Source organism: Rhopalosiphum padi, chromosome 3 (assembly GCF_020882245.1).
Source record: "Rhopalosiphum padi isolate XX-2018 chromosome 3, ASM2088224v1, whole genome shotgun sequence".
NCBI lineage: Eukaryota > Metazoa > Arthropoda > Insecta > Hemiptera > Aphididae > Rhopalosiphum > Rhopalosiphum padi.
In genome coordinates, this window is record NC_083599.1 from 10,637,724 (window position 1) to 10,708,607 (window position 70,884).

Genomic DNA, 70,884 nt, shown 5'->3' on the forward strand with positions numbered 1-70,884 from the left:
TAATGAAAAAAAGAAACTGCATTTTGCTAAAAGAAAAATTTATAGCTGACAATATGAATAAAAAAACTGCAGGAATAATCAATCGATTTGATTTTGTAAAATTAATATCGTATAAATTTTTACCAACAAACATGTGATTTTTCCAAAAATATTTTTTTTTTGTATTTATAATATTATTGTATAATAATTTTAACATTTTTAATATTTTTTAACTTACACCTATATGGCTATATTTATATTATATAATATGTATTTTTATACTAATTAGTTTTTAACCTTTTCAATATATAAGTGATTTATTTTTTTATAAAATTCTAATTACTTATATTTTAATAGAAAAGAAACAAAACTAAAAAAAAAACTGTAAAAAACATTTTTAACCATACCTGTGGTCTAAATAGATCATAGACAGTCCTAAGTCTGTTAAAATGGGAAGGAAAATGTTAGTATAGTACTATAGTGTAGTACTTACCAAAAAATATTCAAGAACTAGTATTGTAGCTAAAATAATTCAGGACCCAACTAGTGTAGCAACTATAAAAATCCGGGACCGAACTAGTATAGTACCTACAAAAATCCGGGACCCAACTAGTGTAGTACCTAAAATAATTCGGGACCCAACTAGTGTAGTAATTATAAATTTGGGACCCAACTCGGATGCAGCTTGTGAGAGGTCGTTAGGCCTCAGTGGCAGGAGCAAGCTCCTGTGGATCCACACTTTCTGTGGCTATCACCCGGATAGTGTAAAGCCTATACCGGGTGATGGCTTCGCGCACACAGAGGAGGAAAGAGGAAAAGAATAAAAAAAATCACTTAAATTCACCGACACTAAAGAAAAATTCACAAAAACACTTGCAATTTTACAAATGAGTTGGTCGGACCAACTCACCCCACCTAACACCACAAAAACCCACACCGGTATATACGCGGGGAGCAATTGTCGAGTGGCGAAGGTAGAGGGGTGAGAGGTTAAATGGTGTTCTCAAGGTCCCAAGTGGCCAGCGGATCAAGAGATGTGTGCACGCTAGTGGGGTGCCGGGAGCAGCTCACCTAAACACCACCACTAACACGTACCGATAGGCCGGGAGAAACTCTCACCGGTTACGCGCCTATCGATACGATACCCGCTTTTACCAGATTCGTTTTCACGTTAAGCTGATAAGAACAGATGTTCATTTATTAATATTTCAAACATTAAAAATACATAAAATAGGGGAATATCAGCAATGCTGGGGGGGAGACATAAAAATAAATCATATATATAAAAAACATAGCAATAAAATTGTTAAAAAAAGTTAAAAAAAAAAAAAAGTCACAGTGAATATAAAAATTAAAAAAAAAAAAAAAAGGCTAAACTTGCCGTACACCAGTAAGGTGTTCAATATATATATTACGTGATGAGGACACAATTTCCTCATCAAAGTCCCATAAGAGCGGCTACACAGGACTCTCAGGAAGGCATCATTGGCCGGGTCCCAGGATCCAAGCGCCGAGAAGCGAACGGACCTCATCACCGCCCTCCTGTGCTTCGCACCCAGCACCGTGCCTTCATGAGTGATCGAGGGGGCACCTCCAAGTGTCCATTCGACATTAAGTCGTTTGGAGGCATTACGCGCCCTCGACCACACGCTACTCACTCCAGACCCTCTCGTCGTCCGGATCACGCCCTCGTCCTCACCGGATAGGTAAGAGGCAACCTCGAGGACCGACGGGTCTTTCGAAATCCTCCGCCTGGTAACTTCCTCAGCGTGATCAGCAGCGTCTGACGCCACCCTCAGGTCAGGGGACGTGTACAGCTTAAACGCACTGTCGACAGCTGCGATGTCGGCGTCCTCCGCCAAAATACGGATACCGCAACAGCCTCTCTTCGTCGATCCGTATATGTACTCCCCTGACGCCTCCTGAGGGAGGTACAGCGTGGCCTTGATTTCGGGGCGGAGGATCCTGTCCACCCGAGCCCAGTCCGATTTCGGGAATGTGCCCATGCGCTGTAGGTGCACTGTGGAGGGATAGAAGAAAGTCTTCAACGCATCCAACCTCTGCCATGGTGCTAACTTGCTCCTTACTATCTTGAGCCCGATTTCTGTTAATTCCACCAGTGTGGACAGCGGGGGGACAACGTTGAACCCGACTTGGGCCCCCAGGAACGTGGCCGCCTCACCCTCCAGCAACGGACGCATGTCGGTGCCATCTAACGAGAATATTGTATTGCTGGCACCGACGGGCCTGCAACCGGACAAATGGAGGGACGCGCACTTCGAGGCGTTAAGCTTGAGCCCCAACCGACTCAAGCCGTCCCTAGCAGCAAATATCGACTGCTGGAGATCTTCGGGACGGTCCGCAATCAGGCATAGGTCGTCATACGTGTGTAGACCAGTCTGCTCCAAGAGGCGGCGTTCAGCTGGTCGTTTGTAAAATTCACAAATTGACGGAAATGCAGCTGGACCAAGAGGCGGCGTTCAGCTGCGTGAAAAATTCACACACACACGTAACAGCTGGGCCAAGAGGCGGCACCAGCCGGAGAACAGTAACTGTTGTCGTTGTCCAGTCTGATCCAAGAGGCAGCGTTCAGCTAGTCGTTGATTAATTCACAGGTTGACGGTGGAGCAGCTGGACCAAGAGGCGGCGTTCAGCTGCTTGAAGAATTCACGACACACGAAACAGCTGGGCTGTTACTAAAATATTTTCAAAAACATGAATACTTTTTGAAATAATGAGTGGTTCATGATAAAAGAATCACTCTGTATAAGTACATCGTATCTACCTAGTCAATGAGTTAGTCCTTATTCTCTACCTTCTAACTATTATGCTATAAGTGTTTTTAAATATGATAAACTCCAATTGAAGATATATTATTCTATTCATTATACATTAATATATAATATGTTTTTGGTTTTCAATTTATTTATTTTTGAATAATATACTCAATTATAATTTATAATTATATAGTTGTATAATTGTTTCAACTATTTTATTTTATTATAATTTATATATTCAGGTTAAAACAACAAATATAAGATTGTTTAATTTTTATAAAATAAACGTATTTTATAATTTATATACCTAGTGAAATAAATGATTAAGTAGAAGATATAAAAAAATGACATAAGTGTATAATAACTAAACCTTTAGTTTATAATTATTAACTGGTATTATTTATTATATAAGTAAATGCATATTAGAATAAATATTTATAAAATTAATAATTTTGTTTGGAAAACACAATAAATAATTAATTACCGTTAATCCATTGAAACATAAGGGAAAATTATCCATTAGCGTTTTAAATCCCTTTTCATAGGCTATAGCCGTTTGTTGCTTATGAATGAAAACCCCAATTGGCACTGCACCTCCTTTTGTAGCTGTTAAAAGAACAGTAACAGATGCCATGGACACATCGCAGCTAGAAGCTGAATCCATAAATATGATTTCAGAACTATTTTTTAATTTTTGTGCTCTTTCATTTAATGGTGTTACAAGAAGAACTACCCATGGATCTGTTTTATCCATTACAACATGTATGCCTAGAAAGTTTATAAATATTGACTAGAAAGTAAAAACTACTTAAGTACTTAAGTTTGATGAATTATTAATTCATAAAATGCCTAGTATATAATATTACCTTAATTATTATCTTATTTTTTATGTTTTACACAACACTAATCAATTATATAATATTATATAGGTAACATTATATTTAAAAAAAACTAAGTTTCAAAAAGTCTTGTAATGAAAATAACTATAATTCTAATGAAAATGTTTCATTATATTTTATGTATTCAAAGTAGTTTAATACTTTTTAAACATGTATTGTAAATTAATGTTTTTTTATATTTATGATAATATTATCTAAAGATAGATAGAAAAATTCAACACATTTGAAAAAAATATTGAGTAGCTTAATAATCTCTTCAGGTACAACTTATAAAATATAAAAGTATATAAATCAAATATGGAATATTTTTTCCATTAACTTAATAATTATATGCGGAACTGCCTGATATAAAAAATTATATAGCACGCCCATAGATAATAAAGAAATGGATGGGCCATCCCTATACCTTATACACGGAGCGTTCTGTGATGAGTACAATAGCATGGCCCATCCATTTCTTTATTATCTATGAGTACGACAAGTTATCGTCGATATCAATTTTATCATATCTAGGCCTCGATAAGTATTACAGAATTAGTACCAATTAGTACATTCAGAAATAAACAAGTAACAAATATACTATAGTATAACAATACTTTAAAAATAAAATATAATATATAAAAATTAGTAGAAAAAATAAAAAAACAATAAAATATAAAAACATCGTAAATAAATTAAATCATGTTGGTTTCACAAAAGTTCACTCAAAAAAGTTTATGAGTTATAAGTGGAGTATTAGACAAACATTTCAAGGGGTAACCCCGTACCCCGTAAGTGTAATACATAAAATACCTATTATACCATCTAATATGCTACCAATTAAAAAATATTCGGACCTTTTAACACAATACGCTTTCAACCATGTTGAAAAAGAATACAGGGCTAGTCTTAAAATAAGTGACATATGTTGATGTGACTATAATTGAATGTGATTGTAAGTTTTTTAGATCAATGAGACTTCCATGTCGTCACATTATTAAAACTAGACAATTAAACAATTTAGAAATATTTGATGAAGCATTGTTTTTACCTCAATGGACTAAAAGTTATCTAATTCAAAATCAAAATGCTTTTCGACTACAAGTTAATTTATTGAAAAGTATTCCAGAATGTGTCACATCTATTACATCAAGTAAAAAAAAACCAACATCAGACTTTGAAAAACACAGGGAAGCTTCAAAGTATACTGCTACGATTTCTCAACTTATCTCTACAGTTGGACATAGCACATACATAAATAGAATTGAAGTTTTAAAAAATTTAATTAAGCAATGGGAAAATCACCAAGAAGTAATTGTGATACCTATTGGAGAAACTATAAATACTAGTGAAACCGCCAATTGTAGATCTAACATAAGTACATAGTGGTAAACTATGTTTTTTACATAGTCTAGGGTAGAATTAAATATTTTATTATTTCAGATCCAGTGAGACTGAGAGTGATACCGTCAATTATAGACTTGACCAAATCAATGAAACAGACATGATAAATTATGTTTTTTACATAGTCTAGGGTAGAATTAAATATTTTATTATTTCAGATCCAGTGTACTAATGAGACCGAGAGTGATACCCCGTCAATTGCAGACTTGACCAAATCAAAGAAACAGACATGGTAAATTATGTTTTTTACATAGTCTAGGGTAGAATTAGATTTTTATTTTGTTTCAGATCCAGTGTACTAGTGCCGAGAGTAACCTCAAACCTCTTATTGTTAAAAAAAGAACTGATTTAGGTAGGTATTATTTTCTTTGTTAAACTTTTATTAAATTTTTCATTTATTTGTTTTTATTTCTGTATAGATATTTCTAGCATTACAATTCCTACAACTAAAACCAGGGGAAAACCCAAGGGAGCTCTCCAAACAGTAATTGGTTTAAAAAAAAAGAAAGATTTTGACTAAAAAACCTTTTAAATTGTTGCATTACAATGAATGCAATAAATTAATATTGTCATGGTTTTGTTCTATTGACGTTGTAAACAAGGCTTTAAGTTCAAATTTTAAAATAAATGACACTGATCTAAATGAATACAATAGCATACCAAATAATATAATTGATGAGTTGGTTGATTTATTTCAAGTAGTTATCCTTTAATTTATTTATTTTATTTTATTTTTATAGTTACTTTTTTTTTTTTGTTTATTCAAACAATATTGTATTTTTTAGGTAAAACAATTTTTTTCACCCTCTGCTTGGGCAAAAGTGCAAAAAATTGTTGCTCAGAAAAATGTTTGTCATTCTTTATGGCAGTGTCCACTTTGTCAAAAAAAATGTGCCAACAATTCTATCAGTTGTGATTATTGTTTAACTTGGTATCACCCCAAGTGTGTAAATTTAATTAGCATACCAAAAAAAAACTGGTATTGTCAATATTGCTGAATGTTTATATTTTGTATTTTAAAATTTGACTGGCCAGTGGCCTTAATAGTTAGCAGAAACCAACATGATTTAATTTATTTACATTATTTTTGTTTATATTTTGTATTTTTAAATTTGACTTAATACTAATATTTTATATTTTATTTTTTATTGCTAGTTAAATTTATTTTGGTTAATGCTTTCACTTTGTCCAGATATCTAAGTTTAACAGCTAATAGTGACATGTATCTACCAGCCCAACGCGTAGGGTTTTATCTTTTAAGTGTAATTGTTGATTCTCCTGTAAATGTTGATAGTAAGTCCCATCTGTTTATACTATTTCCAAAAAATGAATAAAAATCTTCTAGATTCGAAAAAAATAATTCAACTTCAATTGAACATTTAACAATGTCATTAATAGTCAAGTTAAGATTATGTGCTGCGCAATGCACATACAGCGCATTTGGTTGCTTTTGTCTGATAAGTGTTTGGACACCACCATGTTTACCACTCATAACGCTGGCCCCATCATATCCTTGTCCACGACAATGAGATAAATCCATATTATTATTTTTTATTAATTGCAACATTTTTGATGACAGACCAGCAGCTGTGTGATCAGTCACTTCTGAAAATCCAAGAAATACCTCTTCGATTTCTATGGATATTGGTTCATATTTTTCATTTTTATTAATTTTAATATATCTATATTTAAATTCCTATAATATACTAACATTATACAAAACGGTCAAAACGTATAATCATCAATCAAGATATTTACGATAAGCCGATAAATGATATACCTAATATTAAGCTAATAAGAACAGAATTATTTAGATAAAATATTATGGTGAGTTTACAATGTTTGGGAACAATAAGAAAAATGGTGGTAAACAACTGTGGAAGAGCTTAAAATTAAAAAAAAATTTTTATAAGCTAAGACAATATAATATAATATATTTTAGAGAATAACAGAGCATAGTAAAGTCTTTGTTGTCAATGAGGGCTACGCCGTTTGTTCACGCACGCCAGTGATGTGTTCGATACATTTCAAACATCATTGAAGTATCTTAAGGCGGCTCTAAGCGAATACAATTTTCATACATTTAGACCAATAAGCTGGCGAAAAATAAATAGACTTCTAGTAGTCCAATTTTAATTTTGAAAAAAGTTTTGAACTTGTTACCTTCTTCTCTATGTTTTGTAGGAAATACTTTTTTATTTTTTTGTTTTGTTAGCACATTAAAGTGCATGTTAATTTTGAAAAATTAATTTAGTTATTTAGAACCGTACTACGTAAATTATCCAAAATATCCAAAATCTATTTCCTACAAAACATAGAGTAGAGGGTAATAAGTTCAAATAATTTTTCAAAATTAAAATAGGATTACTAGAAGTATGTTAATTTTTCGCCAGCTTATTAGAATTATTCATTGTTGTGTATGTACAAAAATATTTTTCGAATATTCGTACGATGACTTGTGCATGCGCGTACGTATGCTATGGAACGTAATCATTCCGTTCGCCCACATCCGGGCGATATGAAATCTATTGTTATCGATTCGAATTTCTTCGAAATACTAATTTTATATTTTATATTATATAAAGTAATTGCATTTATTATAAATACTAGTATTTAAAATCAATGCTATTAGTAAGTTATTACCATCAGTGCAGTTTGTGTTGATTTTATGCATTTGCAAATAATAAAAAGTTTATAAAAATGAGTGATTGGCGATATAGTAAAAAGATGCGTCCAAAATTGACTGCACCACGGAAAAAATTAAGACACAATTTGAAAAATTTACAGTCTAAAAATTCTAAAACTTTAGAGGACAACGATATTCAGGTAGGTATCTACGAGTTATTTTGTTTATATAAATTACCTGACCTACAAATGAATAGTATAATATTTATATAAATTTTTTTACTCCCCTCCCCTCGAAATGTTTCCTGCGTTCGCACTTGATAGGTATACCATTATATAATATATTATTCATTATTTTTTGTAATAGATTTTGGATCATTCTAATGTTTCAAATGAAAATGATGACCAAACTCATGATGAAACTGATAGCAGGTAATTACTAATTTGTAATTATTCTTTTATATTTATTAATATGAATATATTGATTTTACAATGATATGATGTGTTTTTTTGTGTGTGTCTGTCACCATCACGTTTTGGAGTAGTATGATACTGCTTTAATTTTTGACTACAGATCTTCTTTAAAAGGAAAATGAATCTAATTGGTACTTAGAAGGTCAAAACAAAAGAGAAAAAGTAGCTTTCAAAAGTGTCAGGAAAACCCTAAAAAAATAACGGAAAAACGAATCATTGTAAATACTTGAAATTTTAGCGTTAACTATTTACGGTTAAATTTTTAAAATATTTTGACTTTTTTAAGCTACGAGTATTTATAGGCAATTGAAGTTTTCGATTTTTTTTTTTGAAATGCGATAAAAAAAATTTGGCAATCCAAAAATTTTTTAAAATTTAATACAAGATTTATTATACGTTGTACTTATCATAGTAAAAAAAATCAAAAACCGTTGGTCACAATTTTGGTTTATAAATATTTAAACTTCAAATGTTTACAAAATATGTCAAAATCGCGAAAACTTGCAAGGAATTTTGAAGTTTAAAATTCATAACATTTTTGTAATTTTTACCTAAGGTTAAAAAACCCTTTATTCAAATAACTGTAAAAATTATAACGTCAATATAGAAAACATTTTATGAGCCTATGAAATTTAATTTTTTATGAAATCACGTAAAATACGAAATATTACAATTTAAATATAGGTAATAATATCATATATCCTACTAATTATCCTAGACTGATAAATCATCTCCGTTCAGAATCATTTTTTATGTACAATGATATCTGCCTTTGCATTCAAATTTAACACATCCATTATAGTGACCTGCTCTTTCCATTTCTATAATAGAACAGAGTGATACCCACTTTCCTACCATAGCTTTTTTTTTTAATATTTCTATTATTATTTAGAAGTAATAAGGACGACGCAGATATGTCACGTATAAATAATAATATATTTCATTCTACGTACAGATTAGTAGTATCTGATAAACAAGAAAAAAACGCAGAAGAGTAAGTATTTAATATTTATTAGAATATATATAAGTTCAATATTTTTTAGTTTTTATTTCAATAACTACACATTTTTTTTTTGCTTCGATTTTAACTTTGAGGGTTGTTTTGTATAAAAAATGTATGTAGTTAGTAGTTTGTGCTTTAGACTTTTAGAGAACTCAAAATTCTAAGTACTTTTTTTGAGCTATTTATACTGATAATTAAAAATATTAAAAATCTATAGTCACAATATATTTTTTTAGTCGTTTAAAGTTAGAATTTTGACAAAATCTAAAAAATATAAACATTATTTTGTAAATTATATAAATTATACTTAAGTTTTGAATTGATTTTAAATTTAAAATAATTTTTTGATATTACACTCACAATTTTAACTCGCCTCTACGCGCGAAATATTCTCGTCGTGACGTATAATAATAATATTTTTTTGAAATAGATATATATTACAAGGCAGAAGAATTGTTGATATAGCGTACTTATTCAAGGCCATTCAAAGTATTCAACACAAGTTTGACTGTACATTTTCTAACTTAACAATTATAAATGAAAAAAAAAATGGGTTTTTTAGCACATTTGTTTTTAAATGTAATATGTGTGGTACGTTGGAAAATATTTACTCGGAAGATCCTGAACGAAAAGGATTCAACATTAATACAGCAGTTACCTCTGCCGTATTAAACACGGGACAAGGGTATTCCCAATTGGAAGAATTTTGCGGTATACTTGATATGTATTGTATGTCATTTCCCACTTATCAAAATATTCACGAGGAAGTAAGTCAAAATATATTTAATGTAAGTTTGGAAGAGATGAAAAAAGCTGGACAAGAAGAATCGAAAATTGCAATTGAAAACGGAGACGTAGATGAACAAGGTCGTCCGTTAATAACCGTAATTGCTGATGGTGCGTGGTCCAAGAGATCATATAAAAGCAATTATAATGCTTTATCTGGTGTCGCTTCCATATTTGGATGGAATACAAAAAAATGTTTATTTGTTGGCGTAAAAAATAAATATTGTATTATTTGTCATCGAGCTTCCCAACAGAATGAACAAACCAGGTCTCACATATGCTATAAGAATTGGGATAGTACCTCTACTTCGATGGAATCAAGTATAATAGTGGAAGGATTCAAGGAGAGTATTCCAATGCATAACTTAATATATGACAAGTTAATCGGAGATGGTGATAGTAGCGTGATAAAGAACTTAAATTTAACTAAACCATATGGACCGGATTTGAATGTAAAAAAAATAGAGTGTACAAATCATTTACTCAGAAATTATATAAACCGACTTCGTGAAACAGCTAGTCGACGCAAGTGTACAAATGGAAATATTGTTCCAGGTGTTCAAAGAACTTTTTTAAAAAATAATTTACTCCGTCTTCGATATGCTGTTACGGAAGCCATAAAATTTCGTAGTAAAATGAAAAAAAATATTATCGAAAAAGTCAAATTACTTAAATCAGATATTTTGAATGGACCTTACCATGTATTTGGACACCATACACATTGTGCCCAGTATTTTTGTATGGGTCCAAAAGACGGTGAAAATAATTTAGTGCCCGATTTGGAAAAATCCGGTCTTTGGAATGACATTTTAGCAGCAAGAAATTTGTTGGCACACCATTCTTCAAGTTTAATTCACAATGTTAATAATAACTGTGTCGAAAATTATAATAGCGTAGTCGCCAAATACGTGGGTGGAAAGCGTATTAATTTTTCTTTAAAAGGGTCTTACCAAACACGGTGTCATATTGCTCTAACTTCCTTAAATACAGGTCCATCACATATAAGTATATTACACAAAAAAATGACAAAATCAAGTCCAGGTGTATTTACTAAGCGTTTTATAGAACAACGTTCAAACAAAAATAACACTAAATTAAAACGACGACAATTGTTTGGAAATATCAAGCCTAGTAAAAAAACGTATATTGGCCCGGACAGAGACTATGGATGTATTCAAGAAGAATCTCAAATATTAGATATAGAACCAAAGGAATTTAATATTAAAAAATTACAATTTTTAGAGCGCTTATCAAAGACCAATGAAGAAATTAAAATATTAGAAAAATCTACAAAAAATCAGTCGGAAAGTGACCTATGGAAAGCTGAGAGAAGTATACGATTGACAGCCTCAAATTTTGGAAAGGTTTGTAAATTACGAGTAACAACTTCAAGAAAAAACACTGTTAAAACTATATTATATAATGCATTTTCCGGTAACTCATCTACAAACTATGGTATTGAAAATGAACCTATAGCAAGAATTTCTTTTGAAAAAGAGATCAACTTAAAAATTAAACCCGCTGGTTTATTTGTTGATAAAACATATAATTTTTTGGCTGCAAGTCCTGATGGGTTAATCGACGACGATGGTATCATAGAAATTAAATGTCCATACACTATAAAAGATCTTACACCCGAAGATGCTATTCAATGTGGAAAATTGAAATTTGCGACACTCATCGATGGAAAATTAAATTTAAAAACAAATGATAATTACTACTATCAAATACAAGGACAACTATATGTAACACAAAGATCTTACTGTTATTTCGTCTTGTGGTCATCCAAAGGTATGTAAATTATGTATATAATTTTATAGGTATCTCGTCAAAATATTGTGGAAGTGGAATTTATATTTTTTTAATATTAATTTAATGTTATCGATATAGATGGTGTACAATAAACAATAATTATTGGTATTAGGTATTCTTTATTACACTTGGTAAAACAATTGGTATTTCCGATAAAAAGAATGATTATATTTTGTACTGGGTATTCTGAAGTAGCTAATAACTATGAAAAAATTTCAAGCTACAATTATTGATTTACAATTTACACATAATTCTTACATTAGTTACATTATTACCGCCACATTTCGACGAGAAACCAATTTTATAAAAATACGATATTGCATTCCTTACTAAATATTTAATTTATCATTCTCATTTACATTTTCAGGCATGCTGTACCAAAAGATATTACGAGATGATGCTTTTTTTGAACAACGAATGCAGCAACAATTAATTTCATTTTATCATGACCATTTGTTACTTGAAATATTAGACTCCCGTTTTCATCGTGGTTTACCTATCAGAGATTAGTTATTACCTATTTTTTAATAATTTTACATACAACAACGACTACAGTATTATTATTATGTGTTATATATTCTGTATTTATATCCATGACAAAAAAGTAAGTGATTTTAAATAAATGTACAAACCTGTTTAATATGTTCTATATAGTATATACATATTCCTATTTGACCTATTTCCTATACTATATGTAATAAAATTAAATCCAGGTTGTTTACTTGTGTATTGTCATAATTAATCATAATTCATTATCTGATAAATTATAATTGTAAAATCCCAACAATGGTTTTACGATAACGATAAGACACGCAACTCGCAAGTACGCGACGCAATCGGAATGTCCGAACTACCTGATCAATGGAGCGGAAGTGGTGGTACATATATAGAACCACACTCACACTAATAATCATTTACGACTAACACAAAGATCACGAGTGGCGACGATTAAATAAGAAATTGCCTAAATTTTTCCCCTTAAATAATAGTCACTAAGAGCCGCCTTAAAGACAAACGTAATTCTAAAACGATTGCAGTTTTAAATTTTGACGTTTACAAAAAAGCGAAAATATCGATTTTCCAAAAAACGGATTTTGAAAAATGGCTGTACATGTACATTATGCAGGTATTAATGTATTTTATAAAATATACAGTATATAGGTATGCAGTTTTCATACCTATACCACATGCATCATTATAGTAATGTATAATCTATAGGTACTTACATAGCGTGCAAGTATAAAAAGTATATATCTTACTATAGGATGTTGATTTGTGCAAAACTGTTGCTTTGTCACAAATATAAAAATAATCTTGTAGGGCTTTTCTTATTTGCAATATTAAAAGACATTTTAATAATATTTTAAGTCTGTCTTGAATAACTAAACATAAATAACAACTAACTAATTGCTGTAACTATGAGATAAAATGTGTCAAGTAATATATATATATATATATATATTAGCATAAACAGTAAAGGTAAAATGTTGAAAATCATACTGTTGCTTGAAGATCATAATCATGATTTAAATGAAATATTATTTAACCATCTACAGAATCAAGAATCAAAAATTATAAAAATAAAAAATTTAAAAGTAAAGATAAATGTATTCAAACCATAAACAGGAAAAGTGTTGAATTTAAAAGATCTTACTAATATATCAAGATCAGGTATGAATTACATAATATTCTTATACATTACTTATAGTAGATTTTTAATTCCATATTTGTAACATTGGGTAATTTAATACTAATAATATAAGTTATTATTTTATATGTTTTAATGTTATTCAACAAATAAAACCAGAAAAAATATTAGCATAATTCTCAATAAAGAAATTAAAAAAATAATAATAATAGATAAAAGGCAAAGTAGAAATAAGAAAAAATATTAATTAAAAGTTAAATTGCATTTTAGGATTTAAAAATAATAATAATTTTTATTTGTAATATCTTTAAACCTATTTATGAGACAGCTATACTTAAGATAAAATTATAAAACTAATAATAGTTGTCAATTAATCTCATATTTAATTAATATAAAGGGTACACTAGAATAATTTTATTAATAAATATTTTAGAGAAAAAAAAGTTAAAAAGTTTCACTGATATAATTCAAAACCTATGTGTATTGTATAAATGTAACATTGAACTTTTTAGTTTTTACCAATTAAACAATTGCAAAAGTCTTTTCATGCAGATCAACCAAATGGTAAATTAATTTCAGTCTTTTCCAGAAGTAAGAAAAATAATACTTAGTTTAGTTACTAAAAAAATTCAATAGGTACTTAAGATAAAGGAGAAAAACTTGTATTTAAAAAAAATATAAAGCAAACTGCCTGTCTAACAGTTTGCCTATAGTGACATAGTATACTTTTCAGATATTATGTTATTTATAGTAATACAAAATATTTTGTGTGTTTCTAAATATCTATTATTCACAATACTTTAATTTTATAATAATTTAACTGATGAGATTTTATTAATAATTTATTACAAGAAATTAATTTAATACATATTTATTATATTTATTTTTACAACATTTTATTAACATTTTGTTACAGCTTGACCAAAAGGTAGTGTTCAGCTGTTTGAGGTAGAGTTCAGAGGTTTTGTAACAGCTAGGTCAAGAGGCAGCACCAGCTGGGCACAGAATTAACTATACTGCTCCAATAGGCGGTCGAGAAAAATATCACAAACATGTAACAGTTAGGCCATAACTATTATTTGTATAAATAATATTCCTCTTTTGTAAGCGATAACTCAAGATTGATTTTCTAATATAACAATTTACAATTATCATTTAGATTTTTTAAATTTAAAATCAAAGTAAATTATATATTTTAGGTACTCGATAAAATAATAAAAATAACAAAAAAAAAAAAAAATACACAGGTAAAAAAAGACAAAAATACAACGAAAAAAGGATTTTATAGAACACCCGGCTGGGTGCCCGTGATATGTTTGATGTAGATGTCACGACTGAACCCGATGATACCACTGACACACAGCTTTCTAAAGAGTTTAGCATAGGACCTGCTACACAGCGAGCGGAGAAAGGTGTCATTGGCTTTTAAGTGTAAATGTGTTGATTTTAAGATCCTAAATCATCTACAATACTCCTTTCTCACATAGTGTAGTATCAGCCATTAAAATCTTACTTTGGACTATATATTAATATATTATACACCTATCATTGGATTTAAAAATTATACGTATTTATTTTTATGTACATCTATATTCATTGTTCGATGGGCATACAAAATACTTTCATGTTTGACTACATGCATTTCTTTTAAATTTAAACATGTACCTATGATTTCAATTTTATTATTTTAATATTTATCTAATTAATTATAGACCTCTGAATGCTGTAGTAGGAGTATGTCAAAAAATATAACATTTGTTATACGGGTATCCGTCCACTTATTAACTGTTGACATTTTCACCAAACACTAAATATTATAGATGCATTGATAAAATATATTATTTCATTAAAATTAAACAAAAGAATATTCAGAGCTTTGAGTAGGTATTTATGTGATCATTTTATAGCTCCAAAGCTTGGGATAAAGTGAAAAATCATTAGAACGAGTCATACGCAATTAGAAAAAAAATTTAATGTACCTACTTCCTAGGTGGCTAGGTACTTACTTCTGCTGTAATCAGACAATTTCCTAGTTCCTAGTGTTAACCGTTTGTTCATAAACTCGTCGACATTGAATAATATCTTAAATCATCGTCTTGGTGTTGTTTGTGATTGAGAAGACTTACGTTTGTGTTTTTATTGTTATTTGTTTTGTTTGTTTTTAACGTTTTATCATTTAGTGATAAGCTCTCGAAACAATATCATGTTTTATTAATTCATGGGCGAGAATAACTACAGTCGGCGACTCTACGACAAACGTCGACGGGATGATAGTGATCGACGAGATAATAATAATAATGTTATAGTGATTTTGTGAGTTAAAATTTAGTATCTACTGTGGACTATGGCCGTAGTCTATATTGTATTTAGTGGATCGTGTCAAGGTAGGGGAAAGCATTTGCCTCGGAGAGAAATTAAATGATAGATTTTTTTTTTGTTACTCGTTTATTAAAACATAATATACTTAAAAGTTCTAAATGACCCGTTTAAACGTTGAATAATATACGTGCATATATCTAACTCGTAATATAGCTGCTAGAGGTAAATTCAAATATAATAAAAATTAAAAACCGAGTAGACACAGCAGTGCACGTAGTCGTAGCGGCGGCGGGTTATGAACGTGTGTGTGTGTGCCCGTCGTTTTATTACTATATATCACGATTAAAGATATCTTTAATCGTGCTATACTGTACTACACACAAAACAAAAACGATGACAATCGTAATAAATATTTTGAAAACGTCACATTTTTTCGTACGACTTTACTTAACATAATCAAACATCTGTTCAAAAAAATCGTGTAGTGTTTTAAAATTGCCAATATTTAATTTATTAAGTATTAATGTACGAATTACAACAACACGGAACGGTTAAGCAAAACATAATGATGATCGAAACCATCCCACGTCTTTGAAATAATTGTTTCTCACTTTTATGTCGAGGTGAATAATAAATAAAATAAAATATAAAGTAAATATATGTTTTTGCCTACAAATTCCTAAATGTAAAAGTTTTAACCTAACATACTGTAGATCCTTTGAATTTAAGAACAATAAACGGATAGACCGAGCGAACACGAAAATTTTTTTGAGAATCCAAAAATCCAAAATTTTGATTTTTGGTTTTCCAAAATTTTGGAAAAATTAGATTTTGATATATTAATTGATAGTATATCTTTGAGATTATTAACCTAGATCAACATAATATGTGGGCCGTTCCCGGTGGTACTGCAATACCGGGTCAACCCGCGGTGGAGCAGGAGCAAGCCCCAAAATCTCCACCAAAGTTTGAAAAAATTAGTTTAACATTTGAACCTTTCAATGAAAGGTGTATCAGATGTTAAGCTGATAAGAACAGATACTACACTTTGATCTTAGCCGATAGGCCGAGAAGCGATACTCTTTCGAATTCACAGAGCTATCTTAAAGACAAACACAATTCTAAGACGATTGCAGTTTCAAAACTGAAAGATTTTGGTTAAGCGAAAGTACCGATTTTCGAAAAACCGGATTTTCAAAAATAGCCGTTCATGTCAATAATGTATTTAATTACACCTCACTTGACATCGATAATTGATTTTAAATACATATTTTTATAGATTAATTGTCGACAATTCGATCACCCAAATGGTACAGCTTAATCGCGCTATCTATCGTCAATGAAAAACGGACGCACACACCAAATATTATTATTACGTATACGTATAGTAACGATGTGCGGCGGAATACGGGAGTACCTTGTCTTTTGTCGACAATGCATCCTTGTCGATCTGTATCGTTAGCGCCCTCTCGTAGGCAAGCAATTCGCATATATCTATATAATTTGTGAAAATTGACATTTTCTAATAATGTAAGATTTTTAAAATTGTTGTTCTTTTAAAATAGTTTTCAAAACACAACGATGACCTTTTTTTAATTGATGATTGATGAAATAAACTCAAAAAATAAATATTTAAAAACTATATTATTATTTATATTATTACCTATTAAATTATTGATATTACATTTTTATTTTAAATTGCATCAGTCAATTTTTCAGCTTGACTGATTTTTAGATATTTTAATTATAGAAAAAAATCCTTGGAATAAATTTTGTTATGACACAGTATTTTTAAAAATGTTCAATGAAATTGATTGAATAAATTTTTTATTAATATTTAATTTAAATTTACAGATATTTAGACAGGTACTTATGATTTCAAAAATATTTCAAATTAAATAAACTATAAAGCATTAAAGAATTATTATTAATGCTTATACAATTAAACAGATTTTCAATCAAACGCTGGACCAATCCCAAAACATTTTTTGGTTAGAATACAGAAAATTTCGCATTTCAGCTAGTTCAAAAGCTCATAAAATAAAAACATTAAAATCTACATCTGAGGAAAGTAAAAATAAATTGGCCATATCTTTAATAAATGAAATGGAAATTAAAGGAAAAGGAGCATATGTTTTATATGGATTGCAGACTGAAAACAAAGCATTTACATTGTTCTCTTCTTCATACAATGTTGATGTAATTAAAAGTGGACTAATTATTCATTCGTCCAAACCTTGGATTTGTGCTAGTCCTGATGGTTTGATTTTGAAAAATGGAAAAATTATCTCAGTATTAGAAATTAAATGTCCTAGTTCCTGTAAAAAAAAACCAATAATTGATCCAAGTACTGGAATACCAAATCTATCTTATTTAAAAATTTCAAATGAAGGAATTGTTTTAAAATCTAGCCATATATATTATACACAAATTCAAATTTTAATGTACTGTACAGGTTTATGTAATTGTCACTTTTATATTTTCAATTTTATTGAACCTTTATTGTTGGTTATAAAAAGAGATCCAATTTTTTTGTCTAACTTAATTCCTAAGTTAGATACATTTTATTTTTCATATTATTTACCCAACTTGTGTAAAATCAAATAAATAGTCATATTAAAAGAGATTTGAATGATTAATAAGTATTATACAGTCATATGATACTTACATCTATTATACATTGTTAATTAAAAAAAATAATAAATTGTTTTTACAAACATTATATTATAGTTTTATTATTGGATTGCTTAAATTTACTAAGACACAACACATAAATAAAATGTTATCTATGTATACCAATAGATCAGATGTTATTTTATTAAGTATATTAAATGTTTTTAACCTAGCAAAAAGCCTCTCAATATGTATTCTTACACTAGCAACATTATAAGTGCTTAGAACTTCTTCCTCGGTAAATCTACCATTATGGAGCATGGGGGGAATTACAAGAATACTATTTTGATCATCAACACCTGTTTTTATCCCTGGAAACCCCTTATCCGCAAGAACCTGGTCACCAGGTTCAAGTTTATTCAAAAAAACCAGAATCGTTAGTGATATAACTGTCACTGGATCTACCACCATACGATTTAGACAAAAAGCTAACCATTCCATTTGGTGTAATGGCAACAAATACTTTAATGGTATATCCTCCTTTATAATGTGAATACATACAAACCCTCTGTTCCACAGTTTTAGGCTGTTCTGTCCGAATTTCTGTGCAGTCAATAATACACCTACAATTTGGATAATTTTTTTTAAAAACTTCTGCTAACGTTTCTATTATTGTACTTTTACATGGCCAAAATATTAAATGTTTACATTTCTGACTTAAAAATAATAAGCATTCTGAAAAAACTCTGCTAACAGTTGTTCTGTGAATTGAAAAAAATGAGCTTAAGGATGAATACGTTAGCCCAAGTTTTAATTTCATTAAACAAATTAAAAGAGTATTTTCCTTACTAATAATTAATCTATTACTTTGAGGTAAAAGTCCCAATAAAAAGTTAAATATTTGAAAAGTTGTGCCAGTTAAGTCTTTTAATGAATTTTCTGACTTGATTGAATCATATCCATGAAATGCAATTTTAGAAAAACAAAATGTTGATTGTTCAAAATCTAACCCACAAGATTTTTCAACCATTGTAGGTTTAATAAAGTTATGAAATGATTTAGGTATTGATACTTGAGTGTTAACACTATTACCATTAAAATCACAAGAAAAAATAAAATTATCATCAGGCACATCAAATGCTACTTGTGTACAAATACTAACTGAAGTATTTATATTATTTTGATCCACAATAAGGGGTAAACCTCTTAGAACTTCATCAGTATTGTTTGATTGATTTTCAATAGATAGGGTTTCACGATTAATAGCTCGTTCATATCTTGCACTTTGCTGTAATGGATCATTCAATTTTTTTTTGTAAAGTTTTGGAAATATTGTTGGTATATATGAAGGGCTCCTTGGATGAAGTGATTTCCTATTTCCAACAAAATGAGCACTACAAATGACACTATTCTTTGTAGGTATCCAAGGTTTTCCATTAATACTACAACAATGTAACAAATAATTAAAATAAATACCTACCTTTATATGACTATCAATGTATAAAATTGTATACATTTTAATTTAAAATAGTATATTATAATATACGTATTATTCTAATATTCTCATTTACTAACTCGACTCTGTTAACTGCTTTAATCCAAAGTTCTTTTGTTTTTTTCTCATATGCTCGATTTGGAAAATTATAAAATTTTATATTTGTAATATTTTTATACGTATTATTGCACATCACCACACAACAATTGTTATTCGATTTTTTATTCATATTTATTTATTATTAAATCAAAAAAAATATGTGAACATTTTTCGTACATAAAGCCTCAATTAACTCGATTTATCAGTTATCATTTTATCAACATATATTATAATTTAATAAATTATATTAGGTACATATCAAAATGTTTACAAATCACAATGCATCCATGCTATTGATATATTATTATAATATAGCAATTAAGTAATTTACAATACGATACATTCATATAATACGTTTTGCATGTGATTCGTTTCCCGGTAAAAGTTAGCACATTGACTACTGGGAGCGCTAGTTGTAATACTGCACAGTCTCTATACGCAGTATAATTAATCTGTATTATTTGCTTATGGCAGAACACCCATTCACCGAGGACTGCGGTGTATCGTCGAACCACGAACATCTATTATACACGCACCGGTTAATCGGCTAAAGAAAGAAATAACGCTATATAATAATAAATGTATGAGAACGATGATGGACTCGAAATTTAGTCAAAGTGAGAATTCTTTCCGAAAGCGAAACAATAACAATTAACTATTTTACCATAACTATTACAATTATAATTACCAACACTGACTATATTGTCCAGAGCTATCGTTTGAAATCATCAACAAAAAGCCGGTTCTATTGGCATTTGCAACATTGTCACCCGTTTTCGTTATCCCCTTAATATATAAATATATTGTATCTCGTTATCCACCTTATACATAACAGAATAAATTATTTATTTAAATAATTAATTCGCCATGCTCGTATGTACATTAGTATGGTTTGGCTATGGGTGTGATCGGGAAACCGGCGATAAAGGACATCCGGAATGTGTTTGAAACGCGATACGTTTCCATTCAATATGTTTATAAAATATGTTGCACTGTTGCAGTAGCCAGTCACCGACGTTCCGAAGAATTGGCCGACGGTCGACAGATAGCGTTCGCGGGCACAGTCGTTTGTCGACACTGTTTCGACGTGATCACCCGGCGTTTTTAACGTACTTTGACCATAAGTTTTCACATTCAGCCGTCGTGACAACGCCAAAAGCTTACACCGGTTACAATCCGGACACACACCAACTTTATTGACTTGCGTTCTCATCCGGGAAAACGGCGAGATGCGAAAACAAGTAACTGCACAGCATCGCCAATGGACCTGTCGTATATAGCGAACCGAAAACCCTAGAATTTTTAACTCCGGTTCCCTTTCAAATCGAAAAAATCTTTCGCCTTTTACTAAAGATTTCCGTGGAGGGGAGCACTCAAAGGAGTCTAGAAATTTAATTTTTTTAATAGCCTGATCTTTAGGTCGGGCTTCTAATACTGAAATAAGTAAAGAACATTTGAGAAGTGTAATAGTTGGCTCGCGTTGTGAATAATTAATTCTAATGTAGTGTATGTTACTTATGACCGACGTGATCTATCTTGAGATAAGACATTGACAATTTTATTGTTGTGACAATTACCTCTTACGGTATTCCTAGCTATAGTTGACAACGTTTTTTCCTGAACACTATTACTATAATTATTATACTTATCAATATTGTTCGACATTTGCCAAATTATTAATATTGTACGCCGTCCGGCTTGTTGTTAAATTGTGTAGTGCATACACACAAAATCGGACATAGGTACTCACCCTCACAACACAGCATCAACTTTTTTTCTACCGTCTATTCCATATCGTACTAATGTACTATCTTCATCGCACTCGACCCACGTAAATGCTGCTCATCGCGTTATATTATTACGCAATTTTATTTCTTTTTTACCTTTTTTTTTCTGTCATAAATCAATATTCTAATTTTATCTAAATAAAAATTTTATTTAGAAAATATTTGAAAATAATATGGTCATCGTAATGTAAACGTAGAATGTGATTACACCGAAATCGTCAAACTTTTCCAATCTACAGAATATGAATAATATGTTAAAATTATTTATATTGCTAATAAAAAAAACAAATTATGTTAGAACTATTACATTATTATGATAGCAATCGTCATAGGTCATATGCTATGATATTTTAATTTTATAGGGAGGTACATAATTGACTTATTAATGATGTTTATAATTTTTTTTAAAGTTATAGATTATAGAATAATACATTAATACGATACAATATTTAATTAATAATTTAATAATTTAATAATTACATATTTAGTAACTGTTTACTATTATTAATTATTATACTGCAACTTATTACTGTCTACTCCAGCGGTTCTCAACTTTTGTAGTTGTGTGGACCACCAATTTTGTACAAAAGAAAAATGACGCTCACTAATAGCATACCTATATGGCTATATACCTATACATAAATATAAAGCAATTGTTTGTTAACTCAAAAAACATAATTGAATCTAATTACAAGTTAAACAATTTAATGAGATTCTTGTCATTGCTTGTCCCCTATGCGAGAGTCAATATCTAGATACTGGATAATTGATTGTGTTAGTTGGGAACTGCTGATCTACTCCTTTACTTAGTAGTATTACAATAATTTTGTAAAAAAAAATGTATTGTGTAAGAGGTCCCATACTCAGCATAAATGATAATAGAGCAGGTTTCTAATACCAAATACCAATTCGTAATTAATTTCATTCCTACTCAAAATATTTTTTTTTTTTTTTGACAAGAATAACAATATTATTTTAGGATTATGTAGTTTTTTAATTTTTATGCGAATACCAAAGTCCAAAATCTCTTTTTTAGTTACAATAATTGTTTTTATTTTTTTAATAAATTCAATAGCTGAGTAAGGATAGTTTTGTAAATTGTTAAAAATGTTTTAAATAATTGTTTACTTTTATATGATCATAACACATATAACTATTATGTACTACATCTGACTTTATTATAACACTAAGAAAGTATATCTACCTACTAATTAAAATTATGTATTGGCAATTCTTAATAAAAATAATAAATATGTTTAGTCTATTTCTATTTTTATAGTAACACAATATATTGTTATGAAATTAGATTATAATATGCATAATTCAAAATATATACACAGTTGTAATTTCTAACAATATACTAAAATTATAATAATTATACAAAAGCAATTACCCAAAAATAAAACACAATTCTATTAAAAATTTAAAATTACAACTTCAATAAAAATGTTGATTGATATTTTCAAAAATGAATAAATACTCAGCTAATTAAGTGTATAAAAATGAGAATCAATTTATAATCGATAGTTAAAAACTTGTGCAACAATCATTTACAAAACATTATTAACATTATAGTTAATTCATGAAGTATAAATATTGTTTTAAAAATACTGATACCTTTAATACCTACATAAACATAATAAATAATTAATAGTATAAACACATACACAACAATAATTATTATCTAAACTATCTTGAATTTGGAATTGAAATTATGAGTAGTATAATATCTTAAAAAATAATGTTTCTAGCTTATGTTTATTTTTATTAGAACTTAGGAATACAATAAATGTCTTTTATTCTTTGCATAGAGTAATAATATTCTGTAACAATATTGTGATTACCACCACCTTATCAAAAAATGATAAGTGGAACATTTTCGGGATCTATCTCTATCAGTTTGTTTTGTCTACAAACATCAATTTAAATTAATCTTTTATTATTATTTTTTTTTATATCATTTGAAAATTTTTAAAGTACCTATGATGAATTTTAATAGTTTATTTCGATCACAAAAATTTCAAAAGTACAAATTATTTTTCAATAAAACAATGTTTATACGATCAACAGATAAACCAAGTACAGAATCAGTAATAAGACCTAACAAGTCCCAGCCATATACCAAATTTTTTGTCTTAGATTTTGAAGCTACTTGTGACAATGGGGCTCATTTACTAAAACCTCAGGTTGTTTTTATTTTAAGCTTGATTGTTAAATTATATTAGACTTATTGTTAAAAACTTTTCAAAAAGAAAAAATAGAAATAATTACTGTTGATTATAACTGGATTTTCCTCAATATTTGATGCACAGTTTACACTATCTTACGGATAAAATATAGTAGGTGAATTAAAGAACAGTAAATACAAATTTACCAGTATTATCATTAAAAATAAGTGAGATATTTAAAAGTAATATATTTTTATCAATTGTCTCAATTCTTTTTTATATTGGAGATTTGTTAAAGATTTAGGACTATTTAAAATATATTACTTTATATATAAATATATAATTGTGACTATTAGTACTAATAGTAAAAGAGTGATGTTTGTTAACAGTATTGTAATGATAACAGTATAATATTTATAGTAGGTAATGATCTGCTTAGTACTTAATATATTTATAACAATTACACTTATGGTTGAAGTCCTTATAAATTTTACTAACTAACATTGAACTTTTAAATATCTTAAAACTTTTTAGGAGCTATCTTTAAATTTAAAAGTTATTACAAATCATTAGATTTGAACAATAATTTTGAGCAGATATTTTTTTGCTAAAATATAATAGTTTTATTAGAATAAATACATATATTTTCTCATCAGTTTATATCAGTTTTTTTAAATTTAGTTAAATCCTTTAATAGTATAATTTCCAACATATGAAATTGTTTTGAAGCTTTTACTGTAACAATGTATTAAACAAAACTAAGTACCCATATCACATTAATTATGTATTAAAATTAGTTTATTACTAATTCATCATATTCAGAATTATAAAATAATAATTTACATTTATTAGAACAATTAAGTTTTATCAATAAATACTAATAAATTTTTTTTTTAATATATACTGTTTATCTTATATATTTTTTTTGATACATTTGTTTTAGGAAATAATTGAATTTCCGTGTATATTGGTAGAACTTAATACAGCCAAAGGAAGTTTTGATGTAGTATCATGTTTTCATTCATATGTTAAACCTATAATTCATACACAGTTGACAGACTATTGTACACAGTTGACTGGTATTACACAAGTATGATATTTCAAAATCTATTTTTATAATTGTTAAGATTTCTAATATAATTTGTTAGAATTACTATTAATACTAATTAAAAATGTATTAAATTACTTATAATAACTATCTATTTCAATGAGTATTACAAATATTAAAAACAATCCTATATTTATGTCAGTTTATGACATAATTATACAAACTATTTAAAATATGTTTCATGAGAAATATAAAATATTTCTATTTAATGTTTATTTTAATATTATGTTACATATATGTATTAATTTATTACCTTCTACTACTACATAAAAATACTAGACAGGATTTTACAAAATATGGGATCCTTAAAAATGTTTAAAATATAGAACAATTGTAATTTTATTGTCTAAAAAAATATATAATAAATTACTAGTATTAAAATTAAGTAATAAATAAATATATTAAAATACTATATTAGCAGTTTTATAGATATTTTTTTATTATAAAGTATACAGATATGAATATTATTATTTAGATATATTAAATATATTTTTATTATTACTTTATGATATTCAGACTATATACCTAGACATAATACATAAATATAATTATGAATTAATTAATGCTGAGTTGTATAAAAGATTTTATTAATTTATTGGTTGACTAAAAATTAATGGACCAATCACATACCACTAAGTTATGTTTAACCTTTTAAGAGTGTAATTATCTTGTAAAATATGTCTAAATTGTACAGTTATTTTGTCTTTACATAAAAATTAGCGACCATATTTATTCATTGAATTTTTTTTTTATAAATAACATTTGAGTACTGACAGATATGTACCAACTTAAATTTATAGTATTAATAAATTAACATATTATTATTTTTGTATTACCAATAAAAAGTTTAAAACATAAAATGATGTATTTACTTTCTATTCTAAATCAATCTGCAATTTCGAAAAAATGTATTTTTACTAATTTTTTTTGTATTTACATTTATTTTAGGAAATAGAATACTATCAGGAATATTAAACATCTTGTAAATATATCCGGACATTAGGTTTAGATTTTTTTTAATTTTTAATATTATACATTGAGAAACAGTGTAACATCTTGGACTTTAACTTACAATTCTTAATATGTACTACACAATATTGTTTGCCCTAAGACTAGATAGAATAAGCCTAACTCTGTAAGAATGCACAAAATATAAAGATAAAGATAAAAATATTATAATATTATGATGTTTGAAAAATAAATTTTACTTCTATGTTGATACAATGAAAAATTCATATCCACCTATTTTTATTAAAAAATTTAATTATATATAATATACATATAATTTTTTATTTAATTTAAAAAATAGAACTTTAAATTATTAAAAAAAATTAATATTACAACATAACAATTGTATTTGTTTATGAATATATTTGAATATATTTTAGGACATGGTCAGTAATAGCCCAACATTTGATGATGTTTTCTTAAATTTTTGCAATTGGCATAATGATCATACAAATATGGAAAAAGAAAAATCTATCATTGTAACTTCAGGAAATTGGGACATTGGTAATATGTTCGTTGAACAATGTAAATTGTATCCTTCAACAATAAAAATTCCAGAATTCATGTGTACTTGGATAAATATTAAAAAGGTATTTCAAAAAAAATATTTTAACATTTTCAACTAGTAAAGAATTAAAAAAAAAAATGTGTTTTATTGTGGTTATTTTAATAGTTATTTGCTCTGACAATGGGACAGTATCCACTAGGTATAACAAATATGCTTAAGAGAACAAATTCAAAACAATTTGGTAACATTCACAGTGGAATTGGTAATATTAATTTAAAACAAATATTAATAGAGAATATAATAATAATTATTTATATTTATGGTTTATAGATGATTGTGTTAACATTATTACCATTATGAATCAATTATCACAAAGAGGATGTGTATTTCAAGCTACAAATAAAATAATTAGTGTATAAAATAGATTTTGTATAATAAACCATAACAAGTAAAATCAAAATAAATAATAGGATTTTTAGTTATTTTTTACCTAATTTTATTAATATTAATCAATTATGAACGGTGAATTCAAGAGCTCAACATTTAATTTCGATATATAAACTAAAAGGTGAGAAATTCCTAATTTTTAGTTTTTTTAATTTTAGCATAGAGGCAATATTATGTAGAAGTTTAAAATATTAAATTTATTATATTAATTATTATTTACAGAAGTTTCAGTACCTTAAAACCTTATCCATAATTCTTATTTAAATAAAAGTAGTATTTTTTTAAAAATATTTTTAAACATTTTGATTAGTATATGATAATAATATAATTTGTAACTTTTTATAATTTAATAATCATTATAATTAGGATTAATTTCAAACTGTAAATAAACTATCTATATATTATAATAGTCAATAATTAGATTTTCACACACGTGTGTTTAATATTTAGATAGACAATAAATACTTACGCATACAAATATAATTTTCACACAGTTTGGCTCACAATAGTTCCCATTACATCATTTATTGATTATTATTTTCATTTTTTTTTTTAATAACAAATTTACAATTTCTGTAAACACTATATAAATGTTGCCTTATTTTCTCTGATAGTTACTTTATTAATCTAGTAAAACATTAATTTAATTGCAAATTCATATTTTTAAAATAAAATATTGTAAGTTATTTATTTTTTTATTATGTCAATTTCATCTTCATTCATCATTATAACCAATGATTTTATATTATATAAATGTATATTTTTTTAAAGTATAGTATAATAATGGATAATGCCCAAGGTAAATGGCCAGAACACGTTGGCATACTAGCCTTAGAGATAGTAGTACCATCTACATATGTGAACCAGAATGACCTTGAGCTGCATGACGGTGTATCAAAAGGCAAGTATACAATCGGTTTGGGTCAAGAACGTATGGCATTTTGTTCAGACCGTGAAGACGTTGTCTCATTGTGTCTAACTGCAGTTAGTTTGCTGATGCACCGTACAAAAACAAGTATGTATATATATGAATGTTTAAATGTGTTTTGACTTTATATAGTAAATTTAAATACAAATTAGGTTACTCTAATATTGGACGACTTGAAGTGGGAACTGAAACACCAATAGATAAATCTAAAAGTATCAAGTCTATGTTGATGCGTTTATTTGACAACTGTAACAACAATGTCGAAGGCGTAGATTCAACCAATGCATGTTATGGGGGCACAGCTGCCCTTTTCAACTCAATAGCATGGTTAGAATCCAGTGCTTGGGATGGTATATATCTTCTACTAATTACAATCATTAAAGCTTAAGACTTTCTGCATTTTCATATTTATTAGGAAAGGTTATTTATTATGCGTTCACTTAATTAGTTAAATAGTAGTAAATAAAAAACAAATTTCAAGTTTTTTTTTGTAATTAATATCGAAAATTAAATGCACAATTTTAAAATGTTAAAAGTCGACAATGAAAAACAAATAATAAACAAATTAATTAGTTATTTAGTTTTCATTAATGTTGAATTGTGCTGTCTATGTGGTATTTATTAACTACATTAAAATTAAGCCTCATTACATTATTATCCTAAGTTTAGTCATACATCATATTTAAATGTTATGTCGTAATAGATTTATGGACATTGTTTGTAGGACGGTTGGCTATTGTTGTTGCTGCAGATGTTGCAACGTATGCTCGTGGTGGAGCGAGGCCGACAGGTGGTGCAGGCGCCGTTGCAATGTTACTAGGACCTAATGCACCCTTAGTGTTAGATAGAGGTTTTGAGATAAAACTATAAACTTTTTTTTTTTACATTCTCTAATCTACATAAAAATCTAGAACTGAGAGCTTCACACATGAATGACACATACGACTTTTACAAAGGAGATATGAGCACGAATTATCCAACAGTGGATGGAAAAGTGTCAATTCGATGTTATTTTGAGGCGCTTTACAATTGCTATTATCTGTATCGAAAGAGGTTTTTGAAGAAATTCGCAGACAACGATAACAATAAATCCAATAATCTGAGTAATAGCATATTAAAAGGAGTACATTAGTAAAATTTTTACATTCACCCACTATGAAAACACTTATGTCTTACGTAAACCCAGATTTACTATCGTTACTTTCCGATTAAAATTTATTAAGTTCACGTGTAAACGTAAAATGTTATAGGCCCTAAGAGTGTGTTGCAACACTTTGATGCCATCGTATTTCATTCGCCCTATGGAAAACTTGTAAGGAAAGCATTTACTTGGTTACTACTTCATGACATGCAGTTAGACGTTAAATGTTATGAAAATGAATCAAATCTATTGAAATATGTGTAAGCAAATTAAATGTGTGATAACTAAAATCTGATTTTCAATTAGGAATAATTAACAAATACTTAAATATTATTACTGTCTAGGTACCTATATTTTCTAATTTTATTATAAAAATGTGTTTTTAATGATAATTTAAACCAATTTGTGAATATTCTTGATTAAGAGTATGATAAACAATATTCTTGATTCGGTAATACAAATACAGTTATGTTTAATATAGTATTTTTTCACTATCTTAAAAATAATTGTTTTTTTTTTTTCAAGTATTTTCATAGATATTTTAGATAACTCCTTTAATAGTTATTTTTTTGTGGAAACAAATAAATATTTTTAGATTTAGCATTTAAAAATACATTATTTCCATGAAAAAAAAAATATTTGAAATTATGAACTTCCTATTAGAAACACCGATATCAGTGTCAATATGTTATCCGATTTAAGCGTGATAAAGGACACAGAACAATTGTTTAAAAAATTCACTGCACCAACACAAAAATTGCCCAAAAATATTGGAAACATGTACACAGCATCTATATTTAGTGGATTGATTTCATACTTGCTTAGGTAATTATATAGCGATGAGTTTTAATTGGCTTTACAATTGTTAATTTTACCATAACATGGACTCAGACATAAGTGTTGTATTTGACGTGTTAAATTAATTGAATTACAGTAAACCTATCAGTGAAATGGCTGGGAAACGAATAGCAATGTTTTCATTTGGTTCTGGTATGTGTTCTTCATTTTATTCAATTACTATACGGCCAGGAGCAAAACTAGATACTCTTATTGATTTATTGCAACGTGTTCCTGTGATGTTAGAAAATAGATATTGTACATCGACTGATGAATTTGAAAATACACTAACAAACCGAGAGTTAGCTTACAACAAAGGTAGTATTTCTGTTATAGTTCTACAAAATTATTACTTGGAATATGAATTTTTTTAACTATAATCTATAAATTAAATTATTTTGATTTGTTTATAGCACCTTTTGAACCTACTTCAAATGTTGACAATTTGTTTCCTGATTCATGGTACTTGACTCATATCGATAGTACCTTTAAACGATATTATGCACAAAAGAAATAACATACTACGTTTAAAAGTACCAGTTATTTTTAATATGTTTTTACATAAGATAAAAATAATGCTTAATGTTTTTGTTATTGATTTGAGAATTTATTTTTATTTTCATCAATTCTTTCTTTTGATATTGTTAATGAGTTCTTGTATTTCATTTGCAGAATATTTCTGAAAAATAATTTAAATTTCTTAAATTTCAATTATTATAATAAAACATTTTTAAGAATGGAAAATTATTAAATAAAAAGTAATAGACATTATAAATTGTATTTATTTTTATGTATTAGATACTCTAAAAAAGTGAATTGATATACTTAAAGATCATAAATTTAGTTATAAGTGTAAAATATGAATGGTAACAAACAAAATAATAAGTTTATGCATCGAGATAAAAATGTAGGCGTTGTAATAGTTACCTAAAAAGCTTAAGAACTTGCTCTGGGAACTAAGAAAAAGAATCAAAATTTGAAATTTTTCAACATTACATATGATTTTATATACATATTGAAATTTTCAAATATTTAAATTAATCTTAAGCTATTTGTTCACTGAACCAAATCACATCATTCTACTAAGTGGGGCTCAAAAGTTGAGGCAATTTAAATAATAATAAAAATCACTTAAAATGAAAATAGTCATTCAAAAGGATTTTATATGTAGAAAAATTGATCAATTGATGATATAAGTATATTTAGAAACTTAATGATATTATATATTATAACAGTTAACTTACTGATTTTTTTGGTAATATTCCTGGTGTTATTTCTTTTCTTATTAAATTATCTTCAGAAAGGGTTTTCTTCTGAAAAATAATTTTAATGCATTATGAAATAATATAAATAAATATATTTTACAAAATTTGTCATATCTAATTATACTAAGAAAATAAATTTAAATCTGTTATCTTCTATGGGTATTATTTTTTGTTAATCTTTATAACATGATTTATGAGTCTGTGCTATGGTCCAAACTATCTGTTGATAATAAAGAATACATAGGATCAAAGACATTAAACGAATAGACAAGAACTCCACATACCAGCAGCATTGCTAGAATTGTATAGATAGGTAAACAGTTATATCTTACTTTCAATAAACATTATCTCACTATTTCTAAAAAATTGTCATTTATATTAGGATTCATTAGTAGGAAATGTAAAGATTTTACTAATCCCTTTACTCTTAAGGTATTATATTTTTCATTAGTACGATCTATTCTAGAATATAATTCGATTATCTGATCCTCTGTAAATACCCATATCCAATGCCTTGAAGGTATACAAAATCGTTTCCTTCGCTTTAAATTGTACAAGTGCAATATCCCACGTCAATGTCATACACCATATAAACCTTTATTAGACACTTTAAATATGAATGGTCTTGCAACCAGGAGAAATATAATTGATTAAAAGTTTTTATTAAGTGGTAAACGGTATCATTAAGAGGATGCCAGCGTAGTATTTGTTATCTCTCTCTAACCCACGCGCAACATAGCAAATTTTACATTCACAAAAATGACTATAACCATATTAATTTCTCAAATTAGAGTGAAATGACCTATTACAGAATTTAAAGTTAAGAACATTATCTGGGCATCTCAGAAGCGTTTTATTATATTTTTATTTTAAAGCGAGTTATGAGTATTTAAAAATTGTAAATTGTTTATACATCTTAAAAAACTCATAACTAGCTTTAAAATAAAAATATAATAAAACGCCTATGAGATTCCCTAGATAATGTTCTAAACTTTAAATTTTATAATAGGTCATTTCACTCTAATTTGAGAAATTAATATGGTTATTATTATTTTTGTGAACGTAAAATTTGCTATGTTCTGCATGGGTTAGAGAGAGATAACAAATACTACGCTGGCATCCTCTTAATTCTAGTGAATTACTAAATTATCTTAATTTCTATGTCCCTCAATGGCTCAATATCAAACTAGATCTACTAATACTTTTTATACGCAATTACATAAAACCAATTACTTAATAAAAGCTCCTAGAGGAAAGGAATAGAATGATAAGATTAGCTAATGATACACAGGTCGATTTATTTAATTTTAACTCTATTGAGTCTTTTTATAATTATATTATTAATTATTACATGTGAATTATTTATCAATGTTATAAACCTTATTTTTGTTACTGTTATTATTTAATCTTAATTAACTATTCGCTATTTTGTATATCTAATATCTATTAATCACACTGTTCACTTTTTCTTTCTATATGTATAAATTATTTTTTTTAAATGTTTTGATTTAAAACTGTTACTGGGCTTTGCTCGTTTGAATAAATAAATAAAAAATAAAATAAATAAATATAACCTGTCTTAATGACAAATGTGCATGTAGTGTACATACAGTATATTCAATTTAATTTTGGAATAACAGCTGAATTGCATTCACATTATTTACTAAATAAAATATTCAAATATAACAAAGAATTGGCCTACCCAATAAATATCATTTACAAAATATACAATATGGAAATAAAATACTATTTAATTAATGAATAAAAATTAATTTACCTGTTTTATAAGATCTTCAGTCTTTAGATTGTGTTTTATAATTCCTGTATCTTGATCAATAGAAAAAATATTTGATATCGAGTAATTTTCATTGATATTTAATAAAATATTTTCTAGTTTTAATACATGATCTTCTATCGATTTTAATTTTTCATAAATATCAATGTTACTTTTACTATCACTTTTAATATTTAAGACTGTTTCTATGTTTGATATTCTTTCATGTAAATCTGGTTTTAATCCAACAGAACTTGTATTGTTTGATAAATTATAACTGTTTAAGCTAGCTGGGTCCAAACCACCATTATTCAGTGGTCCTAAATTATTCTGCACTTTTGTCTCTGAAAAAATTTTCTTAAATTGAATTTATATCAAATAAAAAAAGTATGCACTATACACTATAATAAAATACTATACTTTTTACAAAGCATTCAGATCCTTTCTGGCGTTTAGCTTCTATTGTATTACATGTTCTAGAAGCACTAGAATAATTTCTGCTAGATATTGAGTTACAATACATTCTCATATTTCTATCATGGTTTTCATCTCTCTTTCTCTTTAAAAAATTGTCAATTCTACTGTTGACCTATCATAAAAATATTATAATAATATAATAATATTATCAAAAGGGATTCTCAGATTGTATACTGTTACAATAGTATAGTGAATGAAAAACTTACCATAGTGATAGGTTTACATATTTGAACTTCATTAGGATCTAAATATGTAATTTTTTTGCCGTTTTCCATACTTTACAACTCAGTAGGCTGCACATATAAATCCATAAACTTAACACATTTATGCGCTAGGTATCTCAACTGTATATAGCACACATACAAGCATGTCCATTGGTTAATTAAAAAAGTATATTCAAAATAGATTATCAAAGTTGATAGTATTTTAAGCCGTATTTAAATCCTAAAACGAATTCGTACTTTATCATTACATTATTATATCGTAATCGACTAAAGAATAAGACACTTGCTTATAGTCAAGTGGCAAGTTATCTATACATATTAGAAATTGTATAAACTTAATTTTATGTATGAAATATTAATGCATAGATTACAAAGAAAATTTAGAGTGACATTAGAATGTCGTAAACTAACTTGTAGCCATATAATTGAATCACAATTTTTTTCAATTTTTAACGAGAACAAAGATGTTGATTGTTAATAACTATAGAACTTAGAATTATACCTATTACCTACAGATTATCACAAAACACAAATCACTACAACAATTTCATAATGAATTAACCAAAGACGTTGTAAGTATATGATAGTCCTTGGTTTGACCGGTGATGATAACTGATAATACGTTGAACGCCACAATATTTTGGTTATTAATTTATAAAGTAAACAAATACCACGGTAAAAAATACTGATAGATATATTTTATAGATAGCCAGACACCAGATAAAGAAAAAGAGTGTCATGTTTACAACCGTTTAAATAAGCTTAATAAGCTAAATAGTAAATATGCTTTTACTAAGTTTTCTATGAAAGTATAAATTATTTATATACATAAAAAAAAAATTAACAGTAGTGCTAATATAGTGCTACTATTAAATAGTAAAATTAATATTTAAGTATTAGTAATAATAGTAATAAATATTGTGTAATCTGTAGTAAATTAAATTAAATTTATAGCATTCAATTGTAAATAAATTGCAGGTACCCAGAGTACATACATTAAACTCAGTATTCATTATCCTATTTAAAATTAAAATATTGCTTTTAGAATATTATTGAACAAGTCATCATATCCACAATGGAAAATAAAAAAACGCAAGTCAAAATGTAAGAATTAAAAGTATACTTCTTTTTACATTAACTCATTGTTGTTGAAATTATTTGTATACAGATTAGTTTGCTGTGGTATCAAAGGACATATTACACCATTTATTGATTATATAGAAGCATTGTATGCTAAAAAAGGCATGTTTGACTATGTTTTTTGCATTGGAGATTTTTTTGGAGATGATGAATCCTGTGAAAAAGAATGGGAAGAGTTTAAAAAGTCAGGAAAAAATAGTAAGAAACTACTGTTATTTATTTGAGTGAATTTAAAGTTAATTTTTTTTTTTTTTTAAGTTTCAGTTCCTATTTATACATTGGGACCAAATAAGAAACAACATGAAAAATATTTTAAAAATTTAAAAGATCAACAATTAGCACCAAATATCTATTATCTTGGTTGGTAATATTTTATTATTTATAATAAATGGTTATATTAATATGTTGAACATTGTTTATATTATGCTTACCTATAATACTTTTTTTTTAATTAGGAAAATATTTTGTTTTATATTTTTATTAGGTAAAGATGGAATTTTTACTACTTCAGATGGCCTTAAAATAGGTTATATTAGTGGAGTACAAAACAATAGTAGCAAGGAAAATGAAATTCATACATTTAATTACGATTCTCTCTCTCAGTTCAAAGATTCGTGTATTCGAGCTGGAAGTACGTCATTGGATGTATTATTAACTTCACCATGGCCTTTAGACATTCGCAACAAAGAGCGAATTCAAGAAGTACAAACTATTATTATAATTTGAAATATATAAAACAATTTCATAAATATATTTAATCATTTTACCATAGAACATAAATGTTAAGGAACCTACTGAAAAAGAAAGTGAATCTCAGCTTTTGTCATGGGCAGCTATTAATTTAACTCCACGTTATCACTTTGCTGGCTTACAAAAAGTGTTTTATCAGCGTAGTCCGTATAAGTATGTTATTTTTTATTCTTTGTTTTGTATCAAATTAATATTAAGCATATTTTTGGCTCTTTAGAAATGTCAATAGTAAAACAATAACACGATTTATTGGTTTGGGTGATTATCATGACAATAAAACCAAAAAACAAAAATGGCTCTATGGCTTTGTTTTATCATTAGCAGAATCTACTACATCAAATACATTAAACTATACTGTTACGGAATCACCATTTGCTGATAATATATCTCAGTATACTGCTAATATGTTACCAGTTTCAAAACAATATTTTTATAATACAAGCACTAACAGCAATTATAGAAATAATGAACAAAGTAAAAAGAGAAAATTCGACGGACAACTAAAACAATGTTAGTAAGATTTATTCATGAAATTGTTAACTTAGAAATGTACATCAGAAACATAATAATTTTACATTTTGATAAAATTTTTGTAACAGCTATTGATATAAGCGCAGATTCTTGTTGGTTTTGTTTGTCAAGTAAGAAAATTGCTAAGCATTTGATTGTATCTATTGGGAATCAGGTATTCAGTAATTTGTCATTTTTACTTGAGTTTTAACCATTAACATTTGTATAATATGAAATAATTCTTTTAAGGTATACTTATCAGGCACTAAGGGACCATTGGTCAAAGAACATATACTAGTGGCTCCAATTGAACATTACAAATCACTTGCTGAATTACCGCCAGAAACAGAAAATGAAATAAATTTGTAATTATCTAAGTTTTTTTTCTTTCTATAATTAGGGCATCATGTTTACTAATTAAAATAAAATAACAAATTGATTTTCTATTTTCATTACAGGATTAAAAGTTCTTTAAATCAATATTTTGAAAGCACAGGTCGTGTAGCAGTTTACTTTGAACGTAATATTTTATCGGCTCATTTCCAATTACAAGTGGTTCCAGTTCCTATTAGAATGGCAGATCGTCTTGAGAACATGTTCAAAGTAACCAAAAATATTTATTATAAGTTTATAACTTATACTTATTTTATATTAACTTTCAATTTTTGTAGGCGAAATTTAAAGAATATGATCTCAGTTTAGTAGACATTCCGCCAGCTGCATCGCTACGTCAAATAGCTGGGAACAGTGAAGGACATTACTTTTGTACAGAGTTGCCTAATGGTAAGCGTTTGTTTCATAGTGCGTCCAAAAAAAGTGGCCATCAACAAAAATTTCCAATTCATATTGCAAGGTATGTTATAAATTGTTAGTTAAAATGTTTTCATGGAATTAATTAAGTGAACTATTTAATTGTTATAGAGAAGTGCTGGCATCTCCAAGACTATTGAATGTTGAAAGTCGTATTGACTGGAGAAAATGTGAGCAATCTTTAGATGAAGAAGAGGACGAAGTCAAAATGTTTCGCAATGCTTTTGAGCCTTTTAATCCAATAAAAGATTAATTAATGACTGATTTTAATTATGATTATTATCTATTATACTTATTAAAATAAATTACTGGATAAAAAAAGAGTATTTGGTTCAGTTCAAATAATGAAATGTTTAAAAATTAACTAACAATATTTTAAAAGTTATAATTCAAAAGTATTAGATATAAAAAAGTGAATTTTTTATATTTTTTAATCAATATAATATTACAAACTTTTATACTTTAAATTATCAACAAGTTATTTAAATTTTTATGCATACAATCTGTAAATGTGTAATCATATTATGTAATTTATCCTAGTAAACATCAAAAAAAAAATCATCCTAAATGATTCTTTATGATTTAATATCTATAATGTTAGGAGATTTAGATAGTTTAATAGTAGGAGCAAGTTACATTTTAGCCATTTATTCACTAATTTATATTTTTAAATCTCCATGTATGGTAGATTCTAAATGTATTTAGAACATTTTTGATCGTATAAAAGGCAATATTGAAAATAAGAGAAATAATTTGAGATTTAGTAGCGCTTCATGTTATACCATATATTCAGATTAATAATTTTAGCAAAACATAATTTCATTTTTAAACCAAGTGTAGAATGATTATCAGTTAAGGAAAAAGAGGTTTATGTTTAGGATTGGTTTATTTTTCATATGATTCATAATTCTATTCTGACTAGATAAACATTTATAATTTTTTTTTATAACATGATATATTATATAGATATAGCTAAAATAATACTATAATAGTTTAATTTTTTTAAATAATATAATTATCACAAGTGTGTTTATTTTTTAATTGCAGTACTTTCCTTGAATCAATACATGATAGATATAGTTCTCTGGGTAATTCAAAGTTGGGGGACATGAAAAAAAATTGAATTACAATAAGAATTATGAAAATGTAAATAGTATCTTTTTTTTCTTTTTTTTTCATGTTTGAACCGACGGCGCCGTGGAAACTGCTTTCGCATTACTTCCACAAAATATGTATCTATCTATTAAATTATTGGTGATATAATATTATAAATATAATACACTAATACTGTGTTTAATATAGCTATCGAATCTATTGGCTATGAGCTATGTCAATTATTATGCAATTAAGAAATATGTATATGTAATGATAATTCAATGGTGTTCTGAAAAAATGAACTAAACTTAAAATATTTAATTATATAATACTAGCTGTCCCCGTACAAAATGCACCCGTGTTAAGTTTGGTTGTTTATAATGCTAACATTTAGCGTAAGAATAAAAACTATTTTTGGTTTTCTGATTTGGTGTATAGATATCTCTGACATATCAATTTTACATAACTGTCCCGCCTAAAGTTCCATTTTTTCAATCCATTAACCGATTATGTATCATTTGTTAAAAATAATCACACAGCCCTAAACATAATAAAGAGGTCATTAACTGGGATAAAACTATCCTATCTTATGATGGAGATAAAACTACACAAATTGATCATAATTTCATCAAAATCGGTTGAGTAATTTCGGAATGCATCGAGAACATCATACTCATCGAACACCAAATTTTTAAATATTTTAGTTAGGTATTTTCGTATTAGTAGATATCTATTTTTATTGAATATTACTTAGATTTAATGTGACAATCAATGCAATTGGAGTTATAAATAACAATATAAATATATCACTTTAATTTATAAATTATCAACATTATATTATCACTTATTATAGGTATATAATTTATACATTAAATATTAAATAAATATTTGAGGAGAGCCACCTTTTACACCTAAGGGTATGAAAAATAGTTTAAATCACTCTCTCAGACCTACAAAATATACACTCAAAATTTCATGAAAATCAGTCAAGCCGTTTCTGAGGAGTTTGGCGACATACATTTTCCATTGTGACACAAGATTTTTATATATTAGAATATATAATGTATACTTTGAATTCTTAATCATGGTAAAACAACATCGTTGGTATGATATGATTGAATGGAACATAATTCAAATAATTCAATTATTAATGAATTGGCCACTTGATTTACCTTATATTTGTCTTACAAAGTACTTAAGTAGCTATTTTTATTTCAAATACCAACATTTTATATTTACTTTGAAATATCAAGGATGGAAGGGTCGACTATAAATTATTTTGTAAATGTTTATTTTTTTTAACAGAGTACACATTATATTAGAGTACATATTAAATTATACAAAACAATAGATATCCTATTAAACATAGTAACACAACACAAGTAAATAATGTTTACTTAATAATATGATTATTGAATTATTTCATTGCTTCAACTGGTGGCTCATTTCTCATTACAATTGATACTCTTCGTTTCCGTACAATCTGTTTATCACTAAACACAGTAGGTGCACCATCACTTAATATTTCATGTGTATATTGGTATCGAACTGTATCCCTGTTTAAAGTTTAATAACAAACAACAATTTATAATAATTATAAAGAATAAGTTATTCATTTTAAAGGATATAATGAATTTCTTTGATTGGTTTTTATTTTTTTAGATTGAACTTTGCTGTAGAGTAATATTAGAAATAATGTTCCAAAAATGTTTTTTTAAGTTTTGCAGTATAATTATTTATAATAAACAAAAAATTAAACAGTTCATAAGTTAGTTAAATATAACTAAGAAAAATTTAAATTTATAAACAATAATTTTTAAATGTAATGTTAAAACTAAAATTAAGTTATATCAGTATCAGGTTATAAATTCAATATTTTTGCTTAATTAATAAACATATATACACATAAGGCAATTTATACTTGAAAAAAATATACCTATCAACAAAATACATAATTTTATTTTGTCATATATCTGGTTTTCTTTCTCAAAGTCTACTTAATGAGCATTGAGTAAAACATATCCTTTCCACTATTGTTTAAATATATTTATATCCATACAAAAAGTCTATTTTTGATTTAAAAAATTATTATATCAAAATTTAAAATATTATGTAAAACTTACTTCATAATATATAATGAACGACGAGGTAACAGAGCATAAACTACATAGGTGTCTGGATAGTTTTCATCAGCTAAACGCATGACAGAATCGGACAGTAAGCTTAAGCCAGCAATTATATTTCCACAGAACTAGAAAATAAAAAATAAATAATATATTATGTTTAACATCTATTTTTGGTTAACTAAAAAAAGTTTATTTTTGATATGTATTCATAATAAAAAAAAAATAATTCTTTTATTTAGTAATCTTAGTGGATCAAATGACAAACATTTAATACTAACTCGTATACTATCTATATGTGGTTTTACATAACCATTGTCACATAAATCAAGTACATGAACTCTCTGCATTTGTTCTGTAATTGATTCATCAGCAAATACTCTGTTTCTGAGCCTTTGCATCACGTTTGTATTGTTTTGATCTTTCCATGTCATAATTTCTGTTTCCCTGTATCCATGTATGGCCTAGGTAAATAATTATTTGTTAACCTACCATTAATTCAAGTATATTAGAAATAAAATATACTTACATCATCCCAATGATCATGCTGATAGCGTAAACGTTTTAATGACTTTTCTATTTCATCAATCAGTCGTGATTCTTCATCTACAGACACAATGTCTGGTATAATGGTAAATGAAGAATTAAATTGTTGTCGTTTAGTATCAACTACATTTTTAATTTTTATTTCATTTGGAAATTTATATCTTACATATTCACACTTATCAACAGAATTTAAAATATGTTCGATTGATGAAAATGATGTTCTAAACAATTTACTCAAGTGAAATAAACGAGGTACAGAGAAAAGTTGGTTTAGAATAAACTTTTTACAAGCCAAATTCATAATAAACATTATATTTAAAAAAAATGATAATCCGACCACATTAATTTTTGAAATGCCAAACAATATTTTTAATTTTGAAATCCATAAAATAACAGCTGAGATTATCAAAGATCATAGGCTTAACTAACTTTAGTATCGTCAACCGTCCGTGACCCGTGTACAACAATTACTTATGTTTTTTTTTTATCTCTCGAGGATTACGAAAAAACGAAATAATAAACTAACAGTTTGTTAAATCATAGATTATCACCATTCACCATAATACACATTATACCGTATTTATAACACAAATGCATTGTTTAATTGAGCATGGAGCCATATTATACAATTAATAGCGGTGTTAGTAACTAGTGTTAATTATTAATTACAATTTACGGTAAGTTGAGTCTTAAAAGTTTAGGCGGTTCAGTCCGTTTATCATAAATTTCTCTGAGATGGTTTGATAAGGTGTAAATATTTGGCATATCAGTTAATAGAAAATGTTACATGATAATAGTTCTCCACTAGATCACGTAGAATACTCGATGTTCCGATGAAAGATCAATTACTTTTAAATTTTTGTACAGAATTTCAACAAAATATAACAGTTTATACTATGAAGTATGAATTGTTAATTATTCTTAGGTAATAGATTTATATTAATGCTTAAAATACTTAATTACCAAATACAAAGGTTACCTTTGTCCTTTATATTAAAAATTTGTTTTTTTAAGTTCATAGACTTTAAGAATTTTAAAGTAACTTGAAAGACATTGTTGTGATTTCAAATGTTTTAAATGTTTCAATTGGCCTTTATATTGTATACATAATACATTTCATAAAATATAAATTTTAATCCAATTTTGCAATTCAAGGGTGAATCACATATTCACATCAGTCTTTAAAAAAATGTGAGCAATTAGGACAATTACGTAGGTAAATGATTTATTGTACAGTACGCCTACTGTGACCTATAGACTGTAAATACAGTAGTGTAATGTTCCTCGTCATTGATTGAATTAAATTTTAAATCGTTGCCTACGAAAACAATTCTAAGCACTGTCTAATATCTGTACTTTTATTACTTACTATAAGTATCTATATTTTATTATTTATTTATTTTATTATCCGTAATATAAGTAGGTTAAATTTATTTTTGCCAAAAAATCATGTTAGATTGTAATTATAGTATCGTACAATATGTGATATACTGATATGTCAATATATTTTTATATATTATATAATTATTATTAACTCTTTAGTCAATACTGATTAATTATTACCATGGAATGGATGTGGAGAACTTCGTAATATTAAAAGAAAAAAGTTAAAAATTTATAAAAATATTTTGAAAATGTCTACGTAAATTATGTGATATAATAATATAGGTACGTAAAAGTCTTAACTCCATATAACTATTATGAATAATATCTTAATTGCAATAAAGTAACTAAAATCGTTATTCTTTGTTTAACTATCCAATTTAGTATAAATTTAAACTTGAAATATTTATTTATATTAATTAGGTAATTATTTAAATATATTTAAATAATTTTTCATGTGAAGAATTTTTTACACAATATTTAGACTTCTTTAAAATCAATTTTTGAGAATCCTTTTATAACATTTTAAAGCCTTAGCTATAGAAATTTTAAATTTTATAAATTATTAACTTCAAATTCTTATAAAACAATTTTTAATTCCAATTATACAACCAAAATCAATGCCCGTAGGTACCAACCATACATTTCAGAGAGGTTTGAACTCCTAACTCCCTCCTATATACGCCACTGGGTAATAGAATAGAGACTAGAGTCTATTATATTATCTTTATAATTAAATCTTATACATATTGAGACATACAATATTAATATATTTTAAATTTTTAAGTACACAATTATATTTTCAAATGTAATATTTTGCGAAAAATTTACCTATTTCCCCAATTTTTACTTATTAGTTATTTTTATCTAGATAAAAATTAAAATTATTGGTTTTTTAATTAAGGCGCCTATGAAAAACTTATCATATTATAATTATTATAGGTATCTTCTATGAAATATTATAGCGCTTTAATTTATGACAGATCAAAGAAAGCGTCTTACAAAAAATAGGTGCCAAATGCATTATCTGCGATAATACATCTTTTCAAATGACGCTTTTTATTTTGTGGGCTATGTTCACTAAATGTAAAACATTAAAAAAAAAACTTTTTTACCTTTGATTCAAAAAACGTTTAAGCTTTAGCTGAATTTAAGTGATTAATTTTCAGAAGGAAGGTCACTTATTTCATTGTTCACAGTTTCACCGGAAATAGTGACATGACAAAATACATGATAATACATTAGGTGCCTACTCAATTTTAGACTGAATTCGGTCGCAAAAACAATACGGTTTGACTCTGATATAATGATATTGGAAAAGTTCGCGTAAGAACGCGTTTAAAACGTTTAAAACGCGAATCGGGATGTAATATGTAACAGGAACGTATACAGTTATCATTATGGCTTGAATTAGTTGCAACCACTGCACCGTCGCCGATTCTGAACTGAAAATAAGTGGAGTCTGTATGCCCCTGGTACCTACAGACAACTCTATTTCGTCACCGCGGAAATATTCATGAAATCATGACCAAAAAATGAATAGAATTAATAGAATGTTGAATTTTTATTCAATTAAAACTCTTTATTTATTTTATATTAAATTTTGAAATATTTGAATTGATTGTAATATATTATTGTATGTATTACTTTTTTTTTAGATTCTAAGCGAAGCGATAAATGTATTAATGATTAATGATTTTATAGGTACAATATATACCTACATATTTTTTGTTATTATTATTATTATTATTATTGTTTGTGTGTGACGTACACAGCCTTCAGTACACTAAGTAGGTGATTGATAAAAATATAAAATACTTCGATTTTATACTTAGAGGACTGTTTTAGATAGAAAATTGTATAAAATAGTTTGTACTTTAGAGAGATAAAAATTTAAAATCCTCAGTATTTTTTTACTTTTTTTATAATAAAAAAAAAAAAACAAACATAAAATTAAGGAAAAACGAGAACTAAATATGTCTTCATTTTGTTATAATTCAAAAACGAATAACCGCAGAAAATTGAAATTTTTTTCAAAATATTTTAACTTTTTTTGAGCTATCTATTGACAATTGGAATTTTTGATTTAATTTTAATTTTTTTTTTTTTTAGAAATATCAATAAAAAATGTACAAATGCAGCGGTGGATTTAAGCAGTTGGGTATATTATATGTATGGTATATGTAACTTTTTTCTTTTTTTTTCGCCAAAAAAAAAAAACAAGGAACGGGTGAGAACTGTTTACCACAATACTGCCACCCGGTCCCGTAATGGCATATGTTATATGTAACTATGTAAGACTTAAAATCAAATTCTAATTATTGTTTTTACGAAATGATATGATATGAATATAATAATAAAAAAATGTTGCCCTCACAAAAATAAATCCTAGATTTACCACTGTAAAAATGGTTGAATATTTAATACAAGCCTACAAATAATTGATTAATTTTCTTACTATTGAATATCAAACATTTATATTCATAATAATTTATTTCAACCTACCGTACAATTAAAAGTAAAAAAATTACTTTAATAACTTATTAGTTATTACCTATAGCAATATAGCTATATATATATATTAAAAAAACATATCATAAAATATTTTTGGTGATATGGCTTACAATCTTAACAGACCGATCAGAATCGTTTTTCGTACCTATACAATGATACCTATATCACTGAATTCAAATTTATGAATTATTGGTCACATTCGGTACTGCGAAGCGGTATCCACTACCTTATTTCTCTATAGAGCGTATAGATATACCTATCAATATCACAAATCTAAAAAAAATAATTAATAATTGGTCCCATATATACCCACGCACTGTTAGTATAATGAGACAAACAGTTTCCAACACAACTTTCTAATTTTTTAATCAGAAAATACTTTTTTCTAATTATAAAAAACTACACAAACATAAAAATAAATCAAACATTGATTATTTATAAAAAAAGTAGGTAATCGTATAACATTATTACTGAACAACAGAACTTGTTCACTTTTGTATATCGTATATGTGTGTCATTTTATAAATGAAAAAAATACTCTATATTATGAATATTGTATTATAAGAAAAAATATTATACCTACAGGTTACTATGATATATAGTATATACCTATGTGACTACAATTTTCTTATATACTTTTTTAACATTTATATTTTATTATTTGTTTATTATTCACAAATCTGTAAATATATTTTCACAAAGAATGAAGTATCTTCATCTTCCGATGAAGATACTTCGCAATAGCTATTATAGTATTAATATACCTATTACCTAACAAATTATAAAACATTTACATTAATTTCATTTTTAACTACGTATTAAATTTTATTGAATCTTCTTTAGTTTTATTTCTATAAATGTCGATAAAAATGTTTTCGAAACTTGAAAATTTATTACAAGATTTCACGTAAGTTATTACTTATTCTTTATAGATAAATATGTTTAAAAATATTGAAAATATATAGGCACAACTGTACAAGTTATTTATAAAAGCATTTGAAGTTTAAATTTTAATAAAAATGTTTTGCCCATGTTCCGCTAGGTAATTTTTTTTATGACAATAATCATAATCATAATCTTCAAAGTTCAATATCAATATAATACAATTTAGTTTTCTCTACAGCCGTAAACTAGAATGTCTAATTATTTTTTTATATTTGTATGAACAGCCTCACCGAGAAAAGTATCGATACCCGCCGCTTAAATCTGACATTGAGTCATTTATTCCAGAAAAATATTATGTTGAAATGTGCAATCGTTTTATGTTAATATATATGCATATTACGAGTATCTAATAATTATTATTATGTTGAATTTCGTTGGAAGAGCCGGTGGAGGTAACGTCAATCACACAACAAACACTTCTTTTTTTACGACCGTCCGACCGTGACCGACTCTATACGCTCCAATATATCGTTAACCTTATCTACCTATATCTTAAACTTCAGTCATTGTATTATGGCTACATGTGGCTTAGCTATTAGCTACACGTTTATCTAAAATCATGACTGTACCAAAGTAGTAGTAGCATTATTTAAAAATATTGTATTGATCCACCTTGAACGATAATATATTATATTGATCTTATTATCAGATTGCGGATGTGCGTAGTGTGTATTTATGTGTGTGGCACTCCTCCTTCTACGTACCTATCGTTATCATCAATAATTTTGACTGGTGAAATGTAAATGTGACAAATGTGTAAACTCGAAGAGAAAGTAGTAAAGTTACTATAGTTAATACGTACTACTTTATTAGCGTTTTTGGGAAAGAATACACAAAATTTATTTCCATTCCCATAAGCAAAATATGCTGATAGACATTTCGATGCGAAGTACATCATAGTTTTAGGTCATTGTTATTATAGTAGATATTTTAATATTAATGCGAATAAAATAAAAAGTTGAACGTCGTTCTCATTTATATCAGTTTTTAAAAGGTAAATAGGCTTTAATAGCTTAACGAAAAATTAACAAACATATTATCTGGTAAGTAATAGTAACTTACCTACCTATTGATTTAATATTATGTTATCTAATTTAGTTATTGTATACGATTAAAAACTATTGTTGAAATTTAGTATTCAATATATTAGATAATACAATTTAAAATGATTGGCTATATTTTTCATATTTAAATAAAAATTAGTTTTTATTAAAGAACATACTTTTCATTTAATATTTAGTTAATAACGATATTTTATTTCTGGAGAATGGTACTAAAATTTTGTTTATAGTTTTAACACCATTGCAATATTTAACAAGTTTTGTAAGATATTTGTTACTTTATATGTTTTGACACAAGAATAGATAATTAAAAAGCTGCTTTTGACAAAGATGAATATTTCAAATAGTAATTTAAATATGTATATGTAAAATGTAAAATAGAATCCCATACATTTTTTAGTAAAGTAATCTATTCTATTCTATATGACTATATTTTAAAATGTATGTTATTATATTTATTTAAACTATACATCTGAGCAAATATTTTATAATACTAAAAAAAAGGTAACATTGTGTTGTATATCACTATAATAAGTAATAATTATGAATAATGATCTTTATGAATTGAGCAATAAGTCAATAATGTGGTTTTGTCATAATTGTTTGTGTTTGTAAAACACTGTAATGTTTTTACTAAGGCTATATACTTTTGGTTTCAATGTAAATTTAAAAAAAATAATAATAATTCATTATTATTTATTACAATGGTGTGGTAAAATATACATATATGTATATTATGTAGGTGAAAAATTGACAATCACTATAGAGGTCATTGTGTGGCTATTGAATTAGATACTCATTGTTAAAATTATTGAGCATTACCTTGTATAGACAACTTACCTATATTATATTTTATATATTAATATTATTATAGATATTATTAATGGCCTTCATTATATTTAGTTTTAAAAAGATGGTATCGATTTTACCAATATTACTTTCAGTCTATTCTTCTCAATCATAGCAGTAATAATTCACAGTCCTCCTGAAATTGTCATTTAATATAAAGTATTTTTAAATATTATTTTGCTTTATTCATATAATTTATATTTGTTTAGTTTATAAAATGGCTCAAGGACCAGCTTTAGTTTGTAGACTTTTGGCTTCATCAGTATCTGTTGCTCATAAAGCAGGTAAAATAATTCGCGATGTTATGCAAAAAGGAGATTTAGGAATAATTGAAAAGGTAAATAATGTTATTTCTTATTTATCGTTTATTAATTGTCTTGATGCTTTAACTGTAACTTTTATTGCTTTATGTTTAGGGTGAAAATGATTTACAAACTGAAGCTGATAGATCTGCACAACGTTGTATAGTTGCATCGTTTAAAAATCTGTATCCAAATGTGAATATTGTAGCAGAAGAAGTTGATAAAATTAGTCAGAATTTGGATGTTCCTGCAGATTGGCTAATTACTGATCTTGATCCTAAAATATTGGATTTAGAGTGTCCAAAATCATTACAAGATGTTACAGAAGATCAAGTTAGTGTAGTTGATTATTTTACATCTATTAAGTAAAAAATAAATATATTTTAAACTTTGTAATTTTCTGTTAAATATCAGTACAATTTTAATATTACTATAAAAATTGTACGGCTTTTTAATAAATGTCTGTCATGGGTACTTCAGTATTTGGATAACAATTTTAAGCTATTTTATCGTATGCGCTCTACCGGCAACATTGTGACTGCAGTATGACACTCTGCACACTCTACTGTGTTTTACCACTCAACAACTATATTTATATTCTTGTAATAAATGGAAGATCTAATTGTGGTTTTAATGACAAATAAAAATTCTTATAAATAAGTAATATATTATTAAAAATTATTTTATATTATCATTGTGTGTCGTCGTCTAGTCATTCATTTCATTATCATTAATAATCATAAATATTAAAATACTTGTGCCATGTTTCTTAGAAATGCGTTAAATTTGTCAATAATTAGAATATAAATTGGGTGGTAGAGTGCATATAACAAAAGAGCTCAATTTCACAGTTCTATACTTCTATTAACCTATTATTAATTAATTAGTTAATTGTTAATACCAATAATATTTAAACAAATTCTTATTTTTAAATTTTAATGTTTAGGTAACAATTTGGATTGATCCATTAGATGGAACATCAGAATTTACCAAAGGTAAATCATCGTATGATTACATTTTTTTATACCTATTTAGATATTGGGTTAATACATTTACTGTTCTTTTTTATAGGTTTAATAGATCATGTTACAATATTAATTGGGGTATGTGTTAATGATGAAGCTGTGGCTGGAGTAATTTATCAACCATTTTGGCAAAACCATGGTCGAGCTCTTTGGGGTCTAGTTGGTAGTGGCATAGGTGGGTTTGAGTTAAAAGAACCCCCTCAAACAAAAAAAGTATATGTAACAACAAGGAGTCACTATGATAAGGCAATAGAACAATTTATTGATGGCTTAAAACCTTGTGAAATTATACGAGTTGGTGGTGCTGGAAATAAGGTATAATGATGCAACTTACTGATTATTATAAGTTTTAATAATGAAATATGAATTTGTTTTTTAAAAAATATCATGTAGGTACTTTATATATTGGAAGGCAAAGCACATGCTTATGTTTATCCTAGTGCTGGTTGCAAACGATGGGATACAGCAGCCCCAGAGGCAGTGCTAAGAGCAGCTGGTGGTGAATTAACAGATGTACATGGAAATAAATACAGTTATAGCAAGGAGAATGAAAAAGATCCTTTGAATAAATATGGAGTATTTGCCACAGCTCCTTCTTATAACCATACTGAATTCATGAAACTTATTTGTGACATTCAGTCAAAAACTGTAAAAAATGATTAGTTTTTCTTTTATGTGCAATGAGTATCATGTGTTCTATTTCAGTTGAGAAAATTGTTAATAAACAAATAGGTAATTTTTAAATTTCATGTGATTTAATCTAAAATTTAATTTAAAAACACTTTAAATTTAATAGTTAACAATAAAATATATTGAACAAAATACATTCTCATAAAATATCAGATAAACCTAACAAATACTTTTGATTAAGTAAATAAGTTTAATTTAATAATTCTAATTTGCACACTGATTTTCCAACACATGTACTCTTACCATAATTGTACAATGAAATACTATAAGATTTGCTTTTTATATTATGGATATATGTTTATATATTTTATTATATTAAATATTACATATTGTTTTTTTTAATTTTAAAATTATTTATTTAGTACAAAGTACAAAATATTGGTATTTCTATTTTCTAGTAATATTATGTTTTCAATGGTTTTAAACTGATATGTTAAAACTATTTTATGAATAAATATATTATATATAGTATATATACATTTTGCTGTAAAAAATTACAACTATTCAGAATGGCAAAATGTCATGTCTTTTATAAGATTAAGTTTTATAAATTTAGAAAGTTGATATTTTAAAAACAGTTCCTGGTATTAATATTGTATTACATGTCATTTTATGATATTATATATAGTCCATTCAGTTTAAAGGTTTACAGCAACAGTAAGTTGTTTATGATAATATAAATTTTAGTTCCAAAGCCATCTTTGTGTATAATACAAACTTTTGATAATGTATATCACAGTATACTATTATAACCTTCATTACATTCTCTTAAAGAGCAAAATGTAAAATAATTAACTAATTTATTAGTTATTATTATTCTACTTATTAATTGATAAAATACAATTAGTAAATAAAATAACTTCAATCTGATTTATTTCTATGATAGCTATGTTTATAAATAATTATTCCTACTTTTAATAAATATTTCGCCTTAAAAATCTCTGTTAAAATAAAATATGATTATGAAAAAGAATTCTGAAGCTTAATATTTATTATTTTAAAAATGTAATTTAGAAAAAAATTGATTTTTCATTGATCAGTTTTTCTTGTAATATTTAATATACTAGACACTGAACTGTTTAATTGGCAGAATCTCTTATTGATCTAATACAGCCAGTGCCGGCCTGGTTCTAAAGGGCCCAGGCAGGATTTTATTTGGAAGGGCCCCAAACCCAATACTACAAAATTTATTTATAATACTTAAATTAAATAAATCTGAAATATGGAAAATGGTCATTAAAATGTAATAAATATAGATTCTAATTTTGTCATTTTATATTTAAAAAAATAAAGTTAGAAATTCACTTATTCTAAATTTACAGGTAGGTATTTAACTTTTATAAAAAACACTATGTATATGTTAAGGTGTATGACCGCAGTAGGCGAATGTTGACAGTCACCGGTGTATGTCGACATTTACCAAAAATCGTAGTGAATTTTGACAAATGGTCTTAACGCGTTCTTACACCGGTGATTGTTTAAATTTACAATTAATGTTGGCAAATGTTGACCAGTGACCACACATGAAGCACGATGTAAATCACTATACTAAAAGGTATTTTCTTATTATTTTATAGAATTAAGACGTTATTGTCCAGTCACAATATGCGTTGGAGACGATTTAACGTTAGTATAATGTTATGGCATGAGATAATCCGAATGATATTATGGATAAACTAATCGTCCCGTTGAAACTAAAACTATTCATTATGTATAGAACAAAGAACTACTCGAAGTTCATATAAAAACATATGATCAACTAATTGCTGAACCAATTCAAAGATATATTGTAAAAAAATATAATACAAACAAATGTAACTGTATAAGAATGGGGGAATACTCTGTAACAGTAAATGCCACGATAGTTAACCGTGTTGTAATAAATATAACTTAAAAAATTACTTACTTAATCTATAAGTTAAAAAATTAATTTGTTAAACTACGAGTATATTTATTTATGAATTTATTACCTATATATTTGATTATATACGTTGTCAGGCATGTCAATATTCAGTAAATAACTATTGCGTTTATCAACAAACACTGGTAAAAGTCTACATTCTAAGATATTTGTAAAAATTGATAACATTCACTAAAATGATCGGTAAATGTCAACATTCACTGCCATGCAGTCATACACCTTAACATATATATAAAATAAATACATTTAATATATTATATTAGTCTTGTAATTTCTTTTGATGATTTTGTTATGTCCCATCTATACGTTTTATTTTAACTACATTTAAAGTAATATCTTTTTCTATAGCCATAAGCATTAGTGGTTCTAAATGTTGTTGATAATTTTTAATTAATAATTCCACTTTTACTTATTTACTATTATTATATTACTTAGCTCGCGCCACAACCGTTGAATATAATATACAATTAGTAGTTAGTAATTTAGCACCTATTGAAATACCCATATAAACTACTCCAAGAAATAAATTTTATTTTCAAGATCATTCATCCATAATAATTATAATTTATATTTATCGAACTACAGCACAATTATAAAACCTGAATATGACAATAATATAATAAGAAGTACGATTTACTTATTCTAACTTTAGATTTAAAAATTAAAAGTTAAAACACTTTACGGCCACATATTCCTCGTAATTATTATATTCAAACGTTTCATTGCATTTAAATATACATATAAAAAAAAAGAGGACAGCCCAGGCAGTAATTGCTGCCTAGCTGCCTTGGCTAGGCCGACACTGAATACACCTATGGCGCCCATTCGGAACACAAATAAAAAATTAATAAATTAAATAATTTAAACATTTTTAATTATCTATAGTTAATCGCCTTTTAAAATTAACAGAAAAAAAAACAAAATTGATTTTATCAAAAATTGTTGTTTGGTATATATTTTGTTTTTCACAATATTTTTTAACCAATCACTGAATTTTTTACTTTTAATATCCCTAAGACCAAAGTACCAGTTAGTGATCCAATGAGATCCTAATAACTCCAGAAATCATTTTCAAAATTGAATATTGAATGTTCTAAAAAACTATGACAAAAATAACAACACATTAGGTATTGTAAAATTAATACATTCATTGCTTAGCACAAAATCGCATAGCATTAATGCTATAAATTATAACACATCATGTAAAACTTTAAAACTTATATAACTTAAAATAAAAAATAAACTTTTTTGTTGTTAAACTGTTTGTAGAAGTATAAGTGACAACAATTTAGATATTATTTGGTCAAAAAGATTAGTTCATTTCAGAAACTTAATAATTTATTAACAATACAAATATAATTAATGCTATTTTTGGACCTATGGCATTCAAATGTAATTAATTATTGTATCAATAAAATAAATATTTTATTTGTATACAATTACTTTAACATATTTATATTTATAAATATAATAGTATAAGTATTTTATGTTAATGATCATCTGCTGTCTGCTGTGATCTATCGTTTAAAAAATGCTAACACCCAACTATAAATATAATAATTTCAAGTATAAAAACTTGAACAAAATCATATTTAATTATTATTAATAAAAAAAAACCAGCAAATAGAAAATACAATTTATCAATATAAATTAAGTTAAAAATTTATATGTCTTAATTTTAAATTATTTGTATTACTTCATATTTATTGAATGTTTTCACTTGATCAATTTTTACGTGACATCATAACAGTTGTTAATATACAAAAGGTGATTAAGTGAAAAAATAAATTGAAATATTACCCAGTATATTCCATGATATAAATATATAATAAACTAAGTAGAATAATTATATCATGATATATACATTTAAAATTATAAATTACACTTGATCGCTTACAGCATGATGACAACAATGTTTAGAACAGTATAAGGATTTTTACAAATATTAAATACTATAATTTTATGATACAAAATTATTAGGTTAATATTAGTTAAAGAATTATTATCGAATATCAAAAATATAAAACTTATAATTTACTGTTTATAAAATCATACTGTATAATCATATTAATAAAAACAATAATATAATAGGTAATAATGAATAAAATAATAATATATTGAATCAAAATACTAATAAATAAAAAATAACAAGTAGTGTTTATATTATAATATGTTAAACATGTATCACTGTTTGCTGACTGAAGATGGATTTTCTGTTTCATTTGTATCTTTGCAACCGATACGTTTCAACACATAATCTACCTGTTAATATAAATATATTTTTTGATAAAACAAATAAAAAAAGATTTATTTTTAAAATTGTTTATTTACATCAACAAAAACATAACTGAAACTTGGATTGAATGCAACAAAACGATTGAAAGCAGACATTGAACTAGCAGGGCTGATGGCGTGAAGATGCAAATGTCCTATTGAATAAAATGGAGGCCAATGAAAACCCATTCTAACAAAACAACAAGACATGAAAAATGAATACAATTATAAATATGACGTATGATTTTGAATACCTTATGTCATTTAAATCACAACCATTGTTTAATAATATTTGTTTTGCAGCTGCAACCATGCTTTTGACTAATGTAAATATACAAAAATATTATGCAAATTAAACAAAATAGGTAATTAATATGGATTAATATATTTTTCCTTACGTAAATTACAATCTTGTTCATTAGGTTGTAAACTTTTAGAACTTTTTATATGTTTTTCACTCAACACTAAGAAATGGTGAGTAGCCACTGGTTTAATGTCTTTAATAATAACAAATTGATCGCTCTGTAACATTGTTCATAAAAACGTAATTTAATAAGTACAGTAGAACCTTGATTATCCGTGTTCGCAATTAACCGTGCTCACTCTTCCGAAAATTTAAAAATAAGTATGAACTGATGATGTATAACATTATTGTATATATTTCTAATTATAGTTAAATAAAAAATTTCAAAATTGGTTTATTATAAAATTGTATGTATGTATATATTTATAATTATAATTTAATAAAAATTTCAAAATTTCATTATTATAAAAAGTCTCGATCAACTGTGGTTTTCATTTATCCATGTGATCCCTTCCCCACCATTACCCCGGATAATTGAGGTTCCACTGTATTTATCAAAAGTTTTTGGATTGTAATCTAATGAATGTTAAACAGACATTGTATTTGTAAGGTCTGTCCAACTCAAAATTTTTGAAAAGTGATAAATTAGTACAATGGTAACAAGAATTTTAATTAAACAAATTGAATTTAAATTACTCCAATCCAATTCATCACTGGACGTCAATGATAACAAGTTAGTACCTATTACATTAAATACATATTTAACTAATTTAGGATAGGCCACATAGAATAATAGATAGGAACAAAATAATTTCATAACTTCATAGATATAAATATAAAATTAAATTTTACTCGAGGCTCAAGAATAATATTTGGGTCGTTGGCGGTAATTAAGTTGCAAAATATACAATTTTTAACTAGTGTTTTGGTTGTTTCCACGATGTTCAAATTAACTGGTGATTCTTCTGTCATAATTAGTAATTATAACTAATTAGATACACAAACGCACAAATTCACAATCTTCAAAAAAGTGAAAAACAAAATAATTTTAATGTTTTTATATATCAATTTTGAGTCCTACACTCCTACTACTTGGTACTTTTATACTGCTATCATATTAAGCTGCTACCTACGATAAAATCATTAAAAAAATGATGATAAGAATTATGAATGATACTGTAACTAACTACCAAGGTAGGTACATAATATGCACCTTGGTTATAAATTATAGACGCAAAAGTACTATAACTACCTACAACAATTCGGGATTGTACTTAGGGTTTTCAATGTTTTCATGAGTTATATATAATTTATGGAAAATTAATTTAAGTAGTGACCCAGATTAATTAATAGCAACAATAATAATTTTCTATATTGTGCCAATGTCTATACACCAAATCTGTCAATCAGATATTAAGCTCCTCTGAATTTGGGTCACATTTCGGATGTAGATACCAAGAAAAAACTCATAACACAATTATTAGTAGGTGCATATTTTTGTTCTCGTATTTATATAGTTTTAGCCTTTAGGACTCTGAGTACAATAGTGCAAATGTAAGTTAATACCCATCGCTAGCTACTAGCTCGTATTAAAGATTGTCAAGTCAGATCAGTCATTTCTAATGATAATATGATATATGTCTAATCATTATAATAATATATTTTATACCATCTTATTAGATAGGTATTTAGTATTTATACTAATGTCATTAACTTTTGAGCTAATATAACCTTACCGTAAAACTGTGTGAATACTGACAGAATATACCTAAGTTCATAGTATAAATAGAAAAATAGATAGGTACCTAATATCTATCATCTTAAGATGAATATACATATTATTTCGAAAATAAGGTTATACGTATAGTAAAATTCATAATATATTTAAAAGTTTTATTTTAAGTACTCGCGAATAATGTTTTTGAATTATAGCAAAATAATAACATCGTTATTTATCGTCTGAATAAATAACTTCAATCAAACTTGAACTTCAAATGTTTATTAAAAATAATTGTGTTTGTATATATTGAGTTATTTTGATTCAGTAAAAATTATTTAAAATAAAAATTTTACATAAACAAAGAAAATTATTTATGTATTTCTAACTATAAAATAGTTAACGAATTTTCAACTTTAAATGCACATACAATTTTTTTATACTTTAAACAGAAAAAAAATTATGTGGGATCTTATGTTAAATTTTCTGGCTTATTGACCAAGTGGACATTTTTTTATCGATATTTAAAAAAAATCGGGAAGTTCAACTGCGATTATAAAGATTTCAAAAAAAGATATACTTTTAAAATTTTATCATGTATTTGAATACTATAATAATAATTGTATCAATGAAAATATAAATATTTGGTGAAATTTTCAAGTTTCTAAGGTTATTTGTATTCAAATAAATTATAATAACTAGGTAATTAATTATAAAAAAATTGTCAAAAATTAATTTAGCTTTAAAATTTCCATTAGTTTTTTCTTTGATTTTCCCGATTTTACATATAAAAGTATTGTAAAACTGTTACATTTGACCCTAAAGTCAGTGGTGGATTCAATAGTGTAGGGAGGGAGCGCGAGGCCTGGGCCCGTCTTGACAGTTATTAATTATTATGCATCATGTAACAGAATTAAAATCAAATTCTAAATATTGTGTTTACAAAATGATGTAATATGAATATAATAATATATTAATATAATAAATTTTGGGCACACCCCCAAACAAATTCTAGATCCACCACTGCCTAAAGTAATAAAGTACCAACTAGATCCAATATGCTTACAGAAACCACCCCTTAAAGTTGAAAATTGAAGTATTTTTACTACTTAAAATCTTAATGACAGACACAAAAAAAATCATACATCATTGTAAAATTAATACATTCAGTGATTCATCATCGCTCCGTTCAGAATTTAAAGGTTTAAAAGCCAAGGGGATATTATTCATACCAATAAATGGCAACAAATAGGCAAGTACTGAAGTACCTATATAAAATATAAGTATATTATTTTAAAAATAAAATATTTTTTATTTTATATAGGTAGGTATTTAATATGTATCACTAATATTAGTTGTTGTTACAATCATAATTATTTTTTAGGTCATTACAATTAGCAGCTTATCTTGAATATGATACGATTTATGATTTATCTCAGAAAATTAGAACACCGAATCAGTTGAATAAGTATTGTCCGTAAATGTTTTTATATTAAAATTAAATCAAAGCTAACATGACGTAATACCCTTGAAATTCAATCCGATATAAATTTTTCCTTAATAAGAACACCGGTATATAAAATAAAGAAATTTGTTTTTGATATCGGTGTAATCCCCTCTTTTTCTATTCTTCCCTTATTTCATGTATTAAATAATAAAAATACACGAGAAATATTTTCCACGGAGGGGATATTGAAGTTTTGTACAGACAAGTTAAAAACATTTCTTGATATACCGGTATAATATAATAAACTCCGATAATTGATATAAGCTAAAAGATTCTAATATTAGGTATTATTTGCACGTATATACTAGATTGTCCAGATTAAACGAATTTCTAGACCCATAGTAGGTATTTACATTGTAAAGCAGTGGTGCTCAATATACTCGTTACGTGGACCATCTAAACATTATTTTCAAAGCCTGAAATAAAATAAAATTGTACATTCTAAATCTAAAGTGAAAAAAAATAAAATTATAAATTTTTGTGGTTCTATCATATATATGAAATATCCTTAGTAAGAAATGTATAAAGTTCCATCCATCAACGTTAAGATAGCATCAAAATAACAAATAAAATTATTATATTATACTGTGCTAATTGCTAATACAATGATTTGTATAAATTGTTTATTAAGTTGTATCTAATTTCAAATTTGGTTTAAATTTGTAAATAATAATGCTATGTTAAATTATACCTTACTAGATCGAACTATACTTCTATATTTCTACTTATTTATTTAAATTTATGTTACCTATTTATAATAATAATAATATGTAGGCGAGTCTTAAATTTATAAAAATGATATAGAAACTACTAACTAGTCATTATTTATTTAGTAGGTATGCATTTATATTTTATTGATTTCGTTTAATTAAAATAATTAATATATATGATACAATAGTAAAATAATGCTAAATTTATTAATATATTATAACAATGGTATAATATTATATAGAAATGCCATAAAATGAATTTAGAATATAATTACAGTAGGTATCTAATAGGTATAATTTATTTAAAAATATATTAACATAAAATTAAAAATAATAAATTCTAATATATAGTTTGTAAAGTTGGTACATGCAAGTTACACGACTTAAATAGTACTGTCAACACTAAAATTTTATGATTTTAAATACTAAATATTTATGTGTATATAAATATTATATATTATATATATGTATATTGAGTTTAAGGCTCAGCGCCATCAATATACGGCGGAAGTCGATACAACATCGGTGGAATCAATATACGCCCTAGTGACCTATGGTATAAATTTAATAAAAGTTTGCGAAATGTAGGGGTGGATCAAACCTGAAATGTAGACTATAACTATAAATAAAATTAAAACAAATCTGGAGAATTTTTGGAATTTGGTAATTTATTAAATGTTTAAATGTTATAGATATACGTATATATCTAATAGCTATTCAATTTTACAGAATTGCTGTAAACTTAAAAAAAATATAATATCAAAATTAAACGCTATTGCGTTATAATAATGTTTGAAGTTTATTTTAAAATTATTATTATAATAATTATTTTACAATTATGTAGGTATAGGTTAAAGGTACCTATATAAATTCATAACATACTGTGTTTGCACTTTGTAGTTATTATATTATTATTTGATGTTAGTGACATAATATAAATAACGGCAGGTAGTCGCTAATTTGTACACAAATTTATTGAAATGGTACCTATATATTATAAAATATAAATATGACTATACGAATTGTGAGCATAACCCAAACCAAACGATTAAACCCATATACAAGTACATGGGGAATGCAAGATATGTAGCTGCTTAATATCCTGCCAATTGATGCTCCCCTCACCATTCTTAAAATACAATCTCTTAACACGATTTTAAACAAAGTTTACAATATTATAATTTATAACATAATATATAGGTATTTCCTATAGGCTATAGTTATTTAATGGCAGAAATGTGCAGTCTGTCACTTCCACTCTAACTTCTAAGGTATAGACATCGAGCGGCGTGGTAATCTAAACAAATTTTATTACCGAGAATACTTATGATAGCAAGCCCGGAATACCAGACACTTATTTAGAGTGTCCCTTTAAACTTTAAACACTTTAATTTCAACCATATTTGCTTAAAACAAATGTAATAATTATTTTTACCGTTGTTCACATATTTTTTTTAATTTTGTAACATTTAAAATAATAATATTAATAATACAATAATAAAACTAGTAATGTAATTATGGAATAGTATATAATTATTTATTACTACATTAATGATACTAAAGTCACCATAGCCCACAATTACTGCAGTAGATTGCAAATTATATTTTAAGTATCTACTATATAATATATAATACATATAAATTAAATATCAATTAATACTTTTTTTTATTATTAAATTTTATTAGTTTTATATCAATTTATTGTGATATTATTGTTTAGTAATTTGGTGATTTTTCATAGTATAAAAATTTTCATTTTATTTTTTGAATCTGTGCATTAAAAAACTATTTTGTATAGAAAGAAATGGGCTTTGGCACCGTATATCCCCCCTTAACCAGATTTTGTTGAATATTTATTTTAAGTTTTAACACCCCAAAGGAGTTATGTGTACAGTTATAGAGTAGGTAATATAAATAATAATAATTAATAATAGCAGCCAGCAGGTAATTTTTATTTTCGTCTGACGTTTAAAAATATATATAGGTATATTTATTCCATTATAATACTACCTAGCATTATTCAATACAGCCGTCGAGCCAGCCCGGTGATTTTTTTGTAAGTACTTAATTCATTTTTTTTGTCTCTGACTCCCGCCAACGACCAACCACGTCGTCGTTTTATACATAACGGAAAATATAACCGTTGCCAAAAACGTTCAAAAGCGTAGCTGCGCTATAATATACCTACTATATTGGCATATTGCGTTACTTATAAATATTTTTCATGTTTTTTTCATCTCCAAACCGAGAACGAATGCGCCCACGAGAACCGTGTCAAATTGCGGTTTTTATTATCTACGAAAACACCGTCCGATAAATACCTACGTGATGGTAGTTAAATAATACTGTCTCACAATGTCCTATCCCATAGGCTATAATAATATCGTGTAGAACGTATAATCATAATTTATTATTAATATAGGTACACACTCGTCGTACGCGGTGTCTATTATAATATATAATAAATAATACTAATCGGTGTTATGATAACGATGAAATTACGAAAACGGTAGTAGGCCAGAGCGCCGGGACAGATTGCGATAACGACTGCATATTTTCGTATAAACCGTATCGTGACGTATGTATAAGACGTATCGAGTCAGTGCAATAGCTTGTCGCGGTAGTGAATATTTTATTATTAATGTCTACGAGGTAGGTTAACAACATATAATATGTATTTTATTGCGTGCCACCGATAGTATAATATATTATTAGTGTATTATTGTTATTCTGGACTCTGATAACTAGTGCGCGCGGTGTTGCCGACGACTACAACAGGACAGCGGAGTGGCAGGGGCACATAAATATATCAGCGATCTAATACAATATGTGTACGTAATACAATATTAATAATATATATTCTGCGATGACGAAAAACGAAAAACGTCGACAATTTTTGATTTTATACACGAAATGTTATAGGAACACAATATAATAAGTCGTGGCGATTCGTTTTTTGACGTAAAAAAAAAAAAAAAAAAACGGGGAAATATATTATTATGCTTTTATATTAACATCATCTCAATAGTCGTATTATCTGTTCCATCCGGTAGGCAGGTACCCAATAATAACGACAATACAACATGAAACCTATTTCGCACACACAATAAAACGACGACGACGATGACCGTCGCGGGGTCGCGTCTGCCGGCGGTGGCAAGCCGTCTCACTACTACTACACTACGACTACTACGACTACTACTACTACTACCACTACACACTACTATACCACCACCATAGTTCATCATCTACAACAACTACCACCGCAGCTGCCGCCACCGCCGCGTCACTACTACCACCGCATCGTCAAAAATGTGTGCGCGCGCGTTTGCCTGTGTGTGCGTATTTGCACCATGCGTGCGAGTCTGCGAGTCATGGGTGCGGACGCCCTCCGCGTGCCCGCACGGCGGGCGAGTGCGTGCGTCTGTCCGCTTGGCAGCGGCGCGCGCGCGCACGCATTAATGCTCCGTGTCCTGCGTCCGTGTGAGTGCTGGCGGCTGGTGCGCGCGCTTCGTGCGAGTGCGTGCGCGCGAGCACGATGTCCCAAGAGCGAGCCCGTGCGCTAGTGTGTCAGGTGTTTGTGTGCGCGTGTGTGTGTCGTATGCGCGCGCGTGTGTGTGTGTGATTAGAGAGCGATAGCATCGTTCCGTGTGTTATGTACGGTTTTCTCGCCACCGTGGTATTAACTCGAGTGTGTGCATGTGTGTGTGAGCGCCGCGCGAGCTTTTTGCCCAGGAGCGACTCGTCGCCGTCGTCGCCGCAGTTTCGCCGCAGTTGACTGTTTTTCGCGTACGCGTTTTTCACGCGCGCCGCCCGCCGTCGGTTTTTCTCGTTCGCGCCGCGTCACCGTCGGACATCATTCGTGTGTGCCGACTGCCGACGCCACCACCGCCGCCGCCGCCGCCGCCGTCGTCGTGTTTATCATCCGGTCGGTCGGTCGCCCGCCCTCCCGACAACAACCGCGACTACTGCCGTCGACACTGCATCCATCGCGGCACTTACGTATTGTGTTACCGTGTGTGTTGTTACAACCAAAAATACAATATAATATTATTATATTGCTACGACATAGGAGGTACACGTTATTTATTATTATTATTATTATTACTATTATTATTACTATTCATTACCTATTACAATATTTGTATCGTTTTCGTGGTGTGTGTGTGTGTGTGCGTGTGTGTGCGTGTGTATGCATGTGTGATTGCGCGACCGTGTGCATCGTATATTATAATAATTAATAATATTCCTATATGGCGGTGTCGGGTTTGTGTTCAGTTACGAATTTCGTGATTTCGGTTTAACGGTGATAATATTATCGCCGCCGTCGCGGTCCAAGCGCGTTGTGCCCGTTTCGATTTGATATCGATTTACGTTTTCCTCCGCGAAGGTTGAATCCGACCACCGCGTTTGCAGATCTTCCAAATCGGCTCCGCGACAATCGTTTGGAAACCATTAACGGCACGCAGTGCGATAAGATCGGTCGGCGTCGAAACGCGAACTCACCGTCTTCTGTGTACGCGAAACACGCGCTCGGTCTTGTCGTTTACCATGGTGGGTGCATGAGGTAATAAAGGTTAGTATGCGCTTATCGCCGCGGTGCATAAGTGCATCGCGATTGATTGACGCGCATCCGTTTGTTTGGTGTTTTTTTTTTAGGAGCGTAAGAACAGTTGTGCGCGCAACACCGACCTTAAGCACCTTGTACGGTTTTGTACACGACGATGTTCGGCTCTCTCGATGTCTCCTGAAATTGAATTCGTACGAGTAAAATAGAACTGAATAATGCGCCCATATAGGATTACATGCTTGTCGTAATCATTCAGTTGCATTGCATTCTTCATGCCATCGACATGCCAGTTATCAATAATCTTTTAAGTGTAAATCACAACTCAATTGTTTTTAATAACAAACTAACACACAAGTCGCCAAACTTGCTCCGAGAATCATTGATTATTTCATGCCGTGCCCACAACTAAAAGGTCGTTCAGTTTTCAACCACATATGGCAGGACTTACTGAATGATCGTGACTGCTTAAGTAAAACAGAAAACAAAACTTAATGTTATGTAGGCCGCTTTATCCTTATATAAGGTCTATGAAGGGTGCTCAACAACATTGGAATATTGTGGAGTGATAGCATTTTCTTCATACATACCATCGTTTATGTACCTATATAAGTATATTTTATATGATCCCCATAGTGGAGGGTAAAAAGTCAGCACCCTGTTAATAACCCTGGTTAGGTTAGGTCTGCCGTAAACTAGGTACATTTATACCTGGTTGTAGTAGCTAAATTGTTGTTGTCATGATGTCACCAACTCTTTGAGGTTATTACTTGTTGATACATATTATCACTTATTTAATGGTGTTGCATTAACTTATACTTTTGACGAATTCTTATTTTTTGTCATTAATTTGTATTCTATTACTTAGTTTTGTAAATTTTTAAACATATCATAAATATCGACAATTAATATAACAAGGCTGATATTTATTTTAAATGTTAGTTTAATATTATAATAAGTTATAATCACTTATTCTTGTAACGTATACAGTTTATGATATTTACCTTTGTTAAAACTATTTTTTGTTTTATTTTCAGGTTGCAAATTCATGGTGTTTATTTTATCGCATAAGATAAGATAGTTTTATAGTATTACAACTTATAAACAATGAATCATCTCAATCAGTGATATATTCTCGGATTCATCAAATCTTAACATTTTCGTAGTTTATTTTATTCCATACATAATACTAATTTCAAGTTATTTATAAAGACCATTGTGCGATAGTAAATTGAATAATTATACATTAGTCACTACTCCGCATACGGACAATGTTCATTAAATTTGCTGATTTGATTGTATCACAACAGCATTATAAATATCTACAAAACGACGGTCAATCACCACACAGGCGTTTTATCATTTCAATACTCAATAACGATCCAAACAAGCTGTCTACATACAGGCAAACAGTTGTTGGTTTATAGAGTTGTTGACTATAACAAAAGTTAATTCTTGAAAAACATTTAACAAAATGCGATTATATCAAGAAGAATAATATTAATGAAACAGTAAATGTTTATATTATAATTACATTGTGTTTCTGTCGTTTAATTGACAATAGTCACAGAAAATTGATTTAAACTCTGATTTTGTGTAAACAAAAAAAAAGATTTCGCATTTGCTTATATAGAGCATGTCAAACACGGCGGCTACTGCTTCTAGTGCTGGTAGTGCTGCTAGCGGTGGAACTACTGCATCAACTGGTGCGGCCACAACATTTGTCGACCGCATCGACCCATTCACAAAGATATCTGTGTTGAAACGCAAAACGAAGCGTTCACAGGGCTCATCGTCTTCTTCTAGATACCGTACGTGTTCAGACGTTGAATTACAGCCTTTACCGTTGTTAAAGGGTGAGTAAGAGTTATCAGTACTATTAATAATTTATACTCTTTAATATTCATAGTTTTTTTGATCATTTTGTTATCAAAACTCATCTATCTAGTTAATTAATTTATTATTCTATAATATAAGATTATCTACAGATAAGTGTACACAATATATTATGAAGTTACCTACTAATTTACTATAATTTATTATACTTAAAAAGTTATTTTAAAATACTGAAATACATAACTTGTTTCATTTTAATAGGTACATAAAAATGAAGTAATATTTTTAGGTAACTAATATCCATAACACATTTATATATGAGTTATATAGAAAGTAAAGATAAAATATTTTTTTTAAATCAAGGTGCATTTGTACTGGTATATTGTTATTCAATAACTGTTCAGATTATTGAATTTTGTAGGCGTGGTACCAGTTAACACTACGGGTGCTTCTTTTGGTAGTTTTTAATATTGCTCAAAACCTCTTCAATATCTATTCTGTGGCCTACTGTGATATAATATCTGTACATTTCATAAATGTATGAATTTTTGATTTTTAAAAAATGTTACTTTATGTTCTAAATTATCCTTGTACAATTAAGATAAGTGATTTTGTAAAATAGTTAATATAATATAGGTAGCTAAAGATTTATTAGTCCATTTGTTTATCTTTTTGAAAGTTATTAAATTATAATTCATAGAATTTTTGTATGAAGATATATTTTATATTTTATTAGAAAAAACTGTTTTTACTCATCAAGGTCTCAGATAATATAAAATACTTTCATTCGGTATATATAAAACTGTGTTATTTTAAAATTTGTTTAGCAATTTTTGAAATCTACCTATAAAATATTTTTTTCATACCTGTTAGGTGTATTTATATATATTAATAATAATAATAACTTTATTTCAGAAATATTAATATACATTTAGAATTTAAACAAAATTATTTTTAATCCAATCTCTAAGTATACTTGTTTTAGGTTGGATGAGTTTTAATATTACAATAAATGTAAAAAAAAGAAAAGAAAAAGTGAAACATTAATAATAACAAGCCAGTAAAATATATGTTTGTAAATTTTCCTTAAATAAGATTGAAATTAAATTTCTACTTTCAAATATTTTATATATCTAAATATATTTTAATTAATTAAATTAAATCAAGTAAATAACTCTTATTGGTGTGTATAGTAAAAATTTAATGTAGCTAAATATTAAATTACTTATGTAACATTGATGTATACACAAATATATGTATTAAATTAATGTGTTATATCCATAGAGTAATATATTGAGCCTAAAGAAAATAAGGAAAATTGAAATTCAAAAATGGTTAACGATTTTATTAAAATTTAATTTTTAAATTGTTATGATCAACTTAACTTTTAAGTACTTATAATATTATATCCATTTCTTATTATTATCCAATTGCTTAGCTAATTAAAAAAATGTTTGTGTGTTAGAATCCTAACAAAAAAAAATATGAGTTATCAAACGTTATTAAGTTTTTAATTATTGTATATTATGATATGTGTTTTAGTCTAATCTAATACATACACAGTAAAAAATTATTAAAATTTTTTCTTATATTTATGCAATTTTTTTCTGCAGATGTAACTGCTCAGGAACAGGAAGAGTTAATGATAAGAAAACTCCGACAGTGTTCAGTGCCTTTTGATTTTATGGATCCCATGGCGGAACTCAAGGGCAAGGAAATAAAGCGTGATACACTTAACGAATTGGTTGATTATGTATCAACGTCACGGGGTGTATTGACAGAGAATATGTATCCAGAAATCATTAAAATGGTATGAAATAACTTATTATTGAGTTTTTTTAATAATAATAATAATTTTTTTATTTATCATAAAATTTCAATCAATTGTAATCATATTGTAAACAAAAAGGTTTATAATATATTAGCATTAATTAGTCAATAGTCGTATTTATGTATTATAGTTTTCTATCATCAAATGATTAATTTAATTATTTTATGTTATTGTAGTTGCTAGTTTACAAATACACACTTGTATTGTATTACTGTATAGTATTTTAGAATAAAAAGATAAATTGGTATTAGTTTCTTTAAAAAAAAATAGATTTAATCATATCGCACTATACCCTCACTTTTTTCATTCTAGGATTTAGTTGAGATACTGAAAATTTTAAATTTTTTGAGGTAAAAATACAGTATAATAAACCTTTGGTTTTATAGTTATTTTTTCCTAATATGAAAATCAGTAGATAGTTTGATAAAATTTTTTACTAAAATAGTTAAATTTACAATGCTATTTACATTCTGTTTTCTTTTATATGTATTTCAATAGTCTTAGGACATAGTGTTTGTATTCAAAATGATAATACTATAAATCAATAATACTGTTCTCAAGCTTTTGATTTCCATGCCCCTTTTCATACTGTTATATGATGTCATGCCCCTCTTCACCACTATACGATTGAAGTATGATTAATAAAGGATAATTATACATATTTATTTATTTATATATATTTTACGCCAATCGGCAGTTAACAATAGGATACATATAAGTAGGCAATAACAATTTAGTAACAGTAACAAGCAATAACAAAGCTATACAATAAAAAGAAAAAAAACATACGAGGTTAAAATATTATATCAAATTACCACACCACCAATAATTATATTAATTAAAAACAAAATTATAAACTGAAACAAAATTTTTTCAATTTGGTATGTAAGCTAAAATACAATTAATTAAATTATTAATTTGTATTTTGTTCATTGTATTACATCATCAGTTTAATTATAATATTTATATGTTTTATAACTATTTAGTATTCTAAAAATACAGCTGATGTACATACTATATGTATATAGTACATAATACATACCAATGTTATTAATTAAACAGTATTCTCTGAATTATTGAAGTAAATGTTATTACTTAATAATGCTAATTAAAATATAAATAATCATAAACAACATTTTCATGTTTGGTGATTTTTAAAAAAAATTCATACCTCCCTAGGAGATTGTGACTCCCAGATTGAGAACAATTGCTTTAGATTATATGCTGAGTATTCTAAGTCTATATTATGATTTATGATTAAACAAATTACAATTTTCATTGAGATATTTGTTATTACATAACTAGCCACTCCAAACATAAATAACCTGGTTATAGTTTTCTCCAAGCATAATTAATTTCTTCTTTTTTTTTTCATAAGTATCCATATTGAATGAATCACAAAATAAAGTCTACAATAACCTGAACACATACTTAAGTAAATTATTATCAGATTCAGATTTCTCCTAAAACATTAATTTATATTAATGACACTAATGGGGAAATTAAATTGGGAAATATTTGATTACTATCAACAAACTATATTTATTTTATTAAATACGGGCTAGGCTCAAAGTACAGTTTATATGTAAGTAATTAACATATATAAGGTGCCCAAAATCAAATTTTTTAAGCAAGATCCCAGATTATCATGTAAATATAAATATTGTGCATTGTATAGTTGAACATCTATAGATAAAAAAAAAAATAAATAAATATGTATTATAATAATATCGGTAAACATAATAATAAACTGTCCAGCAGTAATTAATTAAATTGGTTTAAGGTTAACGGAGAAAACTTGGTTGAATGTAAATTTGGACTGTTGATATACTATTTACTCTATAATTATTTAATATTTTAGCTGTAATCAATTCATTTATTGGTGGTTATAGCTTTAATTTTGATAGATTAACTATTATTTTAATTATAAACTACTTTGATACAAAAACATTGTTAATTTGTTTGTTTAGATTTCTTCAAATTTATTCAGAACACTGCCACCCAGTGATAATCCAGATTTTGACCCCGAAGAAGATGATCCTACATTGGAAGCATCATGGCCTCATTTAACTGTAAATATATGTATTTATTAAATAATTTAAATAATAAGAAACAAAAAACGTTTCCACGTTTTATTTTATTTAAGGTTATTAATAAAGATAAATTATTAATATTATTTACTATTTCATTTCTAATAAAGTTATTCATGTTTTTATTTGTCTTAAATAATGCGATAGTTTTATAATCATTAAATTTGTTTAATTGATTTCAGCTTGTTTATGAATTGTTTTTACGCTTTTTGGAATCGCCAGACTTTCAACCAGCCATTGGCAAGAAAGTCATTGATCAGAAATTTGTGTTGCAGGTAATAATGATAATTGATAACTGACCGGAAAAAAGTATTAAAATTCTATTGAGATACTTATGCCAGCTATTATGCTTATTGGACACTAAGTTGTCTATAAAATGTTTTTAAAGTGCTCAAAGATAGATTATTTTAATAACATAAGCTGCCAATAATATTTATTACCTATATTATATAATTTAAAATAGATTTAAAAGGAAATCAATAATTATATGTTATATTATAATAATGCCATTAATTAATAATTAGTAATCCTAATAAGTAATAAAATGTTTTTTGAGTAAGATGAACATAAAAATATTTATCTATAATAGTTATAACCTAGTTTATATGTTTTTAAAATAAGTATTTAGTTATCTCATGCTCAGATATTTTTCACCAAAATTAGAGTTAGTATTTACATTTATAAAAACTCAAACTATTTTAAAAACTAATTTAATATATATTATGCAGCTCCTTGAATTATTTGATACGGAGGACCCACGGGAGAGAGACTTCCTCAAGACTGTGTTGCATCGCATTTATGGAAAATTCCTGGGCTTGCGTGCTTTTATTCGCAAGCAAATCAACAATATATTTTTAAGGTTTGTTTGGAAAAAAATTTATAGGCATTTAGTATTTTCAAATAAATATAATATATTATAGTCAATTATTATTATAAAATTTATCAAAATAAATGTGTTTATTAGGTTCATTTATGAAACAGAACATTTTAATGGTGTTGGTGAACTATTAGAAATACTAGGAAGGTAATTTAATACATATTTATTTACTATTATAATTTGTTTAGTTATATGTAAATCAAAAAGTTAATATAAAAAAAAATTATTTTTGTCCACATAAGCATTATCAATGGGTTTGCACTCCCTTTGAAGAACGAACACAAGCAGTTCCTGGTTAAAGTGCTCATACCTTTGCACAAAGTCAAATGCTTAAGTCTGTATCATGCACAATTAGCTTATTGTGTTGTTCAATTTATTGAAAAGGATAGCTCTTTAACTGAATCTGTCATTCGAGGCTTACTCAAGTATTGGCCAAAAACGTGTAGCCTAAAAGAGGTAAAGCAAACCTCAAATATTATTATAAGAATATTATAAAATAACTTATTTGTTATTATAATTATGCAATTATGTATTTTTGATTCTGAAAAGAAGGGTTAGATGATTTCTAAACTTTTGATTTTAATCATAAAATAATTTAAAGATTTAAGTTCATTAAATATTATTATTTAAATATTAGTATTTATTACTAATTTTAAAAAAATTACTTATCATTGCAAATGATAATTTTTTTTTGAAAGATGACTTTTCTTATTAGTTTGCATATTAACTTTGCTTAACAGTTTTATTCTATTTTAATTTTTTAATTTACAGGTTATGTTCCTTGGTGAAATGGAAGAAATACTTGATGTTGTTGAACCATTACAATTTCAAAAAATTGAAACACATCTATTTAAACAAATTGCTCGTTGCGTATCCAGTGCTCATTTTCAGGCATGATTATTTTTATTTCAATTTTTATGTTGTGTATTAAATATAATTAATGTAGTATATCTACAAACCTTTTAAATATTGAAAATAGTATGATTCAGTAGTTTATTTTTGATAGTGATTGTGGTTTTAAAAATTAAATTTTTTTGTTTGAAGTTTGAACTATGATTTTGAATCTTGAAATTGCAGAAAAGTAAATTAAATGAACCTGTATTGTAGCTTAAACATTTAAAATAAGTTTCTTAAGTATAAATAAGATAAATAAAATAAATAATAAAAAATAAAATATACAGATTTAATACTAATAATAAAATATTTTATGAATTCAAAAACTTTATTTTTCTTGGTTATTAGATATTGATTTTGATTTTGATACCCTGGAAAATTAAAATTGATTATCAGGTGTATTATTTCTAATATATTATTTGTTTACAGTTTAAAGCTGTGTTAATTAGTATGCTATCTATAAATTATTAATTTATAAATGTTTTATTTCATGTAATTATATTTTTAAATTTAGGTTGCCGAACGAGCGTTATATTTGTGGAACAACGAATACATTATGAGTCTGATAGAAGAAAATAACCAGACAATCATGCCAATCATGTTTCCAGCGCTATACCGCATCAGTAAGGAACATTGGAATCAAACCATTGTAGCATTAGTTTATAATGTACTGAAAACTTTCATGGAAATGAATAGTCAACTTTTCGACGAATTAACTGCTAATTACAAAGCAGAACGACAAAAGTAAAAACTAATAATAAAAATTTATAATAAGTAATAATTTTTCTAATTTTGTTGTATTTTTATAGAGAGAAGAAAAAGGAAACTGAACGTGAAGAGTTATGGAAACGATTGGGACAACTGGAAATATCTCATGTCCGTGGTAAACCATCTACACCGTCACTAATATCAGTAGATAATAACAACAAGACTAGTAGTAATAATAGTTTGGATTCTATACAAACAGCAGTAACAACATCAGCAGCACCAATAGCAGCAGCACCAATAGCAGCATCTCCAATTGCAGCA

General features: G+C 27.1%; 10 protein-coding genes, 1 long non-coding RNA gene and 2 other non-coding genes across 20 annotated transcripts in view; 8 read left to right on the top strand and 5 right to left on the bottom strand.

Moving 5' to 3' along the window:
- Positions 1 to 642: 642 nt before the first annotated feature.
- On the bottom strand, positions 643 to 15,532 carry LOC132927897 (uncharacterized). The gene is made up of 2 exons (XM_060992474.1): positions 15,393 to 15,532; positions 643 to 2,675 (listed from the first exon to the last, which is right to left on the bottom strand). Exon 2 carries the CDS (start codon positions 2,178 to 2,180, stop codon positions 1,296 to 1,298), a length of 885 nt encoding a protein of 294 aa, XP_060848457.1. The 5' UTR covers positions 2,181 to 2,675; positions 15,393 to 15,532; the 3' UTR covers positions 643 to 1,295.
- Positions 7,085 to 8,161, top strand: LOC132927738 (uncharacterized). Its single transcript, XR_009661828.1, has 2 exons — positions 7,085 to 7,864; positions 8,031 to 8,161. It is a non-coding gene; the product is annotated as an uncharacterized LOC132927738 (long non-coding RNA).
- On the top strand, positions 9,111 to 12,735 carry LOC132927737 (uncharacterized). The gene is made up of 2 exons (XM_060992322.1): positions 9,111 to 11,717; positions 12,106 to 12,735. Exons 1-2 carry the CDS (start codon positions 9,725 to 9,727, stop codon positions 12,246 to 12,248), a joined length of 2,136 nt encoding a protein of 711 aa, XP_060848305.1. The 5' UTR covers positions 9,111 to 9,724; the 3' UTR covers positions 12,249 to 12,735.
- Positions 15,533 to 16,588: 1,056 nt separating the features above from the next.
- On the bottom strand, positions 16,589 to 16,783 carry LOC132928105 (U2 spliceosomal RNA). The gene has a single exon (XR_009661979.1). It is a non-coding gene; the product is annotated as a U2 spliceosomal RNA (small nuclear RNA).
- Positions 16,784 to 21,215: 4,432 nt separating this feature from the next.
- Positions 21,216 to 21,339, top strand: LOC132928116 (U5 spliceosomal RNA). Its single transcript, XR_009661989.1, has one exon. It is a non-coding gene; the product is annotated as a U5 spliceosomal RNA (small nuclear RNA).
- A 2,227-nt stretch (positions 21,340 to 23,566) lies between these two features.
- LOC132924347 (ERI1 exoribonuclease 3-like) lies at positions 23,567 to 26,958 on the top strand. 3 transcript variants are annotated; one of them, XM_060988594.1, is made up of 6 exons: positions 23,569 to 23,778; positions 23,839 to 23,885; positions 24,811 to 24,957; positions 26,364 to 26,573; positions 26,657 to 26,753; positions 26,822 to 26,958. In XM_060988594.1, exons 1-6 carry the CDS (start codon positions 23,682 to 23,684, stop codon positions 26,908 to 26,910), a joined length of 687 nt encoding a protein of 228 aa, XP_060844577.1. In that variant the 5' UTR covers positions 23,569 to 23,681; the 3' UTR covers positions 26,911 to 26,958. The 3 variants fall into 3 exon arrangements, with proteins under 3 accessions (XP_060844578.1, XP_060844577.1, XP_060844576.1); XM_060988593.1 differs by having other exon boundaries at positions 23,570 to 23,885; XM_060988595.1 differs by lacking the exon at positions 24,811 to 24,957 and having other exon boundaries at positions 23,567 to 23,885.
- LOC132924346 (hydroxymethylglutaryl-CoA synthase 1-like) lies at positions 26,923 to 30,619 on the top strand. Of its 2 annotated transcripts, none has more exons than XM_060988591.1 (9): positions 26,923 to 27,059; positions 27,710 to 27,953; positions 28,019 to 28,216; positions 28,591 to 28,716; positions 28,778 to 28,969; positions 29,117 to 29,267; positions 29,671 to 29,832; positions 29,942 to 30,162; positions 30,258 to 30,619. In XM_060988591.1, exons 2-9 carry the CDS (start codon positions 27,722 to 27,724, stop codon positions 30,359 to 30,361), a joined length of 1,386 nt encoding a protein of 461 aa, XP_060844574.1. In that variant the 5' UTR covers positions 26,923 to 27,059; positions 27,710 to 27,721; the 3' UTR covers positions 30,362 to 30,619. The 2 variants fall into 2 exon arrangements, with proteins under 2 accessions (XP_060844574.1, XP_060844573.1); XM_060988590.1 differs by having other exon boundaries at positions 26,926 to 27,059; positions 27,715 to 27,953.
- LOC132924348 (uncharacterized) lies at positions 30,371 to 34,101 on the bottom strand. The gene is made up of 6 exons (XM_060988596.1): positions 33,996 to 34,101; positions 33,567 to 33,804; positions 33,304 to 33,472; positions 32,887 to 33,227; positions 31,089 to 31,157; positions 30,371 to 30,523 (listed from the first exon to the last, which is right to left on the bottom strand). The coding sequence occupies exons 2-6, from the start codon at positions 33,633 to 33,635 to the stop codon at positions 30,467 to 30,469; spliced, it is 705 nt and encodes a 234-aa protein (XP_060844579.1). The 5' UTR covers positions 33,636 to 33,804; positions 33,996 to 34,101; the 3' UTR covers positions 30,371 to 30,466.
- A 221-nt stretch (positions 34,102 to 34,322) lies between these two features.
- On the top strand, positions 34,323 to 37,118 carry LOC132924345 (CWF19-like protein 1). 2 transcript variants are annotated; one of them, XM_060988588.1, is made up of 12 exons: positions 34,324 to 34,562; positions 34,630 to 34,688; positions 34,753 to 34,922; positions 34,983 to 35,084; positions 35,209 to 35,426; positions 35,497 to 35,627; positions 35,692 to 35,984; positions 36,074 to 36,159; positions 36,234 to 36,349; positions 36,443 to 36,587; positions 36,656 to 36,837; positions 36,906 to 37,118. In XM_060988588.1, exons 2-12 carry the CDS (start codon positions 34,660 to 34,662, stop codon positions 37,045 to 37,047), a joined length of 1,614 nt encoding a protein of 537 aa, XP_060844571.1. In that variant the 5' UTR covers positions 34,324 to 34,562; positions 34,630 to 34,659; the 3' UTR covers positions 37,048 to 37,118. The 2 variants fall into 2 exon arrangements, with proteins under 2 accessions (XP_060844572.1, XP_060844571.1); XM_060988589.1 differs by having other exon boundaries at positions 34,323 to 34,688; positions 34,989 to 35,084.
- A 2,045-nt stretch (positions 37,119 to 39,163) lies between these two features.
- LOC132927574 (alpha-ketoglutarate-dependent dioxygenase alkB homolog 7, mitochondrial) lies at positions 39,164 to 41,285 on the bottom strand. Its single transcript, XM_060992124.1, has 4 exons — positions 40,542 to 41,285; positions 40,294 to 40,476; positions 40,013 to 40,140; positions 39,164 to 39,445 (listed from the first exon to the last, which is right to left on the bottom strand). The coding sequence occupies exons 1-4, from the start codon at positions 40,866 to 40,868 to the stop codon at positions 39,307 to 39,309; spliced, it is 777 nt and encodes a 258-aa protein (XP_060848107.1). The 5' UTR covers positions 40,869 to 41,285; the 3' UTR covers positions 39,164 to 39,306.
- A 4,708-nt stretch (positions 41,286 to 45,993) lies between these two features.
- Positions 45,994 to 49,669, top strand: LOC132926699 (3'(2'),5'-bisphosphate nucleotidase 1). Of its 2 annotated transcripts, none has more exons than XM_060991098.1 (6): positions 45,994 to 46,394; positions 47,520 to 47,647; positions 47,727 to 47,945; positions 48,559 to 48,607; positions 48,684 to 48,952; positions 49,031 to 49,669. In XM_060991098.1, the coding sequence occupies exons 2-6, from the start codon at positions 47,528 to 47,530 to the stop codon at positions 49,298 to 49,300; spliced, it is 927 nt and encodes a 308-aa protein (XP_060847081.1). In that variant the 5' UTR covers positions 45,994 to 46,394; positions 47,520 to 47,527; the 3' UTR covers positions 49,301 to 49,669. The 2 variants fall into 2 exon arrangements, with proteins under 2 accessions (XP_060847081.1, XP_060847080.1); XM_060991097.1 differs by having other exon boundaries at positions 46,000 to 46,443.
- A 3,591-nt stretch (positions 49,670 to 53,260) lies between these two features.
- LOC132926700 (adenosine 5'-monophosphoramidase HINT3-like) lies at positions 53,261 to 54,949 on the bottom strand. Its single transcript, XM_060991099.1, has 5 exons — positions 54,679 to 54,949; positions 53,921 to 54,044; positions 53,777 to 53,843; positions 53,580 to 53,712; positions 53,261 to 53,510 (listed from the first exon to the last, which is right to left on the bottom strand). The coding sequence occupies exons 1-5, from the start codon at positions 54,796 to 54,798 to the stop codon at positions 53,433 to 53,435; spliced, it is 522 nt and encodes a 173-aa protein (XP_060847082.1). The 5' UTR covers positions 54,799 to 54,949; the 3' UTR covers positions 53,261 to 53,432.
- A 5,436-nt stretch (positions 54,950 to 60,385) lies between these two features.
- Positions 60,386 to 70,884, top strand: part of LOC132924044 (serine/threonine-protein phosphatase 2A 56 kDa regulatory subunit epsilon isoform) — a 12,257-nt gene continuing 1,758 nt past the window's right edge. The window contains exons 1-11 of one of the 3 annotated variants that reach the window (XM_060988112.1): positions 60,386 to 60,591; positions 63,365 to 64,183; positions 65,777 to 65,973; positions 67,965 to 68,066; positions 68,267 to 68,359; positions 68,813 to 68,943; positions 69,049 to 69,108; positions 69,204 to 69,417; positions 69,733 to 69,852; positions 70,370 to 70,599; positions 70,665 to 70,884. The exon at positions 70,665 to 70,884 is cut by the window's right edge and continues 1,758 nt beyond it. In XM_060988112.1, coding sequence (XP_060844095.1) covers positions 63,964 to 64,183; positions 65,777 to 65,973; positions 67,965 to 68,066; positions 68,267 to 68,359; positions 68,813 to 68,943; positions 69,049 to 69,108; positions 69,204 to 69,417; positions 69,733 to 69,852; positions 70,370 to 70,599; positions 70,665 to 70,884 — 1,587 coding nt within the window. In that variant the 5' untranslated portion in view covers positions 60,386 to 60,591; positions 63,365 to 63,963. Of the gene's footprint in view, positions 60,592 to 61,298; positions 61,836 to 61,932; positions 62,337 to 63,364; positions 64,184 to 65,776; positions 65,974 to 67,964; positions 68,067 to 68,266; positions 68,360 to 68,812; positions 68,944 to 69,048; positions 69,109 to 69,203; positions 69,418 to 69,732; positions 69,853 to 70,369; positions 70,600 to 70,664 lie in introns of those variants that run through there. The other 2 variants (XM_060988109.1, XM_060988110.1) reach the window with 2 other exon arrangements.

Coding starts and splice junctions, on each gene's coding strand:
- LOC132927897 (XM_060992474.1), bottom strand. CDS start 2,180: ATGCGTCCGTTGCTGGAGGGTGAGGCGGCCACGTTCCTGGGGGCCCAA.
- LOC132927737 (XM_060992322.1), top strand. CDS start 9,725: ATGTGTGGTACGTTGGAAAATATTTACTCGGAAGATCCTGAACGAAAA. Junction 11,718..12,105: donor CGTCTTGTGGTCATCCAAAG/GTATGTAAATTA, acceptor TTACATTTTCAG/GCATGCTGTACCAAAAGATA.
- LOC132924347 (XM_060988593.1), top strand. CDS start 23,682: ATGATGAATTTTAATAGTTTATTTCGATCACAAAAATTTCAAAAGTAC. Junction 24,958..26,363: donor AGTTGACTGGTATTACACAA/GTATGATATTTC, acceptor AATATATTTTAG/GACATGGTCAGTAATAGCCC. Junction 26,754..26,821: donor TAACATTCACAGTGGAATTG/GTAATATTAATT, acceptor TATGGTTTATAG/ATGATTGTGTTAACATTATT.
- LOC132924346 (XM_060988591.1), top strand. CDS start 27,722: ATGGATAATGCCCAAGGTAAATGGCCAGAACACGTTGGCATACTAGCC. Junction 28,717..28,777: donor ACCCTTAGTGTTAGATAGAG/GTTTTGAGATAA, acceptor ATAAAAATCTAG/AACTGAGAGCTTCACACATG. Junction 28,970..29,116: donor CAATAAATCCAATAATCTGA/GTAATAGCATAT, acceptor AAAATGTTATAG/GCCCTAAGAGTGTGTTGCAA.
- LOC132924348 (XM_060988596.1), bottom strand. CDS start 33,635: ATGGAAAACGGCAAAAAAATTACATATTTAGATCCTAATGAAGTTCAA. Junction 31,158..32,886: donor CTGAAGATCTTATAAAACAG/GTAAATTAATTT, acceptor ATTATTTTTCAG/AAGAAAACCCTTTCTGAAGA. Junction 30,524..31,088: donor GAATATTACCAAAAAAATCA/GTAAGTTAACTG, acceptor ATTATTTTTCAG/AAATATTCTGCAAATGAAAT.
- LOC132924345 (XM_060988588.1), top strand. CDS start 34,660: ATGGAAAATAAAAAAACGCAAGTCAAAAT. Junction 35,427..35,496: donor ACAAAGAGCGAATTCAAGAA/GTACAAACTATT, acceptor ATTTTACCATAG/AACATAAATGTTAAGGAACC. Junction 35,628..35,691: donor TATCAGCGTAGTCCGTATAA/GTATGTTATTTT, acceptor TTGGCTCTTTAG/AAATGTCAATAGTAAAACAA.
- LOC132927574 (XM_060992124.1), bottom strand. CDS start 40,868: ATGTTTATTATGAATTTGGCTTGTAAAAAGTTTATTCTAAACCAACTT. Junction 40,141..40,293: donor CACATATAGATAGTATACGA/GTTAGTATTAAA, acceptor TTTATTTTCTAG/TTCTGTGGAAATATAATTGC. Junction 39,446..40,012: donor CGTTCATTATATATTATGAA/GTAAGTTTTACA, acceptor AACTTTAAACAG/GGATACAGTTCGATACCAAT.
- LOC132926699 (XM_060991098.1), top strand. CDS start 47,528: ATGGCTCAAGGACCAGCTTTAGTTTGTAGACTTTTGGCTTCATCAGTA. Junction 47,648..47,726: donor ATTTAGGAATAATTGAAAAG/GTAAATAATGTT, acceptor CTTTATGTTTAG/GGTGAAAATGATTTACAAAC. Junction 47,946..48,558: donor AAGATGTTACAGAAGATCAA/GTTAGTGTAGTT, acceptor TTTAATGTTTAG/GTAACAATTTGGATTGATCC.
- LOC132926700 (XM_060991099.1), bottom strand. CDS start 54,798: ATGACAGAAGAATCACCAGTTAATTTGAACATCGTGGAAACAACCAAA. Junction 54,045..54,678: donor ATATTATTCTTGAGCCTCGA/GTAAAATTTAAT, acceptor ACAATGTTACAG/AGCGATCAATTTGTTATTAT. Junction 53,713..53,776: donor TGTGATTTAAATGACATAAG/GTATTCAAAATC, acceptor TTGTTTTGTTAG/AATGGGTTTTCATTGGCCTC.